General features: G+C 38.9%; 2 protein-coding genes and 1 long non-coding RNA gene across 5 annotated transcripts; 1 reads left to right on the top strand and 2 right to left on the bottom strand.

Moving 5' to 3' along the window:
• Positions 1-35,847: 35,847 nt before the first annotated feature.
• LOC106137559 (facilitated trehalose transporter Tret1) lies at positions 35,848-47,112 on the bottom strand. The gene is made up of 13 exons (XM_060951379.1): positions 46,296-47,112; positions 45,575-45,700; positions 44,725-44,831; positions 44,326-44,428; positions 43,837-43,960; positions 43,202-43,464; positions 42,297-42,470; positions 41,820-42,088; positions 40,831-40,835; positions 39,970-40,164; positions 38,920-39,048; positions 38,591-38,719; positions 35,848-36,697 (listed from the first exon to the last, which is right to left on the bottom strand). Exons 1-13 carry the CDS (start codon positions 46,479-46,481, stop codon positions 36,564-36,566), a joined length of 1,944 nt encoding a protein of 647 aa, XP_060807362.1. The 5' UTR covers positions 46,482-47,112; the 3' UTR covers positions 35,848-36,563.
• Positions 47,113-48,135: 1,023 nt separating this feature from the next.
• On the bottom strand, positions 48,136-65,462 carry LOC106137561 (influenza virus NS1A-binding protein homolog B). 3 transcript variants are annotated; one of them, XR_009657375.1, is made up of 12 exons: positions 65,267-65,462; positions 65,071-65,148; positions 54,371-54,695; positions 54,010-54,205; positions 53,766-53,915; positions 53,306-53,549; positions 52,929-53,235; positions 52,332-52,606; positions 51,660-52,000; positions 51,454-51,585; positions 49,233-51,213; positions 48,136-48,607 (listed from the first exon to the last, which is right to left on the bottom strand). XR_009657375.1 is itself a non-coding variant. In XM_060951302.1 (11 exons), the coding sequence occupies exons 2-11, from the start codon at positions 65,102-65,104 to the stop codon at positions 51,181-51,183; spliced, it is 2,037 nt and encodes a 678-aa protein (XP_060807285.1). In that variant the 5' UTR covers positions 65,105-65,148; positions 65,267-65,462; the 3' UTR covers positions 48,136-51,180. The 3 variants fall into 3 exon arrangements, 2 of the variants coding, with proteins under 2 accessions (XP_060807285.1, XP_060807286.1); XM_060951302.1 differs by having other exon boundaries at positions 48,136-51,213; XM_060951303.1 differs by lacking the exons at positions 65,071-65,148; positions 65,267-65,462 and adding an exon at positions 55,261-55,665 and having other exon boundaries at positions 48,136-51,213.
• On the top strand, positions 65,423-67,010 carry LOC132903304 (uncharacterized). The gene is made up of 2 exons (XR_009657376.1): positions 65,423-66,131; positions 66,512-67,010. It is a non-coding gene; the product is annotated as an uncharacterized LOC132903304 (long non-coding RNA).
• Positions 67,011-72,089: the final 5,079 nt, after the last annotated feature.

Genomic DNA, 72,089 nt, shown 5'->3' with positions numbered 1-72,089 from the left:
ATGTTATTTCGTTGGACGCGTCGCGTTATGAGTAACAAGGATCGCCCGGGATTTCGGGAACAGAGCCTCTAAGCCGACGGCCGGTTTTTATCGCCAAAATAAACTACAAATAAAATGTTACCCTTTAAATAAGCTAGCTCTGACGCTGATTGAGGAAACTACGCTGTTACTGACCACTATTTATTAAATCTATCAATATATTATGGTACATACATGCATACAATCACGTCTTTATCCCTTATGAGGTAGACAGAGCCAACAGTCATGAAAAGACTAAAAGGGCACGTTCAACATGGATCAATGATGGAATTGAGATTCAAATAGTGTCGTTGCTAGCCCATCGCCTAAAAGAAGAATTCCAAGTTAATTATCCTTTTCCTTGATTGACTTCTACAATCTTCACAGAAAAAAAAGCAGCTGTTACAACTTTTACTCTTTGCTACCATACCAACATGAAAGTTTTCACTAGATGAATGCTGCCTATTCCCTTAATCACCTTTTACGACATCCATGGGAAAGAGATGTCCTAGGTTCTATTTAATAACAGTTATTATAAACTGCATAATATTCTGAATATTCAACTTCATACAGACATAGTTACGTCTATATTACTGCGTACGAGTATAATAGCTATTGCTCGCGGCTTTGACAACGTTATCAGATAATTATGATCAGCACTGTCCATATTGTAGTTAACATAATAGGTACAACAGTTAATTTAAGTTATTCGTTATCTCGATTTAAATCTTAATAAATGGAATAATATTATATTACAGAAATAATGTTGAAGCGGGAGCGATACTTCCCCTCGACCGCCACCAAAAGGGAAGATCTTCCGCCAGGCTTTGTGTTATGCCTGGGGAACCGCGGCTCCGACGATGTTGAGTCGGAGGTTGTATTTATGCTCCAATCCGTGAAATCTTTGTAATCGCGATTTCTTCGCTGTGACTGACAGGTTGTTGTGTGATATTAGTGATGTCGCCACAATGTTCTTCTTTTATCCTTTCGTGTATAAAACCAGTATAAATAAGCTTTGTCCGTAACTCCGCCCGCGTTTGATAACCTTAATTCCGTTCTGTAGCACGGGTATATGTTTAAGCTTGAATATAAAACAGATAATTATAAAATCGAAATCGGTAAATGTGGATGAAACAAAAGTATGCAGGAATCGGTGCAAGTGAAAAGATGGTGTCTCTACCTACCCTTCGGGAAAATGATTTTTATTTAATACTAGCGACCCGCCTCGGCTTCGCACACAGCCGATACTAAATATATCTCTATTAGAACTAACTAAAGGACCGCCCGCAAAGCGGCTAACTAAGTCTTGCTCCCGGCAAAAGTGTCACTTCTGCCTGCAGTCTATCTACATAAACTGAACTTATTGATGAAATTATAATTTATTTTAATTAGGATTAATAGCATGAGTAAAAAAAAAACGCGTTTAAATGTAGACCAAAAAAAATTCAAGATTTTTAAATAAAAATATGTTTGTTGTGCCTCACTCGACATAGATAGGTATAGTGTGTCGCGGACTTTTTAGTAGATATTTATAAGATCTACAATTAATTAAAACATTTTATGGTTTTATCTTTTGTAGTTTAGGCAGCGTACGCAAAATAAGTAACTTTTTGGTTGATTTTTTTCAGTTTCGGTCCGAAAAATCCAAATATATTACGAAACCCTATTTTTTTACAAAATAAAATATAATCTATGTTACTCGTGGATAATGTAGCTTTCGAATGGTGAAAGAATTTTTAAAACCGGTCCAGTAGTTTTTGAGCCTATTCATTACAACCAAACAAACAAACAAACAAAATTTTCATACATACATACATACATACATATGATCACGTCTTTATCCCTTACGGGGTAGACAGAGCCAACAGTCTTGAAAAGATTGATAGGCCACGTTCAGCTGTTAACGATAGAATTGAGATTCGTCAAGTGACAGGTTGCTAGCCCATCGCCTAAAAGAAAAATAGGCGGTACGTGTGGTCGCTGTGAGCGTCCTCGGGTGCGAGCATTCCACAAACATGTACGATTGTAACGATACTTCAGGGCAACAAAATTTTCCTCTTTATAATATTAGTGTAGATGAAATCGGTCTAGCGGTAACATAGCAATAGCCATACAGACTATTACTTAAAACAAAACAAACTTAAAACAATACCAAAAACACCTTAAAATTACTTTTGTAAAAAGATAACCGTCTCCAATCGATATCTTCCTTTTTTGAAATCTGTTAAATTTCTTAAACCTTCTTCTAATTAGAAAAAACACTTTAGTGAAAACCGTATGAAAATCGGTTTAGCGAAACGCGAAATAATCGCGGACAAATATACATACATGCATACAAACATACATACAGGTCAAATTGAGAACCACCTTTCTTTTAAGGCGGTAAAATTGTAGCTACCAAAAAAAACAAGTAGCTGCGATAAACCTCAGTCAATACTGAGGGCTGGGAAATTGTCGATTGGCACTCGAGAACAAGTACCAGCCGCAGCAGCCGTAACGAGGCGACGTCACGTGCCGACAGGGCCCTGCGGAGGCGGCGGTCATGCTCGGGAAATTCTGATTACGGAATACTAGCTGTGCCCGCGACTTCGTCCGCGTGGAATAGTTATTTTGGGCATCATTGAAGCCCTCAAAGATGAATAATTTTCCCCGTTTTTTTTTTTCACATTTTCCATTATTTCTTTGCTGATTATAGTTGCAGCGTGATGTTTTATAGCCTAAAGCCTTCTTCGATAAAAGGTCTATTCGACGCAAAAATAATTTTTCAATTTGTACCAGTTGTTCCTGAGATTAGTGTGTTCAAACAAACAAATAAATTCTTTAGCTTTATAATATTAGTATAGATTTACAAAATAATTATTCCGGTTTTTGGTTTTCGATTGTTTGATGTTAAAGTTTTATTTGATTATAGTCGCGAGCCGAGTAAAATATATACACAATATCTGAAAAACTTTATCTGAATAATATATTTTTTAAAGATATTAATAAAAATAATAATGTATTAATAAAATAGATTCACATAACCATTAAGGGCCGTAAGATCAGATAAGTACCTTCGTCAAATGGGCGACGTCCTAGCGAAAGATCAGGTCTAAAGTATCCTAAACCGAAAAAAGTCAACGGGAGAAGAACAAGAAGAAAGTAGGATAAGAACTTATTCTTCTTCTGCCTGGCCTTAGTACCAGTTACATCGTCACCACTCTTAGAGAGGAACCCGGGATGCGCCCTTGACCGTGAATCCTGATTTCAGTGAATCGAGATTTTTTCATAAAGCGACTCCCATCCGGCCTCCGCAACCATGACCTAATGGGTTTGACCAAACCCATTAGGTCATGGTTACACATCCAGTTGCCTGAATGTGTCAGTTACTAGATGTTTTCCCTCATCGTAAGAGCATCGGTTAGTTTTCAAACTACTTTGAAAATAGTCATTGAAATAGTCATCGTTACATGGCCAAGGTGGGATTTGAACTGTCTATGCGCATCACATTTGAACCGGACACTTGACCTATTCGACCACCGACGTTTCATGTGGATGACATCTCCTTTTTTGAAGTCGGTTGAAAATTTACTCGATTTACGCGTGTCTCCCTACAGCCTGGTTTAACTCGTGACACGTGTCAACTATATTAACGCCGCCTGGTTTCATCATTTTTGGCACTTTATTCATTGGCTTTCGGTGTCATTTAATTACACTTTATTAGTTATCAATTTCACATAAAATCTCATCCATCTTTATCCTTTACGGGGAAGATAAGACAAAGATTGCAATACATGTCCTTTTTTACCAGATTTTGGGACTTCCATAGGGAAGAGATGGAGTCGTCCTATCCTTTTTTCCATTGGTGCCGGGAATTACACGGCACACTTATATATACGCAAAACTTTCAAGTCGATTGGTTCAGTAGATAACGCGTGAAGAGACAATAAACTTAGTTTAGCATTTTAAATATTAGTTGGGTTGGGATGTTAGCAATCAATAGCTGGATATTTACCAGACTGCTAGAAAAACTTGTGTGTGAAGTCGGCTCGCACTTGGCCAGTTTTTATGATATAATGTCGTTTGATGAAAATCGTTTTAACGGTACAAGAGGGAGGAACTGCGAAACTCAAAAGTGTACTTATGACGAGGTGTAATCAAAGAAAAACTGAAGATGAAAATAAAATCAATAGTTCAATGAAAATTAGTTCAGTCGTGCGAAAATTACAAAGTAAAAGTAAGGGGATATTCTTTTGAAATTTCCTAAAAATTAAACGCATTTATGTATCTTTACTGATTGACAGGTTGACTGACACATCAAATCAACGAATAGCCCAAACTGGACTGACTTTACTGGTTCCTGGTAGGAGGGGGCAGGTCGAAGAAATCCTGGCTTAACGACGCACAAGATGTTATGCGTACCAAAGGTCATAGAATTGAAGACTGGACACAGTGGAAAGCAAATAGTCCGAAAGCTGTCGCTCGTATTGTAGCGGATATTAATGGTAACACTCAAAAATGAGAGAGAGAGAGAGCTAGTATTCAATATCATGCAGTGAACATCAATCTACGGCCGACTCGCTGTGTCATCACACTGTGGGATAACTACATCGTGAGCCTGTAAAGTGGATCTTATAACCTTGTGGAGAACCTATTTGGAATTCCCTTTCGCATCTATCTTTCCCGATACATATAACTTGACGATTTTCGAGGCAAGAATGATAGGCATTATTTGAGCTTGCGTGCACCGCCTTAGGCCTCTTCTTGCTTACTACCAGGCAGATTGAGGTCAAACGCACTCAAATCTATTATAAAAAAATCCTAAAATAAGGTGAAGCTATTCGTAGGTACATAAACTTGTAGCGGGAGTGATAATACGTGCTTGTCCACCACTAAAGGAAAGATCTATTAATTTTCATAACATTAACTACAAATATCTAAAGGCTAGACCTTTATTAACAGGAAAGGCTTACGAAAGCGATTAAAATATCTACTATTAAATAAATTACTACAAGATAAAAGAACTCTATTTGATTGTAACTTCTTGTAGAGAATGCAATTTATGTAACCGTTCACGGCTGTGTACCGTTTGCTGGAAATCACAATCATCTATATTTTCCATGTAATATCATACATACATATCACGTCTATAACCATAAGGGGTAGACAGAGTCAGCAAAAAAGAAGGTTACTTTCAGACGGTATACGTCTTTTTAACATAATCCTGGACTAGGTAAGACAGGTTTTTACAAAAGCGACTGCCGTCTGACCTCCGTAACTTTTGCAGAGGAAGATGACCCGTAATGGATCATGTAAAACCTGCGCTATGAGTATTCCATTTGTCGCTTATTTTGACATCCATGGAAAAGAGCGGAAGTGATCCTATTCTTATGTGCCGGGAACCACACGGTACAAATTCGATCAAATTTGTTTCACAATAAAATTTACGTGCATACATACAATCGTCTGAATCCCTTGAGGGGTAGACAAAGCCAGCAGTCTTGAAAAGACTGAAAGGCTATTTCGATTGATGATAGAATTGAGATTCAAATAGTGACAGGTTACTGGCACATCACCTAAAAGTAGAATACCAAGTTTATAAGCCTATCCCTTAGTAACTTTTACGACATCCATAGGAAAAAGATGTAGTAGTCCTATACTTTTTTCTTTTGGTACCACACGGCACATAAATTTTATTAAATAAATACTAAAAAAACCAAGCGACGAATAAACATTATTCAGATACATAAAAAGTAAATATTTTGCAGTACGTAGTTCCTGATGGGCGGGACCTAGGAAACTTTAACGACAGCCCGGGGCCGGGGCGAGGGGGCGAGGGGCAGTAAATCCTGGCCCAGGTTTCATCGCTCCCCGGAGACGCAGGCACAGGGATCATCTGATGATCATCACCCCGGGTAACGGATAACTTCAACGGACACACACACAAGTTCTTTTTTAATATATCGTTTTTTTTAATTTTAATATATTGGTATACTTTTTTCTATTGTGTCGTGTGGTTCCCGGCACCAATAGAAAAAAGAATAGGAACATTCCCATCTCTTCCACATGGACATCGTAAAATGCGACTAAGGGATAGGCTTCTAAATTTAAGATTCTTCTTTTCGGCGACGGGCTAGCAACCTATCACTTTATATGAATCTCAATTCTATCAGTAAGCCAAACGGCTAAACTTGGTCTATCAGTATTTTCAGTCTGTTGACTCTGTCTACCCCACAAGTGATATAGACGTAATTATATGTATGTATGTATAAATATATAGGAGACAAATTACACAGATTGAGTTAGCCTCGAAGTAAGTTCGAGACTTGTGTTTCGAGATATTAACCCAACGATACTATATCTTATAATTAATACTTATATAGACAAACATCCAATACCTAGTCTAATCAGAGAAAGTTCGTTTATCATCATTTCCTGGTCGGGATTCGAACCAGGGAACCTTCGGTGTCACAGTCAAGCGCACTACCGCTGCGCCACAGAGGCCGTCAAATTATTTAAATAACAAATTTATCTATACTTATAGCACATTATTTTACAACCTTAAAAAAATCTTTGAGACTTTCCTATTCGCTCGAATAAACACTTTCAATAATACCGCGTATTTCCTCGAACAAATAATGTAAAAATACACACGCCATTTCCTCTTCTGTGTCCGACATGTAATTACACGAGTAAGCCAAGTCGATAAACTCTTATTAACTGCCCAAAAAAGGAGACTGCTTCTCCCCATTGAAATGAGGATAATTGTCCAAGCAAGGTATACCAATCAATTTGGGGTAAAAATATTTTTTGAGTATGTATGTATGTTTGTAACGCGATAACTTTCGAACTGCTGGTCTGATTTTGATTAAACTTAAAATTTATGTAGAGTATGTTAGTTCGAAAGACATCAAAATCCGTTCAGTAGTTTAGAAATAATCATAATTTTGTAAAAAATAAAAGCGAAGTTTAATTTCGCGAGTAAAACTATTCATTGCAATTTTAATATAAACAGATTGTGAGCCCATCGCATTAGTACACATTACGGTACCTTGCTAAGTAAATTCGAAACTATGAGTATTTACTTGATCTATTTTAATAAAATTCGTGTCAGAAATTAGATCTTCAGAAGTAACGTGGGTTATATTTTCCTTAGAATTTCCACATGCGCCAAACCGCAAACAAATTTCCGGTCCCAAGTAAATACAAAATGTAAAGTACTGAACGATCTCAATTCCATCATTAAGCCATAGCTACATACAGCTGAACGTAACCTTTCAGTCTTTTCAAGACTGTTGGCACTGTCTACTCCGCAAGGGATAAAGCCGTGACTACTAAAACAAATGAAATGTCAGCCATCCGCAGCCCGCAGCCGTTCCCCAGCTATTTCCTGACTGAACGGATCCGCGCAATTAGCCTCCCGCCATCCTGGAAATTGTCGTCAGTTCCCGGAAACAATTGGATGGGAGTTAGCATTTTCTGATTGCAATACTATCCTATCTTAACTATTGCCGTGTGGTTACCGGTACTCTAGAAGTACCACTCCATTTTCTTTACATGAATGTCGTAAAAGACGACTAAGGGGTAGGCTTATAAACTTGTGATTCTTCTTTTAGGCGATGGGCTTGTGATCTGTCACTATTTGAATCTCAACTCTATCACTAAGCCGCACGTGGCCTTTCAGTCTTTTCAAGATTGTTGGCTCGGTCTACCCCGCAAGGGATAAAGCCGTGATATGATCACGTCGATTAATTCGGTATATAACCCGTTAAAAGGTAACAAACAAACAAACAAATAAACGCACTACACTATAATATTATTCGGGGTGTGGACATGGAACACATAGCCCTGTAGCATTCCATCGTAGACCTTCCCCAGTCTACATTCAAATTACGTTTGAAGCCAAACTTCTGTAACTAAGAGACGTTTTAAACAATCATGAACACGATCCAAACCACTCGCAACTGATACGGGAATTAACTTCCACTTCAGAAATAGGGCAATAACTAACTAACTGACTAACAGGCTAACTGACTTAATTAGTAGACGGCGAGGAAGTACCGCTAAGCGACGTTAGCTATGGTAAATAAATATATACTTACCAGACATACTCACAGTATACCGAGATGATGTCGATAGACAGTTGAGTACCTATAGTATCGATATAGTTGATACTAATGATAGCACAGATACCGTACATACTTATAATCACGTCTATATCCCTTGCGTGGTAGACAGAGCCAATAGTCTAACAAAGACTGATAGGCCAGATACCGCAAATACATATAATTGACATTCAACAAAATGTAAATATATACGGGACAGATTACACAGATCGAGTTAGCCTTGAAGTTCGAGATTTGTGTTAAGGGATACTATCACAACGATACTATATTTTATAATAAATACTTATAAAGATAAACATCCAAGACCCAGGAAACCAAGGCAAATAAGAAAAGTTCGTTTCTCATCACGCCAAGGCCGGGATACGAACCCGGGACCTCCGGTGTCACAGACAAGCGCACTACCTTTTACACTTTATCTGGGTCTTGGAACCCAGGTCAATCATTACCTACGACAAATAATGTTTTATAATTAAGATAAGATCAATTAAGTAATGGGTGTGATGTGATGTGATATGATGGGTGTGAAATTGAGTGACCGGATAAGGAACAGCGTGATAAGGGAATGTTGTGATGTGAAAGAAGATGTAATTACAGGAATAGAAAAGGGTATGTTGAGATGGTTCGGTCATGTGGAGAGGATGAATGAAAGCAGGTTGACTTAGCAGATATACAAGGAGAGTGTGGAGGGAAAGGTCGGAGTGGGAAGACCTAGACGAACGTATCTTGATCAAATGAAGGACGTCCTGGTAAAGGGTCAGGTCAAAAGTACCCGAAACCGCCGAGCTTGCATCAACCTCTTCCCACTTGCAACATCGTGGCAAGTGGGAAGAAGTAGTCTCTGCCTACCCCTCCGGGAAAGAGGCGTGATTTTATATATGTATGTATGTATGTATCAATTAAGTAACTTGGGCTCGCGATTTCAGCGTCTATACGACCGTTTCATGAAGAGGATGTTGAATTAATCGATGATGACGACAGATGTTGCAAGAGCCGAAAAAAGTGCTATGTACATCGTGAAGCATTATAAGTTTTTATTAATGCAGTAATATGGTTACTGGAAAGTTGGGTTCTCCCTACCCCTCGGAGGAAAAATGCTTAGTTATATAAGTATGTTTGAATATAAAACAAACACACAGACACGCAAAGTCACTTAAGCTTTCCTATTGGTAAGCAAACTTAGCAAATGAAAACAAAATTCAATTTAGCGACAATGTGACTGCCGATTTTAGTGCGCAATTAAACTTAGTATCCGAAGTAAACAGCTACAGCTACAGACAATGTGCGTTCAAACAAACAACAATGCGACTATCACAATACACTGGCACTGAGAATGGTTTTGGCGGGTGCCAGCGGATTGTCTGTTGCGAAAAGGAGAGGTGTTGTATGTATTTCAGTTAGCTGTTGTAGATGTAGGTAGTGGATGGGAGAAACTGGTACAAATGTCCAGAAATTATATAACATCTTATCATTTCCTGTGATATTCTGTAAGTTGTAATATATACACGCTCGTTTCAAAAAGAACTAAATAACTATCTGAATATTGAAAGATGAATTCCCACCCCAGCCCGTTAGTTAGTGCCGGCGCGCCTTTCGCAGCACAACACCGCACGCAGCCCGCAGCGGGCTCGGGCAATCATACACTCCTTTATGTGGGACTCTGAAAGACTTGTGTATGAACGCGTTCATAGTGCACACTTCGAACGCGTTTCAAGAACAAGTTTTTGTTACATTAAATATAATAAATTTTTAATATTTTAAATAGTAACTATTATTATAATTTCCATGCGAGCAAACAGTTAAGGAATGTAAAGAGAAATATAGATAGATATGAAGTATGATTCGTTCAATTTCATTTAATTTTAAGTAAATTGGTTAGTGAGTTCAACAGCATTACTGTGTTATACCGTTTGATTGAACAATAAGTAAATATTTAATGATATAAGCAAGCGTACTTAAAAACCTAAATAGCAATCAAGTGTGATTATAATACTGGTACAATTTTCGTCAAAGTTCGTTTGTCATCATGCCCTGGCCGGGATTAGAATCCGAGACTTTGGTTGTCAAAAAAATTGCTCACATTTATATCTTGTATGTCGTCTGCAGGAAATTGAAGAAGTGGACTATCCTATCATGTCTGGTCTTCCCTAGTCTTTACTAGTTCTCTCCCAAGAAATGTTCTTATGGTTGCCCGGAAGAGATTGCATAAAGTGGTAGCCGACTTATATACATTACCTTAACATAAGCTTAGGATAAATGTATTGTAATAATTTAATGTGCAATAAAGGGTATTCTATATATATATATTTATCTCTGTACTAGGCCTTCACTCGCCTCGGATCGCCGCGGGCGCTCCCGACAATCGTTGTATTATTACGGGGGACGGGCGTACCTTTTCGAATCATTACACCGAGGACGTCAGCTGTAACGAGGATAGCTACTGGCATTTGGTATCGGTTTACAAGAAATTACCCGTCCTGTGAGGATACATCATTAATTTTAAGCCTCATTTCTTGTAATTTACTTTTTGTGGAGTTGTGCAGGTTTCCTATAAAAACTTGTAAAAATTTACGGAGAGTGGTGTCTCCACCACAAGAAGATTTTGCTTATAAAGAGGCACCACAACTAGCTACAATTGGGAATATCTACTAACTCAATAAACATTTGTTTTTCGGACATGGCGACTTACATTTTCTATTTTATTTACCTACTATAATAATTCTTCTTTCATTTCATGCAAGCAAGATCTTCAGTTGAGTGTACCTTTCGCCAGGGCGTCCCCGATTTGATCATCACAACCTCTGACTCAGGTTATAAATATGACACCACACTATATTAATTCTGATGAGAGCCATCAAGCGACGGGACATTCCGAGATCGTAAACCTTCATAGACTGATATTACATCGTTAATATGTACCAGTCATATTCAGCATACTACGTGTTTATTCTGTTTATATTGCCTCTAAGGACTAAGTTTCGGGTGGTCATAAATGTAAGAATTAGATTTAAAGCACGGTGAAAGGTAAAGTTTCTCGGAGGGGTTGACAGAGACTACATCTTACCAGTTATCACGATCACTGCTTACTTCTGCCTACCGATTTGTCGCAAACGTTGTCGACGCAAATGTGTTAAAGTTTGATAAATCTGTGTTTGACTGTGGCTTGGTATAAGTCCAACGAATAATATTTTTTCATGTTTTATCGGAAACTTTATTTTGTCAAATTGGTTATTGGTATTTGTTGGAAATCGCTCTAAGGTAATCTTTTTCTTTCATCCGATAAGCAAATTCAAAGTCAAATAAAAATTGTTACAACTCAAAGTTTGTATCTATTTATGAATAATACAGGTATTAAATCTGTATTATTGTCCTTGTACCTGTATTATTATCTTTACCTTATTTTATTTAGTACCTTTTTATCTTGGACGTTTCGAAAAGTGATATAGACGTGACTATATGTATATACTGCGGGCACATTCTAAGTATGAATATTGATAAAGAAAAAAATTCCGACAGTCAATAGCAGTTTATGTCCGAAGTTTGTATAAACCTACTAAATGTGATGAGTGCAAAAACTAAGTATAGCACAGTTGCACACGTCCTTCTTTTTTTACGCGTATAATAAAAGCGTAAATAGTAATTGTATTTTCAAGACACGTTTCCAAGCTCCTCACTTCAGCAAATTAAATTCTAGCTCCTTCTATAGCTCAGTCGTTATAAAACAATCAGGTGCAAATATCAAGCACATATTTTTATTCAAGTACTCTAATAAATATTCTTCTTCTTAAATTTAAGAGTTAACTATTGTCGGTGGAGTCAAGTTGAGCTTACTTCATCTCTTTTCTCTGTTATTTATTTTATTTGTTATAACGCTTTCTTTTTACTTTATTTGATCAATATATTTTATTCCTGATCAACGTCTTCCTCTCTCTTCATATTTTTTTTCTGCTACTGTAGTTTACAAAAAAAAAGTAAAATCAGTTACTTCATTGAAAGACAAAGAATATATAATAATATTTTTTTTAATTCGAAAGTATACAGCCTTTTCTTTGTACCATCGTTAGTTTGTGCGCTTGACGCATTTCATTTCATTAGCGCGGAGAATTGAGCCTTCTTTAATATTAATTGGGGATGGACAGCATACCTGCGCGGCTCGTGAAAGGACCAGTCAGGCCGTACCTCTGTGGGCAGTGTACCTACTGTAGGTGGAAAATAAATAATTTAAGAAATGCCGGAAAGTACTTTTAATCCTTTCACCTTCACCTTTATCGCAATGTGCTCAACTCGCGTTTTGCCTAAAAGTCTTTCCAAAAAAGCTTTTGAACCAAATCTCGTAATGCCCATTACGCGATACCACAATGTCGCTATAAGTCTAATTTAAATATTCAATCCACGTTTTATGTAGAACAAAATAATGTTTCTTTTAGTCGTATCACCATGTTTCTATGCTGACCAAAAGCGTCTTTTCATCATATAAGTTTATGACAGACATTTTAAACAAAACCATCAGATTTTCGATTTGATTATAACGAATCTTCACTACTTAACTTTTTTAAAACTTATAAAAGACACGCAAACAAAGCCAAAAAAAATTCTAAAAGGAGGACTTAAAAGGTAATACAAAGTTTTATACCGAATGCCTGTTCATTAAATATAACAATAGTTTAAACAATTAATTTGTTAGTTAATAGTTTTAACAAGACGGGGAACCTAAAGTTAATCTTAGACAACTAATCATGGCGCCACACGTTCATTAAAACAATGTTTTTGCAAAACAACTTTAACACTAGACCTAGAACACGCTGGTTAAGAATGAATTGAGCTTTTGCTAGTGTGACTACGGTTCAATAAAAGTAACCACAGTCACTCTGGTGTGGCAAACTGGTGTGACCACAGATCAGTCGTGCGTTCTCTCTCCTGGCGTAAATCCCGGTCACATTCTCACCTCTCTGGAGAGGAGCCTGGATTCGTCTTTTTAATACTAACTAGATTTTAAAAGTAGGCAATTATCTAAAAGTTAAACACTTCATAAGCAGAAAATTCTTTGATCACATAATACGAGGCTGTCAGAGCACCGGCGATAACTTGCGAGAAACTCATAAAGCAACGCACAAACACGAAAACATGTTTATACCGCGTCGGGGCCGAAACTAGTAGATGTTACGTCGCAACTTTTTATTGGGCTGCGTCCTCTGGGTGTGCTGATTGCGACCAACATTTCTGAGTGAGTTTTTGAAATTATTCACGTACAAACTGGCCTGTATATTTTCCAAGCTGATTTTCTACAACGCCCTCATGGAAATTTCAAATTAAGACATAACTAGTGGCTCGCAACAGTTTCGCCCGTGGTAGACACATAGCCCATCACACCAGTAGAATGCACCAATGTATATAATGCCCTTTTGAACGGTGATAGAATTTTCATGATCGGTTCAGTTTTTCCGATGATTAGTTACAACTTGTTATCAGGTCGCAACCTGTCAAACGTCCTTCTAAGCATAACCTTTGAGTCTTGTCAATATTTGCACTCTTACTTCGAAATGAATAAATAGATTTATTATATGACAGAGTTGAGAGGAATGAATTGTGGTCAGCACTTTCTATGCATGGGGTGAGCAGTCTCTTAATACGAGCACTGAAATCCTTATATGAGGATTCGAGTGCTTGTGTCAGGATAAACGGAGCGCACACTGAGTGGTTTAAGATTGAGAAAGGCGTTAGGCAAGGATGTGTTGCGTCACCGTGGCTGTTCAACCTATTTATGGATAGCTGTTTGACAGATTTGAAAGAGTCTAAAAGTGGATTAAGGATGAATGAGTTACTCGTCAAATGTCTGCTCTATGCCGACGATCAGGTTATACTGGCGTCATCAGCGGAGGAGTTACAGGAGATGGTAAACTGTATGCATGAAGCTTTAAAAGAGAAAGGAATGAAAGTGAACGTAAGTAAAACTAAAACACTGGTTTTTGAAATGGAGAAAGAAATGACAGCATGTAATATTTTGATTGGAGGAGAAAAAGTGGAGCAAGTGAAAGAGTTTGTATATCTAGGATCAAAGTTTACATCAGATGGCAAGTATGATAGTGATATTGAAAGGAGAGTGAACGCGGGGAACATGGTGAATGGAGCTTTGCATGCCTTTATGAGCAGTCAGAAACTATCCAAAAAGGCTCGACTGGCTGTGCACAGGGGCGTGTTGGTCCCGACATTAATGTATGGGAGTGAAAGTTGGGTATGGCAAAAGAAGCATGAAAGCAGAATAAATGCAGTGGAAATGAGAGCGTTAAGGAGTATGATGGGTGTGAAATTGAGTGACAGGATAAGGAACAGCGTGATAAGGGAATGTTGTGATGTGAAAGAAGATGTAGTTACAGGAATAGAAAAGGGTATGTTAAGATGGTTCGGTCATGTGGAGAGGATGAATGAAAGCAGGTTGACTAAGCAGATATACAAGGAGAGTGTGGAGGGAAAGGTCGGAGTGGGAAGACCTAGACGAACGTATCTTGATCAAATTAAGGACGTCCTGGTAAAGGGTCAGGTCAAAAGTACCCGAAACCGCCGAGCTTGTATGAAGAGAGTTATGAATGTGGACGAAGCGAAAGAAGTATGCAGAGATCGTGGCAAGTGGAAAGAGGTAGTCTCTGCCTACCCCTCCGGGAAAGAGGCGTGATTTTATGTATGTATGTATGTATGTAGATTTATTAATTAAACAGACCCCAAGCTCCAAAGCTTAGTAGTAGTAGTAGCTGTAGTGTGCTTAAAATATTATTACTTACTAACTTAGGATAAGTGTATTGTTACTAACAAAAATGAGTCAATGGTCACTTGAATAAATAAATTTATTATTATTATTAGTGGCAGAGGGTGCAACTGGGAACATGCCAGGATGAGAGAGAGAAAAAATATTACAATAACTACGAGACACCTTCGTTTCTTATATCTCAACATCAGTAGCAGTGTTTAATGCGAGATTTGTGAGCGTATGTCCCAAAGCAGCCATGTTGAAATCCCACTGGCAATTTATAACACTTTCTATCACGTGTAAGATCAATAGACGACAACCTGTTGTGACTTGTAATGGAAACAAACCGCCTCAGACAAACACGCAGTTTATTGGCGAACGCAGGATTTATTTGTTTGTTTTGTCAGTCTCCAGTCTAGCAAGTTCGGAGTCCCTGAAGACTGTTAGTGAGCGAAGAAGGTCTTAGAGATAATAATGTTTTGAATTTCCTTTATACATATAATCACGTCTATAAAGCTTGCGGGGCAGATAGAGCCAACAGTCAGATAAGACTGATAGGCGTTCAGCAGTATGGCTTAACGATGAAATTGAAACTATTGTTTGCAAAGATTATACTATGGTAAAGGTATGGTTACTAATTGAAAACCTTAATCACTTTTCACTTATCTCAAATAGTAACTACTCACGAGTTTATATCTTACGAGGTAGACAAAGCCAAAAGGTACAAAACAGAAAGGGCATGTTTATCTGAAATCTTTCAAAAAAAGTTAGTTTTTACTTTATACTAAAATTACTTAAGTATATACTTTTATCCTATTTTAATACCGCTTTCAAATATACTTAAAATGATCGTTTATCGTAAACAAATCGTTTCAAACGCCCTCACCTCTGGCGGTATCCATGCGGCCACCTGTTGAGGGCTGCCCCTGCTGCTCCCCACAATCACTACATCGCTCAATCTTATCATTCTTAGACTATCTCTTAATCACGTTCTTATCCTTTGCTAGGAAGACAGAGCTAGTTTTAAAACTCACAGGCCGACGCCTTGTCTATATACATACATATAGTCACGTCAATATCACCCGCGGGGTAGACAAAGCCAACAGTCTTAAAAAGACTGAAAGGCCTCGGCTAGTTGCAATAGGTAAGCTAGTCCAACTCTTTCTGTTCTTGGCGTGTTATAGTTGCATCCTTTGCCAGGACGCTTCGGGACCTGGGGTCAGCTTGTTGTAGTCCGCCTGTAGGTAGAAATATAAACAATGTGCTCAAATATGAAATGTATTGTTCCAGCGCTCAATAGCCTTCGTCCACGGGTCGCTGGCCGCCATCGCTGTCCGCGCGTGGCTCTGTAGCACTATACTGGGTGTGTTTTTGGCAGGGTTAAGCTCTTTGTTGAAGTAATCAAATCCTTTTTTATATCTTTTGAAAATTATTGCATCATGTTTTGCCTTTTTAATTATTTTCAAAATATTGTTCAAAAATTCAAAGTAATATTGCAATAATTTTCACAACTTTGTTGTGTGATTTCCAGCATTTTGGAATAAGATACCCCATCTCTTTCCCATGGATGTTGTAAAAGGCGCCTAAGTCAATAGGAGCACATTCGCCTAATGCAAGTTTCCAATGCTGGTCTGGTAGTAAAAAAAGAGAACCAGCTGCTTCTCATCCCGCACAGATTGTTAAAGGCAATCAACGGAAAGGATAACAAACTAACTTGTGATCCTTCTTTTAGGTGGTAAACTAGCAACCTGTCACTGTCTGAAACTCTACTGCTTGTTGTGGATTAAAACAAATAAAGTCAAATCCTAAATCTCCCTCTTTCTCAACTTTGTGGGTTTCACTTTCACTGTTTCTATTATGGTTTTCTGCGAGACCAATTAATTTATTTAGCAAAATCGCTCGTGACAGGGATTTCGGGACTAATAAATTTTTAATCTTAAACATCTTATTTGTTATCAAGTGAACACTAAGCTTATGATCTGGTTTGGACTGTGTTGATATGTCAGTCATCAGTCAGTATCCTTTCCGACATATTGAGATTAGCATCTGGTATTATTACCTACGTGGTAGTAACTAACAAACAATATGTTTTCTTTGTGGCTTTAAAGAGAAACAGTAGGTCTCTGTAACGGTATGCTAAACAGGTTATTCATTCAGAGGGGACGCCGCAATTACATAAACATGCCACGGCAGGAAATACTTCGCTCATAACTTTCAGTAAAGAGGAAGAAAGACGCCGCGACATAAAAAAAAATATGAAATGTAATATTTAAACTAGTGTCTACTAAGAGCAAAAAAAAAATAAAGGCTTCCTTTTATTTATTAAACAAACATATTTTTAACGATACAGAATTTTTTTTAATCTTTAAAATTTGTTCTTTTCAGCGAAATGCTAACAAATAAGTGAGTCTTTTTTCCATTTAATTTAGCAGTTGAGTTACCTCAGCTTCAAATATAATTGGCAAGTGGAATAAAGGAAGAGGGATAGGGGTCAACTTAATGCAGGCAAACGTGGATACCGGGACAACCCGAGATCGACTGTCTGGCGCCGAATCACGAGGGCGGCAGACCCCAAATGGAGAACAGGCACGATAGATTAATAAAATTAATTTTGAAAGGGATACTCTTAGTTTTATTTTTTTATTTTCGTAACTATTGTTAAAGAAAATATTACTACATTCAAAAGGAAGATAATTCTATATAGCCTTTTCATTGTTTACCTCTTGTACATATATAGATTTTTTGATACAATATATTTCAGATAAAAGCAACCTGTGACGCGGCGTCTGAACTTGTCCCCGGCCGAGGCTCGCCGTCTGCTTCCCGATACCATCGCCGCGGGCGCGGGCCGCGGGGCGCGGGGCGGCTTTAACTCAGAACGATTACTTACTACACGAACAGGCTTTATTCAGACCACATGGAAAGACATTTTGTATACTTTGTCACGTAATGAATGAAGAAATGATGAAATTTGAGTATTTAATACATGACTTGGAAGACTTTCGTTAAGAATATGTGATCAGTTCTGGTTTGGACGAAATTTCACAAAGAGTGATGAGTATTTTGGCATTAATTCAATTGAAAATGAAATGTTTTGCATGCTTGTGGACTGAATACATATACATTGATGTCAGTTTTCGATCTAAATGTCCTCACAAACTCTAACCTGGGTTGAATTACAGCTTCCGTTAAATAACAAGACTAAGCAAAGCCGAAAGAATATAATTTGATAAACAAACATTCTTATAGCACGAACATGGTAAATTATCAACCTATATTTCTTGAATTTGCTCCAAACCAAATCCAATGCTTTCCCGCTCAAAGACTCCGCCAATGAAAGCCCCACTCCGTTCCGCAATCCACAGCTTTGTTTCAGAACAAACGCGTAATTACAGCAGAAACTTCTGTTCTAATTATTTTCTAAGAACTCGAAATTTATGCAAAGGATTATATTATTTCTTTATACATATGTATATTATGTAGGTAGAGCCAACAGCCTTGAAAAATCTGAAAGGCGACGTTAATTGTATGGCATTGCGATTCAAATAGTGACAGATTTCTATTAGATTCAGTTTGATGTTAAATAGATTTACAGGCCACATGATTTTTAAATGAATTTGTCGTTACATTAAAAACCATGGTAGCTTTGACAATAAATATGTGCGTAAAAATCTCTTAGCGTTGCCTAAATTTTCCGTCCACACTTCTAAATATATGAAAGAGTCTAAATATATAACGGACATATCGACACACAACTTAAATAGTATATGTAATGTATGTCTATTTTATTTGGAGTATATATATCTATATTATGTATGTCAACTATGTATGTAAGTATATTATAATACCCGTCTTTTATCAGCGAGTCAAACTTTAAGCCCTTCCAAGTTATAAGCACCAAACAAAACCGGCGTATCCGGGAACTTACTCAATATCTCCACAAGTTTCGCTTTGATCTGAACGTTTAGCAACCAATGTTTTATGAGGTAGTGTTTCAAACTTAATCCATATTTTATTATTACTGCCAGTGTAGGCAATATCAATTAGTGCCTCTTCTTCTTTGTTCAACCCTTATCCCATTGTTTGAGGTGGGGTCTCCACACTAATTTGCGCCAGGTTAATCTGTCCTGGGCCACATCGGGAAGTTAGGCTTTCTTGATTATAAATCAGAACCTATACATACTAACTTTCAATTTCATATTCATGGCTCAATTCCGTTATTAAACCATGAAGCTAAACGAAAGGTGAAACAGAAAGTTTCACACACGCTAGCTAAGTGCAATTTTATTGAGTAGTTTTAGCACCCTGTTGCCTACTATCTCAATGTCAATTCTATCATTAAATCATCGAGCTTTTCAACATTGTAAGAGATAAAGACGTTGTGATGTTAGTATGTAGTTAAAATAGTAAGGTAAGAGATGGAGCGATGATCTGGTGAAGTCCGCGGGGAACTGTTGGATGCAGGCCGCGTCTAACAGCGCGAGTGGAAGACATTGGGGGAGGCCTATGTCAGCAGTGGACGTCCTAAGGCTGAAATGATGAATAGAATAGAATATATTTATTGTCAAAATTGGATACAAGGTATCACTTATTGACGTCACATCACTTAAATCTAATTATAACTACTACCGCTTCCAAAGCGCATGTGTAGAAGAAACGGCGGAACAAACTACAATGCAGCTGCAGATGAGTTAAGATAACACTCCCATTGTAAGGAGAGAAACTTAAAAAGAGATCATCATATAGGTTCAAACCTCAATAATCGGAATATACACTAGAGATTTAGTCCAAGAAGGTTCAATTTCACATATTAATTTTCCTGTCAATTTAAATTTTCTTAAATGAGTGATGTCAGTACGAAGCCTGAAAGTTGAATAGCAATCCTACACGCCTGCCATTCAAACGTTGTTATAAACGAGCTGGTTTGAGTTTGAACACGCAACTCACGAGCTACCATGAGGTTTGGAAATTCAGTCGGAATTTCTAATATTCTGCATTGAACTCTTGTAACTTGTACAACTGCATTCGTCATCGTCTTCATTTTGAGATACACTCCTAATACTGCTGGGTGGAAGCGGCAGACCGTAAAAAGTTTGCTTCATATTTTTTATATCCTGAGTTGCCGTGTGGTTTTCCGCTCTTTAGAGTAGTACTTTTTCCTATCTACAGGTATCGTAAAAGGCGACTAAGGGATAGGCTTATAAAATTTGGATTCTTCTTAGTCGCCTTTTACGACATCCATGGGAAAGAGATGAAGTGGTTCTATTCTTTTTTGTATTGGTGCCGGGAACCACACGGCACAATAAAATAAAATGTGTGATTTTTACTTCAATAGTTACTGTTTAATGAAAGTGTATTTCACTACCGTACGGCTGTAAACCGTCCGGGTCCGGGCCGGAAGCCGGCGCCGTGCTGCTCTAATGAGTAGTTACGGCTGGCGGCCGTAAACGCTGCGGTACACTCGCGAATAGAGGTTATTAAGAAAATTTTATAAGTAAAATGTCTAAATCATGTAAGATTTTCCTGACATTACAAATTATTTTTATATTCAGCCATAATTGTCCCGTCTTTTCCATTTCGTAGGAATATGTCCAGATTTCATCTCGGTTCTCATAATAATTTTAATAGTTTTAATTGAATTTACTTAGCTATACAGCATTGCCACACTGAAATAGCTAAGAAAATTCTTCGGATGAAATGTGAACGGCGATCTCCGACACTAAACTGAGTTCCTTTACAAAATCCTTTTGCTTCTGAAATTGAAATCGACAGTCTAAACAGATCTTAAATTGTAAACCAATATTTTTTATGTTAGATCTGAGAAAGAATATTTTTTATTTGCATTTTCAATTACTAAAAATTTATATTTATATAATCTCATTCAGGTCTAGTGTTGCTAGAAGCTATCTTAAACAAAAAGTAGGTCATTTCTGCTTTAAAAACATAACGTTCTACAAACAATAATACATAATACTTTGACATAATAATGATTTTCTATGCGACTGTATAAACCAGTCGTAGCAATGTGCGCCGTAGCAGCGTAGCGTCGTAGCTCGTGAGCTCGTAGCGGTGCTACGGCGCGCTACAGACACGCCAACGACCACTAAAATTATATACATGCGCCTAAATCGTTGAGGCTTGCGTTTGTTCAAATGTGCGGTTAAAAGTCTTCATATAAATTAAGTCTACTATGATTTTTCTGGGAATCAATGATGTTGGGCATTTCAACTGTGATATCATTTATACGAAATTTATTTTAGCAAAGGTTAAACGCCCAATCCGGGATCATGGTCAAATAAAGGCGCCCCCCGGGCTCCTCTGCAGAGAGGTGAGGATGTAGCTGGGACTACATACATACATATAGAGACGTCTTTATCCCTTGCAGGGTAGACGGAGCCAACAGTCTAGAAAAAACTAAATGCCACTTTCAGCTGTATGGCTTCATGATGGAACTAACCGGGACTAATGCTAGAAAAAGAAGTATTTTATTCGCCCTGAATTTTCTGGTGAAATAAAAATTGCAAATACTAATCAGTGAATAATTTATAAATTCATACGAAGCAGCGGGCAACAGCTTTCTTGAATATAAGCGAGTAGGTAAAGAATTTATCACATACATACATTAAATCACGCTTCCTTCTCAAAAGGATAGGCAGAGACTACATCTTTCCACTTGACCCCTGCATACTTATTTCGCTTCGTCCACATTCATAACTGTCTTCAGACAAGCTCGTCGGTTTTGGTGATGGCCTGACCTTACACCAGGACCATTCATTTAAATAAATTAACATAATCTTTAATAAGTCTCGCCCTCTCGATGATTTCGTTCACTTCACTTCACCTTCCAATAAATCGTTCATTTAAAATATTTGATTTCGATGATGAGTATTTATTAAAAAATATACATGTAAGTATTATCAAAGATAGGTGTGATTCCAAATGTCCTAGCCTAACCCTAGCTAGCCCCTATTATACTTTTTTTTTTCCTTTGTATTTAGAATGAAGATTGTCAAGATTACATTTTGCTGTATAAGAATTCTTTGTCAAATACTTTAATGGGGTAAATTGCAACCGTTGTATTATTGGCGTAAATAAATAAATAAATATTTATATAAAACTAAAAGTATTTAGATGTTATAATTTTTTAATAATAGTACATAATCCATTTTTCAGAATTATCATTTGGTATGTATGTTTAATATCACAAAAACACTACCTTAGTTACTTAAATAAATTCAATGGCTTTTACACATAAACTTATTTATAACTTAAAAATAGTCACAGTTTGATAACGATAGTTCTTGTCTCCTCATAAAACAGATTTAGGAAAGACCTCAATCGAGTTGATGCGTTTTCTAAATTATCTAAGTTTGTAAGATGCCACCGAAACAGCTTAAAGTTGAACTTTTATTTTTCTCGCCCGCTTGTTATTTCTCTTTCGTTATTTCGGAATCGAGATTCAAATAGTGACAGGTTACTAGCCCATTGCCTACAAGAATAATCCAAAGTTCATAAGCTTTTCCTTAAGTCGCCTTTTACGACATTCTAAAGTAGCGGGAACCACACAGCGCCTAAATCGGGAATAATAAGATTATAAGCTTTTTCATTAAAAAAGCGGCTAACACACATTGTGTTTTTCTTCTACGGCTTGCATATATAAAATATCCACCCATCAAGGTGGCTATTTTATAATAAATTCTTATGGATATTTATTTATATTTTTGGGCCTTTAAAAATAATTACAAAAGATAACTACACAATTTTAGTCATGGTATTCAGAACATGATATGTGGTCTGTATTGAACAAAAAGATACTCGAAGCACTCCACTCTGTAGACTCCATTTGCTGACGGCTCTTTTGGGCGCCTTTCACACGTGGGCTTCCATTTCGTAAGCTTTGGTAAAAGCCATCGTTTTCATCTTCTTTTAAAGTAGTCATGTGGGAGGAATGCCCAATGAGTAACGCTATATTATTCTTCTTGCTATAAGACTGCCACACCTCTCTGCCTCCGACCGCACATAAACCAATTCTGTGCTACAACTTTGACTGATGCACCATTTTGTTCGTAGTATAATATAATCACGTCTATATCCCTTGCGGGGTAGACGTGATTTTATTAGACTATTAGTGCCGAGAACCACACGGCAGTTAGTAGTACAAAAAGCTGAAATGTGTATATTCAGATTTCTGTGAGTGTCTGTAGGACAACGGGAGTGAATCTGGCAGTTTCTAACTTGTGTTGTGCATATTGTAGTCGCATTCACATGTTAAATATGGTAAGTGGCAGCTCCGCCCGCCGCCCACGTTGTCGTGATAATATGTTGCACATTTCGCAATATAGTTCGCTACCTATGCAACTAGTTACTATTTGAAGTACAAGCTTCAGTTCTTCTTCAGCTTCAGTTTCCAAATTATATAATATACATCATATTGCACATCTTTAACTCTTCGGGGTAAAGAGCCAACAGTCTCTAAGTGACTGAAAGGTCACGACGTATAAATTCCATCAATAATTATTCAGCTGAATGAACATAGCCAATCAGTCTTTTCGAAGCTTTTTATTCTCACGGGTAATAACTTCTCAATGTACAGAATGTGTTTAGAAAATATGCAACCTTTTTATGTTTGTTTTTTTGTTGGCCATAAAAAAGAGATATAAAAAAAAAACGAAAATAATAAAGTGACGATCGTCAAACGAATTTAAGAGCAAAAATTACCATCTTATTGTATTTTGATATTAAAAAAGTACAAGTTATATGTTATGTATGTTCGCGGAAATTGAATAGAGCGCGATATAAGTAGGTACAGGAAAAGTGAAGTTTTAGTTGTTTTGTTGATAAAGTTCTTCTTTAAATACCATGTATCAAAGACAGTAAGTGAACAGAATGTAGTGCTTTACATCCACCTGTTCATTTTCCGAAGACCACGAATTCATTTCCTTTGCTTTCGTCAGTATCCTACGGATTGAAGCGCGGGTGGGGTAAAGGGATAACCTTAATCCCCGCCCGAGGCGCGATAACCTGAGAAACCGTAACGGTTAATAACTTTAGCAACGGTATTTATAACGCGGTTTGGTTTAATTTGCTTTTCATAATCATGTTTTTAATTACGTAGATCGGTGATCGGTTGAGGGATGTCGCCACCGTAAAGGTATTAAAGAGTAGGACTACCCGAATTTCCTATGGGTTAGCCAAGTTTCACAGATGAGAGATTGCGAAATAGATAGGCGGCCGGTAATTGTAAAAAAATGCGAGTGGCGTGCGATGCGATTTATTGACTGGCGGCACGCGCGCGTTACGGCAGGCGTGCGCGCAGAGTGTCGCGCACGCGCGGTTGTTCACTTTGCTGTTCGTAATTCAGCGCCATCTTCTTTTCCAAGATTGCGCCACTCAACAAACCCTACAGCGCGAACATAGATTTTATTTCTTAATGGGATTCAAATTCTAAATGGCCATTTTGTTTGGGCTGCCTCTCAAGGAACCTGGGTCCTCCGACGACAACGGCCAGACAATAAGTTGGTTGAAATGATTTATTTCACACTTATAATACGTTCATATAATTACGCCTTTATCTTTTGCTGAGCTAACCAAGGTTTAAAACAAAATTAATAAATATGCTTTTTCTTTTTCGTAACTATTACCTTTAAAACCTCCTCTGTAAAACATAAAATACCTCAAAAAAATGTAATCCATATCTCAAACAGCTTTGGAGCGCGGTCGGGTGCAGCAGCCAGTCACATCCCATGAATATTGTATGTTTGCGAGACAACATCGTCAATATTGATGAAAGTCGATCAAAGGAGACGGGAATATTTCGCTGGTTTTTTGCGGTCCCGACAAGAAGGGTTCAAGTGTTATGAATAGTGTGATGGATTGTTTGTACTGACAGAAATATTGAAAAATGAGGGATGTTCCATAAAAATACTTCAAACTACTAACAAGAGCTAACTCATCAATGTAAAAGGATTACATTGAAAGCATGAAAAGTTGTGACTTAAATATTTCTTTAGAAATAACTTAATGCTAGTAATATTATAAAGAAAGTTTGTCAGTATGTAAGTATGGTTGTTTTCTACTCTTTCACGCAAATACTACTGAACCGATTACAATGAATGGTATGTAGGTAGCTAAAAGTCCTGAATACAGATAGGCTTCTTATCCCGGAGATCCCGCGGGATCGATTGTTACGTTATGAAAGGGTTTCCACGCGGACGTAGTCGCGGGTGGTCTCTTAGTATTTTATAATTTAAAAAAAGGTATTTATATGACATTTTATACAGTAGAAAACTTTACCCCCACAAAAGATTTGGAAATATTCAATTTAAAAAAAATATTCATTATTATGGGACATTTCAACATCACTTAATAATTGTCATATCTTTTGGTCTCACAACATTGGTTGACGTCAACTAAATTACTCAAAACTAAGTTTACTGCCGCTTCCAAAGCGTCAGTGCAGAAGAAGCGGTAACAAACTGCACTGCAGCATTTTCTTCACTAACGTCATCTTGAAATACTTTTGTAATGAGAGCAAAAGCTATAGCGTTATTTGAAAAGTTTCCCTAAAAGCAACCTTAAGGTAAAAATAAAGTCGTTACTATACTAACCGACCAAACCTATTATATGAACTTTGACATCAATCCATTTAATTTTCCCTCATAACATAACGTTCACATAAAGTCCACCTGTTGTACATTTTACGTGCATAAAGTTTGATTAAATAAATAAATAACTACAGTCATTCTTTGATTCAATAGATCTTTCCGTTCACAAGCGCAGCGCTGAAAGTGGGAACCCGAGCTTGCGCCGTCTGTCAAGCTCCGGCTATCTGCGGCGTAATGACATCAATTAGAGGCCCCGAGCTTTCGACAATGCTTCATCAAGATCCTGAAGTTTGGCACCGCAGATTAAGGAACTCATGAGATGTGGATATTCAATAGAGAATTTTTTTATGGACAAATATAATGTTCTTCAGTTTTCGCTTTTAAAATGGGTTTCGTATTTATAAATGCTTTCTCTACAGAAAGAGTATTTTATTGTCAACTTCTATTCTTCAATCATCACAAATGAATCAATTTATATTCCAATGTATCATAAGATTTTTTTAAAGCAGAGTGAGTTTATAAGCTTGCAATTTCTGTTTCAACAAGAAGCTAGATTTCATTCTTTCTGTGATCCCTGACTATCCTGCTGCCTCGCTCCTTGTAATTTCATTTGACATTTGATGAACTGATAGGCAGACAGCCATTTCAAACTTCATTTGTCGATTAGTTTTAAACATTTGATCTCACTGACTTTTATATTTGGAATACACTAAGCTTTCTAGTTTTTTTTTCGGTCAGGAAAGACCTCGTGAGGACAGCACATTCAGACAATGTGACCACGGTCCAGAGATTTCATTATTTCAATATTAAGCGATTAAAATCAACATCCTTAAAAGGATGTATTCCACAAACAGCTGACCTAATTTTATAATTGACATAAAAAATCATTGATGACTCTAATAAAAGAATAAGAAAACTAAAGTTTTCACGAAATATAATTGTTTAAACTATTTATGACTGAAACTGGCTACTTAGAAAAAAAGAAAAACCAAAATAGAATGTTAAGTCAGATGTTGTTTAAAAAAGCATATTATTGTGAAATATCAGTCCATTGTAGTTCATATTAGTTAAGTGCATCAATAGATCTTAATTGTATTGTCAAACTACCTTAATCAGTTATTACAGTTCAGTGTTATATTTAAGCAAGTGCAGTTTTACTCTTATCATCATAAAGTCCCACCGTCAATTTCCCAAAATCAAACCAAGATCAACTTTAACAATAATTGCAATAAAAATCCATACAAAAGCGGACTACCTTTGACCGAATTTAACAAACCAAAACTATTCACAATTCGTTTTCTAAAGATCTTGAGATAACGTCTAAACTCGGCCCTTACTACGACGGTCGTAAGGTAAGCGCATAGAGCCAGGATTATAATAAATCCAGGGACTCCTTTTCGCATTTAATATTACCCTCCTTTACGACGTCGGGTAAGGTCACAACATTTTACTTTAATCCATGCGGATTCAAGATAAGTAAGATTTTATATCAAAGATAGTTTGCATTGTTGGTAGTGAACACGGGTAAAATATTAACTGGCATTACATATAGAGTACGAAGTTCCCATGGGAGCGACGCCCCGGGGTAACGATAGTATGTATATAATTTCCTGATTGATGAAACCTTTAAAAGATGAAAATTTCCTCTCGAAATGAATATGGAACGAATTCTGTGAAAAACAAAATGGACGCTAGCCAAGCTCACTGTCTATTTCGTATTTCCTTGTTTCTGGTTCTTAAATGGGAATATCCTTGTACTAGCAACTTAACCAAGAAATTTAACGGTACAATAAAGTTTTCCTTCGAGCTAAATATGCTTCGTCCTACGTAAGAGTTCCGTATCCAAATGAAAAACGTCATGTACGTCTGTAGGTCACTATGTGGGTAAGGTACTATGTCCTCGCATAAGTGAAATAATATAGTTGAATATTCAATAAACTGTTTCAAAATATTGTACAATGATTTTAATAAATTTGTATAGGTTATCAAACTGAACTTAAGGGAATTTTTGGATGGCCCTTCTTAAAATAAAAGTTATTTTGAGTTAATTTACCAGACTATTTCAAGCACTCAATTAAAATGAGCTGTAAAATAAAGACACAATGAAACTTTGAGCAATGAATAATTACGTACAAAGTTATACGCAAATATTGAAGTTTGAGAAGATAATGTACGTTAAGTAAGCGGGAGTCTGATTGAGTGTCTGATTAAAACATCGCCGTAACTTTATGCTAATGTCCTCCCCTCCCATTCTCTTCATCCCCTCTCCTGGAATCGCCTACGACTTGAGTTTAAATAGAGTTACCTTCGGGGACACTTGTGGATGAATAATAATGATTAAGAAAAAACTTTCTACTTCCTCGGTACTGTAGGATAACCGGTCAAGTACGGGTCGGTATTGCGCGCGAAGGGTTCCACTACATTTTCATCGTAATTTTTCTATTTCCCATAAACCACATGATCGAATTTATTGCAAACTATTTTACTTAAGTTTTAAAAGTTTTATTAACATAAATACATAAAAATCGCAAGAGGAAACCAACTTTCATTACTTTGGAAGCAAATATTTCACGAAATATTGGCAGAATTGAAAACCTGTTCTGGCAAGCGGCCATTTAAAACCATCACCACGCTCCTAGCGGTCGTCTCGGGTCTTTACCTCTTTGAGGAGCCCATGGTGCGCAGAAAACCACCAACCTGGTAAGGAGCTCCCATCTGACGTTTTCGGACAAATTTATAATGGATCATGCATAAGGTTGCCTGAATGTACAGGTTTCCTCTCGATCTTTTTCGTCACCGTAATAACATGTAAGTAAACTAATGTACACAAATCAGAAAAGAGTTTTTGATACATGGCTGCGGCAGTGATAGCATCAATGTCTTTAATGGTAGCAAATAAATAAAAACGAAAAATAAAAAGCTGCTTAGTTTATTGGCAGCTAGATATATCGCCAGCAGTAACTTGTTGCGCCGCGGCCGGCTGGCGGGGAGTCTCACGGACGCCGTACTTGCGAAACCTTAATTAAGTTCAAACTTGTTGTTCTAATTCCTACGATTTACAAGCTCGTCCGGGACTTACTTCTACGATTAGGGATAGCTGACTTGAACTTTGTTTACAGAGCCAAGCACTTGAAATTTAAATTCATGTTATCTGCAAAGCAAACTTAGCAAGTCACGGCAACACCATCACTTGACTCAACTAGAACTCTTGTTAGCGAGATGTTGGGCAATTAGGACACAAGAAGAGGTAGATTGTCTGTTTTGTACAGCACTGCAGTTGTTATAGATATCATACAGACATATAATAAGGTCCCTTGCGGGGCCCAACAGTCTCGAAAAGTCGTTCAACTGTTTGACCCAATTATAGAATTGATATTCAAATACAGACAGGTTGATAGCCCGTCGCCTAAACGAAGAATCCCAAGTTTATATCCCATAGTCGCCATAGTTTAATATTTCTTAGTCAAGGAAAGTAAGACTATTAGAATCCAAACCCGAAATCCTAACCCTGTAGTGGGTTTACTCGTATTAGGTTATAAAATAGGAAAAAAGGGTAATTTTTGTTTCGAACATAATTCTCTTAATGTCAAACCTTTAAATCTATTTTCGGTAAGAAATTAGCCCAGCGTACCAAACTCATATAAATTTTTAGTATCATTACCCACTGGAACGGAAAGCCATCACAACATTGTTCAGCCAGTCAGCAAATAAACGATATTTGTCCGAAAATGTTGTATCAGCCGTCGTTATTATCAATTTATGGGACAAACAATAAAATGCGTATTTAGATAGCGTTTACACTAGTCGAGCTGAGAGGGGCGAATGGCGAGTGGTTTGTCTTCGGTAGGTACGTATAAGTCGGCAGCGGCAGCGACGGGGCCGCATCGTTCCGACTAGAGCGTCGGTGGTGGAAATCTGTGAGGTGCCCGGTTAAAATGCGTGATGCGCATGATAAGCGTCTTGTAACATCATCGCGGATAATTTCTGAGCAGTAATATTTAATTCGTCCGCTGAATACATCCTCGGTCATCGCGATTAACAATTCCAGACAAGCCAAATCAAAATGCCAGCTGAAAGAAACCATAGGTACTTTTTTTGGTGCTGACGCGTCGGAGTTTTTCTGCAAAACAGCACAAGAAAAGCGTAAAGTAAATCATCCTGCTGTTCAACATTGCAGCGAGCTGAATAAATGAATGATTTTATAAGATGATGCGCAAGGCACAGGTACATACCTATTCCATCTCAGCCATATACTCGTACGTTTATCAATAAAACTATTTTCAAAGTTATGTACATTAGGTTGATTGCTTTTACAGTAAGGGAAGTTATCGTGAGGAAATCGCATTTACAATACACATTCAGTTGCTTGAATGTGTGATTTACACAAACATGATCCAATACTGTACGGCCTATTAGATGGGGGTGTTGGCAACACTGCACCCTGTGAACGTTGGGCTCGATATACATTTAAACCAAAAAAAAATAAACATCTATATTATAATAATCACTCATATACCAAAAGATGTCGCTAAGTTGAAAAAAGTAACAAGTACTAGTACGCTCCACATGCAAAGATATCTAGCACTCTGAGTACAGGTATTTCTTTCAACGTTTTCGAATAATGACATCAGCACATAAACAAGCATTCAAAAATTATAAGTGCTTGGAAAAAATAATCTCAGAACCAAGTCCCGTCGTTATTAGCCCATCGCCTTAAAGAAGAATCCCAAGTTAAGTAGCCTATTTACCGTACATATACATGTGTATATACTATAAATGAGCTGTGATTAATTTTACAATCAAAGAGACTCAAAATTAGAAGACAAACAGTAATGGTAATCTCCAAATCCCAACTATCCAGCATTTAAGCGGACTTCCGACAAAGTGCTATCCGTATTCGAACCCAGGAATTCTCTCCGCCACGTAATTTGATTCAATCCTCCGATTCCGACACGTCCGTGGCTCCACCGCACTGAATCTCATTACTTCTCATTACGTTTTATCACGTACCACTTTACACAACATATCGCTGGAGTTTGTACCTTAATACCTACAAAATAGGTTTTATAACCGATGCAAATAATATAAAAGTATGCAAATAACAAAGAAGCTTGTGTCGATTTATGAACGGAATTGCTGAGGGTATGATATGGTATCTCTGTCTACCCCTCCGGGAAGCATGATTGCAGGTACTTGCTTTTGCGCGGGGATTTACTCCCGTGAGAATTTATAGAAATAAGCAGCCTATGTTACTCCAGCAGTTTTTGTGTAAAACATTGTATACATTTATTAGTATTTATATTGAATTTTTTAGGTTAACATAGTGTTTTGTTCAATATGGATATACATATATATTCTAATACTAGGATATAAATATATAAATAATAAATATAAATATAATAATATCGTTTACCCGTAATAATGTATATATAAACACACGTATGCATTATAGTTATAGTCTTTATAATATATATATGTATTTTATGATAGTATAATGTAAAGTCTTAACTCGTAGCCGATACGGGGTCTATCTGCTACGAAACAACTACGAGATGCTACGAGTGCTACGACAATGAGGCGCCACTTCGCCACTCCCGTACGTGACTCGAGTAAGTACAAAACTTTTGTATTATTAGATATTTTATTTTATATTATTTATTTATTTAAACCATAATATTATAGTTGGCCAGTACGAGACCTTATTGGGAACTTAATGAAAATAAAATACTTTATTCCAGATAGCAGGCCACGACTGTACTTTTAAGAGCCTTCAAATAAAATACATACATATATATTAGATATACAAATTTTCAAAGCATCATCAACAAGGGAGCGAGTACACTTAAAAGATGCTGATAAAATAATTGCTGACAAAAGCTCCAAATTTAGTCGTGGACTGCAATCGGTGTGATATAAAACTAGGTGCGTCGTGCCGGTGGAAAAGCACCTTAATACGGCGACGCAAAACTTACCTCGTAAGTCGAGTCATTGATGCCCATCTTACATCGGAGATTTCCGATCGCGTCAGCACTAAGGAGTCCCAGTCCTGGTGTGGGCAATAACTTGCCGTATTTTTCACAGAAATTGGGAAATACAAGAAAAATATAAATACCATGTTGAAAAATAAAATAAATATAAAAATCACATGAAACGAAAGGAGATGTGTCACTATCTTGAGTCACGCGTAGTTTTTAACTCAGTCGAAAATCTGTCATACTAAATATTGTTTTAGGGCCGAATCCCAAGCCTTAAATGGACCTGTTATGTTTATTCATACATATATCATGACGAATTACTAGTGCAAATATATTTTTCTGCTAAATTACCTTCTGAAATCGTGCATGTGTCGACATAGGCGAACGACAGAAACCCATTAGGCTTGTGATAACACGCCGACTTCTTACGGAAAACCAGCAATTTAACCTGGGTCGCTACTCCGAACCTACGACGTCTTTCGTTTGTGCTGGCAAAATAAATGTTTTCATCTTTGCATGATCCAGTTGCTGTTTTATCTTCATCTTGGTGTGTGTTCCAGGTGTGTGTTTCTTACGCCTTAATCTGCCTACTCGTATTCTATTATATTCTAATCACTACATAGTATAAAACAAAGTCGCTATTTTAGTCTGTTTGTCTGTATGCTTAAATCTTTAAAATTACGCAACGGATTTTGATGCGGTTTTTTGTAACAGGTAGAGTGATTCAAAAGGAAGGATTTTATGTATAATAACATTTATAATTTTGCACCCGTGCGAAGCCGGGGCGGGTCGCTAGTGATAAATAAAAATTGTAAAATTGAATATTTTACCTAAGTATGGGCCTAACCTAAGCTTTACCCGTGTAACTCATGTTTATTTATTTAATGAGCTCGCAGGAAATCTTTCAGACTTAGCCCTTAGCCCTGAAGGTGCGCGACAAACTGACTCAACTAGTAAAGTTTTTTTCAATTAATGTAAAACCAGCCAGCCACGTGACCAGACGACTGCCTTGAGCGCAGCGGTGGCGTGCGGTCCAACATTACTGTATGATGTATTGGTTGACATCACCTTGCTTTATTGTCCACCTCTTTCTAATTTCCATTTGAAAATAATTAAAGTAGTATTTTTCGGATTATTAAAAAAATCCGTACTTTGCTCTAGAAAGTATTCAAAGAAATGTGTATGTTGCTTTTTAACTATTTCCGTGAGATTTTTTTTACAAAATGTACTTATTTTTTTTAGGTTTTTGTTGTAGGTAGTGATTATGGGTAAAAGGGGTAAGATTTCTTGTTAAATGTCTATGTTTTTTTTTTATCTTCTTTCTCTTGGCTTTAGTCCCGGTTGCATCCTTGCCTCTGGAGATGAGCCCGGCGTATGCCTTTGAACGTGGATCCTAGATTGGGTATGTCAGGTTTTTACACAAAGAGACTCCCATCCTGATGACCCAGACCTTAGCAAACTCTGCAGGTAAATCTTACCCGATGTTGAAGCTCCTATTCATCCTCTTTTGAGCCGCGTTGACGCAATGCACGCGTCCGATTGTGTTTTGTTTTTTCTTTTCCATTTACGAATATAGTCAAATTTTATTCAAAAACAGCTCCGTATTTTTATTTTACAAATCCCAAAAATAATAAGCGACACTTCAAGACACCCGAATTGGATCCATGGTAACTATACAGTTGTCTTAATGTGCAGGTTTCCTCACGATGTTTTCCCTCACCATAAGAGCATCGGTTAGTATTCAAACTAATGTACATACATAACTTTGAAAAGAGTCATTAGTACACGGCCGAGATGGGATTAGATCCTGTGCCCTTTTTGCACTAACACGCTTTTTAACCGGGCACCTTACCGATTCGACCACGTATAAAACGATGATTTGACTTTTAAGTCTTCATAATTTAACCCAAAATAAAAAAGACTATAAAGGTCGCTTAACAATGGCATGTATTGTGTTCGCAATTCATAATTATTAAGTGTGTTCACACTTACCTTTTCATAGATGCAACGACTTTATATCTGTTAATAAACAAAGCCCCGGGAAATCCTAATGAACAGGTACATATGACGAGACTTACAGATCAACATCTCACCTATCAGTTCGTCACTATAATCCTGTTTAATTCTTCACCAAACACACCATCACCACTACCAACATGTACTTCAAGTCAATCATATAAACATATTATGTAATTTACTTCTACTAACTTAGTTCACCATTTTCATACCATCACATAAACGTCACAAAAGTACCAAATAGTTCATAGCACGGCGTAGCTCTCCGCGCAAGTTTCGTAGCCGGCTCGTAGCGTGCCGTAGCACTCGTAGCACTCGTAGCGCACCCCGCGTGACGCCGCGCCGGCCACGCCGTGACGACTGCCGCGCGGCTCGCGGTCACCCGGTCTCTAAGGAGGCTGACTCCTTAGGATGGCGTCATTTTTATGGAAACTTTATGGTGAAAAATATTTCCAATTAATTGTAAATTCTTTATTTATCAAATTAGCGGAAATTAGGATGCCCAGGAATTTCCATTCCAATGGGAATTCCTGGGAATCTTCCATTAGTGCACCCCTAAACCAGATAAGTAACCTACATGCTAAATTTCAAATAACTGCTCAGAATATGCGTTAATCAGGAAGCATTGTCTTATATTTATAGATTTTATATTAAGTTACAAGGACCAATAGTTATAATCACAATTGTTGTTGACGTCAAACAATAGTTACAATAAAAAAAAATTACCTTAACAAATAAAGCTATGGAGGATGATCTACTTATCTCGAAAAGCAAGAGCTAGCTCTTACATAAAAAACGACGAAATTTCGGGAGCAAATTAATGGATTTTTGATACGTAAAAACTTTGTCTTTGTTACCCCACGAGTAATTTGTCGCATCGGAATTGGAGCTTTATTGATTGTTTATATATGATTTATCTAATTTTATTTTTCTGTTCTCCAAACCCCATGCAAAATTTTTATTAAGTTGTTTACCTTACTGTAAAGAGGTACGAATATAATATAATAAAAGTGAGAAAGTAAGTTTGTTTATTAAGATAACAAACTTTCACATTCTACAATATTAGTAGATAAGTATCCACCAGATACATAAAGCATTCCAACTAATATTATAAATACGAAAGATTGTTTGTTTGTTTTGATTTTCTTCACGCGTTAAATACTGAACCAAACTTCAAGAGTCCGAATAAAGATACAGGGTACCCACTTTTCAACCCGGTAAAAACTAAAGTTCCTGTGAATTTGCGAAAAACCTGTAAATACTCGCGGGGAAACTGCGGGTAAAACCTAGTTAAATATGTATGTAGAGAATATTGTGTATTTGAGAGAAGATTTTTTCTTTAATTTTTATCACAGTGTTGTCTACAGCGTCTAAAGCAGAGACCACAATATCTCCACTTGCCGCGTTTCCTACAAACTTCGCTTCAACATTCGCCAGCCGATAAAGATGTGCTAATCTTTCAACTCCATTGTAAACGCAAAAGCCAGGCAGCGCTGCTAGTGAAGCGTTTTTCCAAAAGCCGTCAATCATGAGCCTCGTCATCAACCAGACACAAAGGATCACTCCGGCGCCCTCTCGCGGCGAACAATGGCAATATGGCCCCAGGTCATCACTCAGTCTGCATGGACACTGGATTTATTTGATAGCATTAATCTCGATGTCTTTTCAACCTACTTTCGTTAGCGATTTTGACGAGTATTTCTGTAAAAAGTAGTCCCATTATTATCAGAACGAAATCTGATGATAGGAACTTGGAGAAACTTTGGGAACTCTTAAAGTGTTACAGGCAAAGTAAGTTTCTGAGAGAAAAGCTATTGAAATTTACATCTAGCTTCGATTATTTTCAGTTGAGAATTAAAGTCGCTTACTTATAAAATTATCTATTAGATATATATCTTAGGGTCAGGTCCAAAACCGATGAGCTTGCATGAAGAGAGTTATGAATGTGGATGAAGCCAAAGAAGTGTGCAGGGATCGTGGCAAGTGGAAAGATGTTGTCTCTGCCTACCCCTCCGGGAACGAGGCGTGATTTATGTATGTATGTATATATGAAATGTCCTTTTGTCCACGACTTCGCTAGCATGTTGTACCACAAATCGTATGAGAAAATGTTTTTAAATAATTGTTACCTTATGTCCCTCTCAGTCACCACTAAAAATTCTTAATAAACCATTTCAAAAATATAAGAAAAAGGTTTTGGTCGATGTGAATGAGAAACATATGAATTGAATTGGAAAAGTATGTTTGCTAAATCCAATCTGTACCAATTCAATCAATGTCGAATGTGCATAAATTTCCTTTGGTTGGGGCGAGACCATCAATCACACGAATGAAGGATGTATTATAATTTATAAAATAAAAACGAAAATTTATTAAGTAAACGTCAGTTACATAGTCTATAGTATTTTATAGTGATTTAAATTTCTGAAATAATCACAAAAGTTTTATAACATTGCAATATTTAAATATTTTAAAATAATATAATTTTAATTTTACATTATAACAATGTTCATTTAAACACACAAATCCCATAATAACTAGTATCTCTCTCCTCATTGTATAAGTTTGACTACTTCAAAAATATTATGAGATTTTAATTCTAATTTTTAACTTCGCCAGACATAATGCCCAAATGTCCACATCACAATTATTCACTAATGTAACAAAACTTTAACGAAACGAGAAAATATCATAAGATTTTATCCTTCTAAAAGCATGAATTATTTTCACATTATTTTTATCTTCCCTCTCGACTCCAATGATACAGTCGATCCTTCCTGCGCTAGTCCCGGTCACATCCTCACTCACTGGAGAGGAGCCTGGCGGTTCACCATGGATGCATCCTGGATTGGATGAGCCAGATATTTACACGAAGTGACTCCCTTCCAGCAACTTTTACAGTAGAACTTAACCCATATTGGGACATACAGGTTTCCTCACGATGTTTTCCCTCATCAGAAGTGTATCAATATCTCTATAAACTGACACCATCAGATGTTCTATGTTTGTGGTGTATGTAGGTACATGTCGCGGATCCGTCCGACGACCGGCCGCTCGTCCGGCGCCAGGCACGGTCGCTGTGTACTATGACACAGTGAGGAGTTCTCTATTTGTGGTGTAGGTGCATGTCTCGGATCTGTCCGGCGAGCCAGGCGACGCCGTCCTCTAGTCCGGCGCCGGACACGGCATTCGACGCGCAGATGTGCCACGGCTTGTCCGAGATGCGCTCCAAGCAAAGAGCTGTAACAAAACCATTTATTTGATGACTATATTTACTGTTCCCACTGAAAAAGAAATACACGTTAAGCTATTAAGAATACATTAAGCTGCATGGATTTATAATTGATTTGAGATTCAAATAGTGACAGGTTGCTAGCCCATCACCTATAAGAAGAATTCCACGTTTATAAGCCTATCCCTTATTCGCCGTTTACGACTTATCCATGTTTACTACGTTTTATCCATGGGAGCGAGTTGGAGTGGTCTTATTTTTAGTGCCGAGAAACACACGGCACATTAATAGGTATGCATAATGTATGCAACTAAACGCCAGACAAAAGCTCTTCAATACAAGAACAAGAATGAGCAAACTGTCTACCAACAGAGGAAGGAGACGGCTGTCGGCCTCCGTGAGCTGACAACACATTCGACACACTCACAAAAACAGGAGTGGCATTTGTCGGTTAAAATCGGCCTGTTGAATATGTTACACGATTCAAAATAGAAAGGTTGAATGGCAACTTAAAAATAGCTGCTTAAAACCAGTTCTACATTAGGCATTCCTAAAAACAAACATTCATATTTTAGATCGCTCCTCGCCCGGTGGGCTAGGCAGAGACGACATCTTTCCACTTGCCACGATCCCTGCATATTTCCTTCGCTTTGTTCTCATTCATAATCATGAAAGGTGTGCAGTTTAGAATACTCTCACCTTACCGTTCGCCAGGAAGTTCCTGATTTGATCAAGGTACGTTCATAAATTCCTTCCCACTCTGCAGCCGAACCATCTAATCATTTCATTATTTATTCCTGTCGCTTCCTTCCTTCTTCCCAAACCATGTATACATATAATCACGTTTATATTCCCTGCGGGGAAGACAGAACCAGCAGTCTTGTGAAGACTGGTAGGCCACTTTCAGCTGTTTGGCTTAATTATAGAATTGAGATTCAAATAGTGACAGGTTGTTACCCCTCGCCTAAAAGAATCCCTAGTTCATAAACCTTCCCCAAACATAATCTTATAATAAAAATGGTTAAAAATATAACGAGTTGAAACCTAATTTTGAAGAGAAAAATTACAAAGAAATACAAATATATTTGGTTAACATTAACAAGCACTAAAGCCCTCAAATGTGGTCGTCTCGTCTGCGAAGTGGTTAGTTAAAAATTGTCAAAGCCAAACGAGCAATTAGCCGTTCATTCCGAACTAGGAACTTTCGTGGAAAGTACGTAGGTAGAACAGTTTTGTTTTAGCAAAATATGAAATGTATTGATAGCAAGAGAGTGAGGGAAAACATCGTGAGAAAACCTGCACATTCAGGCAACTGGATGTGTTACCATGATCAATCCAATACGGGTTAAGTTCCCCTGCAAAGGTTGCGGGGGTCAGATGGAAGTCGCTTCGTGTAAAAACCTGACTCACCCGATCTAGGATCCATGGTCAAAGGCATACCTCGTTTCCAGAGTGGTAGGGATGCAACTAAGACTTAAGCCAAGAGGAAGTAGAAGAAGATAGTCAACCACTAGTACCTACATAGTCGAAAGTTCTGACTTTATAGGTTGTTGAGCATGGTAATATGACTGACTCGGAAGCGATGATACTTAGGTAACATGTGGGGCGTTATAAGTTTTGCGTCTCTGTCTCACTGGGGTATTGTAGCTCCCAAATGAATGAACCGATTTTGTCAGGAGTGAATTAGTCATGATTGTTTTTAAGTATATTTTGATGGAAATCGGTCCGAAGACGGCCGCCGCTACGAATATTATTATGGCATTTTGTGACCTCACGACTCCCTAAATATGGGTATCAAATTAAAAGGAAACGAAATAGCGTCAAATTTTTTTTTTTATTCGATGTTTTTATACTGACAGTTATTTAATGTGTCAATGTAAATTCAGTAGACAGATACTCACCAGACGCGATCTGCATGGGAGAGAGCGCGAGCGGCGCGTCGCACTTGTTGGCGAACACGAGCAGCGGCAGGCGGCGCCCGCTCACGTCGGGGTGCGCCAGCATCAGCTCCAGCTCCTCGCGCGCCACCACTGCCAGGAAACGAGCTACATTTCATAAGGCCTCATCTCGTGATGCGCAAATTAGGGGAATAGTTTTCTAATACAAATATTTTTTTAATTGAAATTTTTAAAATTTTGAGTATGATAAAATATTTTCAGTCAATTAAAAAAACTCTGTTACTCTCTTAAACTCTTGTCAGTGGGTCAATCTGTTTGATACGAGGCAGTACCGAGCCTGAGATGGTCCGCGGAGTCGACGACGAAGACGACGGCGTGCGCGCGGCGGTAGTGGCGCTCCCACAGCGCGCGGTGCCGCGGCGCGCCCGACACGTCCCACGCGCTGAACGTCACGCCGCCGCCTGCCACACACTTTATTATAACTCCTCTGTCTCTGATTACATTTTTAGTATTCCAAAAGTTTAATAAAGCGGTGCGTGAACTATTAATGGTAAAACGTTACTATTGCTTATAATATGTCAAGGAGTTCTAAGAGATCAAAACTTAGTCTTAGAATATTTATTTAGTTTTACGCCTACTTTGACTAAATTAATAAATAAGATTGACTGAATAATCTAAATAAACTATTTGATCCGAATGTGATTTCCTACACCTCAGCTGGCAAAATATGTTTGGCACTTATATTTACTGACCATCCTTGTGTACACATACTTTAAAGGAATAAATTAAATTGAACATTAAATTATTAAGTCTGCCTATTATGCATATTGTGTACCTAAACTAGTATTTTGTGTTCGGTAATAAAGTTTAATATATGTAAGTTTATACAAGTACATAGGTAGGCGTTTACAACCACAATCCAAGAATTAAGATAAAGCGATTCCGTTTTTTTTTACCTGGGATTACCTGGTCTTACTACTCCTGGTTCTTCCTGGTTCTTGCGAATGACTTTTCGTTTTATTATACATTACGAGTATTATGGGACATTTTAACATCACTTAATAATTGTTTGACGTCAAATACATTACTTAAAACTAAGTTACTGCCGCTTCCAAAGCGTCAGAAAAAGCAAAGTATGCAGAAGAAGCGGTAACAAACTGCAGTGCAGCATTTTATTCAATAACATCAATTTCACAATTATCCAAACCTACAATAGAAATATGGACGAGAGATTGCATTGTAATGATTAGTTGATTTATACCTACGGAATTTTAAGTCTCAGGAGATACCTCGGCTTCCTGCAATAGCTATATCTATTGCAAGAAGCCGAGGTATCTCCTGAGACATGTGTACACTTACTAACTACTGCAGAGCGCACTAACTTTGGAAGGTCTCCTGGTGGAGCGCCACGGTGGGCAGCGCGGGCGGGGGCGGCGCGGGCGCGGGCGCGCGCAGCGAGCGCAGCAGCGTGCTCTTGCCGCTGTTGTCCAGCCCCAGCACCAGCACCGTCACCTCCGCGCGCCCGCGCCCCAGCCACAGCGACAGCTTGTCCAGCAGGCCCATGGCTCCGGCGGACGCTCAAATCGAAGGTGCATTTTTAAGATTATGTAATTTATGGGCTAGTTATAACCTACGTGTAAAAAGAAAATAATAGAACTGCTCTATCTCTTTCTGAGGTAATTGTTACGGACGATTCCACTTAAAAATTAAAAAGTAAAAGCAAGAAAAAGGCAACCAGCGAATCGATTTTTTTTTTCGAATCCGAATTTCCATGTGTTGCCTTCATTCGGTAGTCGTCTTTTACCACCAAACATTTGGCTTTCACGATAGTTTTCCTTTTTAATTTATTGTACCAAACCAAGTAGGTACGATTGTTTTTTTTTTCTAAAGAAACTAAATTGAATTTTTAAAGAAATTTAATCATACTTTTTATTAATTGGATGAAAGTAACTACTGCTATTATTTTTGTAAAAATAACAAAATAAAATACTAACCCACTCATGTAATAATATTAAACTCCATAAAGTCCTCGCTTCTAATTCTCACGTGCTCGCCGACGTACGATTTACTTATCGCGTGTTTAATTATCCTCCGTTGAGAATTTTCATTTATTACTGAAGTCGTTAAGCCAAGTCAGACGTCTTCAAAGAAATAGGTACGCGAAATATGACGTGGATATTAAGAGAACCTTGCAATTTCAATTATGATCCCAAAGATTCGTACGACACATTAAGTTTTCAAACCTTGACTAAAAACTACGCAAAAGAACAAGCGATTTCTTTTATAAGAATCCAGACATTTTTGGTTACCACAACACAGCACAAAATGCAGTACAGATTCTAATGAACGATATACATTGAGGCAGTTTGTTACCTAGTGATTTTTTTAAGGAACTAGTATTAAATTTCACGTGAGAACTGGCGACGTAACTACAGAGTCGCAGACAACCGGCGCGTTGCCATGACGACGACGGCACAACATTGCGACGCCTTACTGTTGGTTCCTCTAACTCCAGGCTTCGCTTCCATGGGAATAACAATAATCCCACATAACTTGTCTATTTCATATGAAAATTGTCGGAACGGCTGCCACATGATATTTCGTGTTTAGGAAGCTTTCATATGCACGGCGTTTATTGACATACCTTTGATTTATGGGTCGTTATATTTTTATAGTTACGATAACGTACCAGTACAAAAATATTGGTACATTGAAACGTTTAGACACTGTTATGAAAATCTAGAATGAATTTGATTCATGTTATAGATTTTCATAAGTGTTAATGACAGCCGCAAAGTGGTTCAGATGTCAACTCGTAGGCGAGTGGTATGGCCGTGTGAGCTTGAAATCTTAACCCGATACCACTTATTCCCTTTAATATTTCCTGAGTAATTGTTAAGTAACATTACATAACATGTAATCACGTCTTTATCCCTTGCGGAATAGACAGAGCCAACAGTCATCAAAAGACTGAAAGGCTTCTTTTAGCTGTTAGGATTAAGGTTGCTAGTCCATCTCGTAAAAGAGGAATCCCAAGCCTATCTCATAGTTGCCTTTTACGACATCCATAGGTAAGAGATACAGTGTACCTATTATTTTTTCTATTGGTGCCTTAGAACCACACGGAGATGTTATGCAATAAATGTAAAATATTAATAAGAGTTCGACCAAATGTTAAAAAAAATCTTAATTTCCTAGAAACACAATTACATCACAGAAAATTTACAATCACAATTTGGTGTCCAACGTCTCTGCGTTACGATAATTTTTAAAACACGCTAGAGGCGAGCGCTCCATGTCCTTGTAAATCTCGTCCGGCGTGCGGCCGCGCGTCTCGGGCGCCGCCAGCGTGGCGAAGGCGGCGTACAGCGCCGTGAGCGCGCCCGCGCACGCCAGCGCCGCGCGCAGCCCGCCGCGCGCCGCCGCCGCCAGCAGCGCCACCTCCGCCGCGTTGCCCGCGCACGTGCCGCTCGTCGCCGCCAGCAGGGCCGCGCTGCGGAACTGTCGATTGAGATTCAAATAGAGACAGATTGCTAGCCTGTCGTCCAAAAGACGGAACTCAAGTTAATAAATTTCTTAGTCTCCTATTTCGACATCCAGGCGAAAGAGATGGTATGGTCTATTATATTAATGGTGGGAACCACACGGCACTAATGTATTTCTTCTATATGTGTCCTAAATCTGGTGAGAGAGTTCCGTGTTCACCGACCTGGTAGTGGAACAAGTCGGCGAGCAGCGCGTAGGGCGCGGGCTGCAGGCCGGCGCTGTCGGCCGCCACGGCCGCCAGCAGCGCGCCCGCCGCCGCGCGCGGGCAGGCGCGCGCGCACGCCGCCGCCGCCAGCAGGCTCGCGGCGGCCAGCCACGCCGTGTACACGATCAGCGGCTGCAGGACAAACGTTATACACATCTGGTGATAGAAACTGCTCAGCTTGAACGCTGGCCTCCCACAGCTTTAAGACAGATTAAAATTTCAATATCCTAAGCTTCTAGCCAGTCATTTACATAGAGTAAAACTGACAGAGTTCTTAAACTGACTAAGTTCAAATAACATAACTATTATTGTATTTTCCCACTTTGAACTTTTCCATACTGTTCAGAATGTTTGTAAAATATAATACAAAACCTCCTTACATGTCACTGGCCAGTTAGAGAAATTAAATATGTTTTGTTTCATAATGGAACCCAATGAAAATAATTCAAAATTGTATTACGACGCAATAGTTCACGAGTGCATGTTTATATTTAATATAATAAATAAGTACCTACAAATATTGTTAAATCCAGTGCAATAATACAGATTTCTTAGTTTCAAGTAGCAAAAGTTTATTTATTCCGATTATTTCCCTTTTTTTTCAAGTGACAAACTTATTCATTAGTTCATCAGTAAACACATACCTTTTTTGCGGTCAAGGCAGTTTTTTGTAAGACATTCGATTAGTTCAATTATCATCTACCTGGAATTGAACTCACCAGGGTATTTTTTTTATTCACACAGCTGATATTACTCAGACAACAATCGAAGAGTAGAGAGGTAATGTTAATAAGATACATGATACAGATTAAGACTAGCCTCATAAAATAAGTTACGAAATAAACAACATTTGAAACACTTACTCTTCTCCCGACCCTCTCGACCAAATACAACGACAGCACTGAAGCCAGTAACTGCACGACGCCCAACCACAGCGCGCACCGCGCGGGCGAGGCCAGCGAGCCGGCTTGCGCGGCGAGCGCGCCAACATGCTCGGAGTGCTCGTCCCGCGCGAGCATGAACGTGCGCTCGGCGAACTGGACCATCGTGAAGATGCCGCAAGTTTCCTGCCCCACCACGGTGATGGTGCCGATGAGCAGCGCCCTTCGACGACTTCTGTCGCTTACTGCCGGAGAAGTTTATTCATTTATTTGTTTATTGAGGCAACAAACGGTCGTGTACAAGTTTCCTTAAGTAACTAAAACATTAATCATATATTGTTCACCTACAGTGCCATAAAATACTACAAATTAGTATAATAATAAATATAAGTTTTGATAATTTACTAAAAACTTATTTCCGTACATATAAAATAGAATAATGTGCTTTGACTGGCGACTAGAAATGTATATATCCAGTAAGCTAATTACAATGTGGATGTTTTAGATTTCACCAAAACGTTTCACGTGGTGTATGATACATTCAAATGAAGGCCGTACAATAAGACAATATTCGAACCTCAAAGACAAACTTGGAAACCAGTACTGATGAGACTCACATAGTTCTTTCAGTGTTTGTAAAGCGGAGCTGTGATCGGGCGGAGGCAGCGCAGCTAACTCCTCAGTCAGCATCGGGTCACTGACCTGAGCGCCGCGCAGCCACGCCAGCGACGAGCGAGCTTCCTGAGTTAGAAAGCATATTATAAGAGTTTAATTATATTTATAAGATTGTCAGATAATCGTGTCTGAACCGAGCAGAACTTGTAACGCGGAACGCCAGCCTAGACCTTTCTGATGGAACTGAGACTCAAATAGTGGCAGGTTGCTAGCCCATTTGCCTAAGAAGAAGCCCAAGCTTATAAGCCTATTCCTCAGTCGCCTTTTGGTAAATAGTTAACCTCGAACCTCGACCTAGTATTTTTACTAGAAACCTGATACTGTAATAAGGTGTGGATTCCACCCTTGGCCCCCACACAGACAATAAAAAAGGATCTTTCAAAAAATTGTTTATGGGTTGATAACGCCAAAAATAATTAACGTTAACCAACCTCATGTTTTCCACTGGCCGCCAAATAGGCTGGCGACTCGGGCACGAACAGGAACACCGCGCAATGGGCCAGCGACAGCGCCAGGCAGCTCCACAACACTGTACTGCAACACACCGCGGTGGTAATGAACCGGTGGAGACTCATTGGAGTGTCTCTTAGAATTTTGTCTTTCTACACCACCTCCTCTTTGAGAAAGGTAAATAATAAGTTTATTAATTGAAAAAGAAAAAATCAAAGCAAAACGAAAAGTCGCGAAAAAAAAAGTATATTGCCAGTTGATATTTTAGTTAGTTATGTCTCACTACAACTCCGAAATTCCGTTGTGCTCCGGAACAGGTAGGTGCTTCAAAAATATTTGTCAGGCCCTATCAGGCCCTATAACAAGCAGTAGAGAGAGACCTGTGTGGGATCCGCTGGTCTGCCGCCACGTACATGAGCAGGATGCCGAGGTTGTGCGCCGTCACCAGCGACGACGCCGCTGCACCTGCCACCGCGCGCTCGCACATCTATTTATAATATTCGTATTAATTTCATTGTCCTCCTGGCTTTTGAAATGGTTACGTGTTCCTGCTTGATCAGGACTTGTTCAGGACATAAACCCATCAAAATGACACGTTCCCAACGCCACCCATATTTCTACCGGGAATGTGTACCGGTCACACTTGGAAATGTCGTCACAATGGTAACCACCCCGGGCAGACCAATTACTGCACGTTTATATCTCCTCTTCAATGAGTAGCAACTGTCAGCGGTTACTCTTCAATATACCAGATGTGAAGAAAGGGGCCTGAGAGGCCTGACGACGGTCCATTAGAAGACTGAACCCCGCTCACGCCGCCCATCAGGTCAATTTTGGACTCTAGTAATTTCGGATCGTTATTAGCGTTTGTGGTTACATCAAACGTCGTACGCCATCAATCAAACACAGCGAAGAATACAATGCGGTCAGTCAGTAGCAGCGAAGAGTCTTAATGACTCAAATAAAGATTTCACTGGATTTGAGCATAAATACAACCTGCCGAATCATCCGAAGCCGCTGTTCCCCAGGCATTAACTAGGTTGGCGAAAGTTACAACCTATAACTCCCACTACATATAGGTATTTTGCATCGCTAATAATCATACTTAGACATTAATAATGTTACTATCAGGACCATATATACATATAATCACGTCTACATGGGGATATAGACGGGGTAGGAAGAGTCAACAGTCTTGAAACCAAACTCAAAAAAAATGAATTAACATACTTCTGTGGCCAATAGCGGCGGTATGACGTACGCGCCGGCGCCGCCCAGCCCGGCCGCCGCGCGCGCCGCCGCCACCCACCAGCCGCCGGCGTGCTGCAGACTCGCCAGTTTCAGCGACCAGCACACCTGCATTCAACTTCAATATCATTCCCCAGTACTCTATGAGACTTATATGGAATAACTGAAGAGTCCATAAATGGAACCAAAGAGAAAGTACCTAACTGCGGCAGCATCGCTCCCTCACAGTGACTGGCTCGGCTCGTACCACCGAGAGGGTGGTCGCCGAGGGCGGTGGTAAGGTATTCCCCTCCATTTAATCATATCAACTACCTTTCGACTTTTAAAAGCATTATCTCAATCAGATTACAAAATTATTTAGTAAACTTGTAGAAGTTATAAACTTTACTGCAGAATTAGGTACAACATATATTTGAACACAACAAACAAGAATATTTATTTCGCCTACACAATGTCTGTCTCAATAAGTCTCCGTAAGCCGCTTGCCAGACTTATTTTCGGGCTAGTCTGTCCTGCCTCTGAATCTTTATCTAAAAACTACCTTTTATTTACCAGCAGCTACGTAGGTACAGTATGACACTCCTCACTCGGGGCCGCTTTCCTACTTCTCTCTTTCCACTTCTCCCGGCATACCGCGTCTTCTGTTATAAGATTATTCGTCAAGGCAGAAAAAGTATTACAAATATTTATACAACCAACTCACCACAAAAGCCAGCGAAGTAGCGATAGTAGCAAACTTCCTCCCCCTGGCCAGCGCGCGCGCACTGAGCGGCACGCCCAGCAGCGCCGCCGCGAACGTGAGCGCCGCCGCGAGCACCAGCCGCGCCTCCCCGCCCGCCGCCGCCACCGCCGCCCCGCTCTCGCCGCTCGCCAGCGACACCCAGCCCATCGCCAGGCCCAGCGATACCGCGGGCACATTTACTGAAATATTTATCTGTGTAAGTTTTTATAAAGGAGTAAAAAACATTTATACAACTAAACCTCGCTCGGGATTTCCGAGTTTATTCGTCGGAAACAATAACATATTATCATATTTTAATCCCTTATGGAGAAGGAAGAGCCAGTCTCGAAGTATGAAAACCACGTTCGGCTTCAGGACGATATTGAGATATAGATAGTGACAGGCTGCTATCCCATCAATACAAGAGTCCAAGGTTGTAAGCCTTTCCTTTGATTGACACGGGAAGAGAAACAGCTACCGGACCAGTAGCTTGCACTAGATATTACCAAAACGAATATTTCTATAGTTACATACATACATATAATCACGTCTATATCCCTTGCGGGGTAGACAGAGCCTACAGTCTCGCAAAGACTGATAGACCACGTTCAGCTATTTGGCTTTAAGATAGGATTGAGATTCATATAGTGACAGGTTGCTAGCTAGCATCACCTAAAAGAAGAATCCCAAGTTTATAAGCCTACCCCTTTGTCGGCTTTTACGACATCCATGGGAAAGAGATGGAGTGGTCCTATTCTTTTTTGTATTGGTGCCGGGAACCACACGGCATTTCTGTAGTTTATTGGTAGTATTGAAATATGGAGGTAACTGATATGTAAGTGTAAGGTATCATAGGCATTTAACGCCCGCTTAATTTCAATTCAATATATTATTGAATAAAATGATTGGATTAAAAAACTGTTTAGAAAAATAGTTTAATTGTCAAAAAAAGAATACAAAAAACTAACACATATATGTTATCAGTCATATAAGATTATGAAAACAAAGACTTTCTGAATAGCCTGTCATTGGCGTTACTGAACATACAGTTTTTAGTAACGCCCATATATTTATTTACGTAATATCTTAATAAACACATATATTTCGACTTAGAGCCGTACAAAACTTAAAAGTATATTATATTATCTTTTTTTAGATAGCATCATAATTATCATTATATGAACTACAAATACTAAAACATTATAATTTTATAACACTTTGAAACATCTCGTAATTTCTACTTAATCATCTATAACAAAAATATTTCACTTTTAACATGTTCTATAACAATAGAAGATCAATTTTTAAAGGATTTTAATAAAAAATCAGATTATTATTAAAATGCCTATTGGGCGCTATTCACCGTAGGTGGCTAATGACGCCCCAAAACAGTACGTCAATTAACGCCCTGAAATGAAGTAAATTAATATTATAGCTTAAACATAAATGAGATCAGTAATCAACTTATATATCCTACGGACTATTCAGAGTATCAGTAATCAGTCCCGGATCTGTTAAAAGCAAATCATTATGAAATAAAACACATCGATTTTCGCCTTGTATAAATACGCCCACTTAGGATAATAGCGCCCATACAGGCTATTGACGCCCAAACCTCACGTCACGGGGCGTTATTACCCGAATAGCACCTTGTACCTAGTTCTCATATTTTCACACATAATTACAAACAAATCAATCAAATTGTCAATGAAATATGAATAAAGATATCTAAATAGAACGCTTATCACAAAATTAGACATGTAAATTACAGAAAATGAATTAAAACTTACGGATTTGTCGGAGTATTTTTTATAAGAACAGCGTGCACTGCCGGCGTCCTTCAAGTTCGGTTCACAACTGAGCGACCGATGGCCTGAGCGGCGCCGCGTCGCGTCCGCGCGTTCCTATTGGTTTATTCTATGTGTGCATGAAGTATAACGTAACTCGTGCGGCATTATCTCCGATTTTTAGCATTCGGGCGTTTTTACACATTGGGCGTTAAATGCCATACCTACCTTACATTAAGTATTTTCCATTTTATCATTTAAGCCAAACAGCTTTATCAGACTTATCAAAACTGTTAGCTCTGCCTACCCCGCAAGGGATATAGACATAATTCTATGTATGTAAGTGTAAAGACTATATAGTTAATACTCACTTAGAATGACCATCAACAGCTGCCGACTTAGACCCAGCGCTCGAGATGCCGTCGTCTTGGAAGCGGGAGTCGCGGCCGGGACCACGCTCATTGCGGTGGACGGGGGCTAGCGAAGCGGACCTCAGGCCCTTATACTCTGATATGACGATAATGAAAGTTCAACTTGTGACACGCGATAAGAGAGTGGGTTTCTTTCACAATCCACCGCAGATACCTCACTTTTTGTTACCTACTACTGTTTGTAAAGACTCGAATGCGAACGGTTACACAGATTCTCACTCTTACTCAAAGATTACCTCTCAATAAAGTCAGTGCTTAACCAGTTGGTTCAAATTAAAGCTTGTAGATATTCACGTTATAAATCTGCATTAGAAGGTTTTCTAGTGCGGCCATATGCAGACTAACATTGATTTCAGAATATCACGGCCGGTAACAAACGATAAAGATTTCTGATCGAAAAATTTAATTGTTTGTTTTTAAGTGGTTGAAGTATGTATATGTAACTTTTGTTATTGCTTTATATTTTTTTATCAGAGATACAAGGGCAAAAGGTGTTCAATTATGTTTTGATTATTTTCAATTACTTAATAAATTTGCAAGAAGTAAATGTTTTTACTACGCTTTTTTTTTATATTGTCGATTGTTAGAAATGTATTCTGCAAATCACAGGCGAGCGCTCTACAAGACTGCGCGGGCGCAATTTTTGCCGCCGTACTGTTCAGTAAAACAGAAATCCAACCCATAGGTACATAGGTACCTACCGATATGCAATCTCGCTGCGACACGGTCGGATTTCATTGGCTTCGGCGATTGTATTGCTGTAATGAGCACACCAACAAATGAAGTGGGCCTGGGCGTCCGCTAGTATTAATCTTATTAAATCCTTAGCAGTCTACTGGATGCACGAAGTTTCTGCACTGATATGCATTAACGCGTAATATGATACAACTAGCAATGACGCTTGCCGCCACGACAATAGTCACCGCGAGAGGGAGCTAGTGAGGCGCAAAGCAAACAACATTGTTTATCTAAACGTTTATTCTCGTGAGAAACAATAAGGAAGGCTGGACGACTCTTAACTTAGTGTCTTTTACAGGGATCACAATCACGTAGTTGCGCTACTAGAGGGCGGGCGAAACATTTATTGCTTTCAATTCATTTAATGCATCACAAATGCCATCTCAACTTGCGTGAATACACATAGATAGACAAATTATAACATGACACACAACTTTAAGATTTCTTAAGTATATAAAGGTAAATAGGCCTATTAAAATAAATAGGGATATATCGTAAATGCACATCGAGACGACCCCGCCGTACAGTAAAGTATTGCGATCAATTACAATATCTAATATACTCTCATATAATCACGTGACTAACATTAATTCTCTAAAATACACATACAAAAGGCCGATATATACAGACTTCAATAATGCAATACAAATGCTAGTAAAGGCATCGAGTCGCGCGAGCAACAATTTTGAGGTAGTGGCGGCGAGCAGACCCTGGCGCGCCGGCGGGGGGCGGGCGGCGGGGGCGGGGGAGAGGGGTATTTTTATTATTCCGTGTCACTTCCGTAGCTCAGTAATGTTCAATGATAAAAAAAACAACAGAACTTTGTCAATGATTCTGTGTGTCTGTTTGTGTTTTCAAAAATATAAAATCGTCGGGTAAATATGTCAGTATACAAGTTTTGAACTAACTTTGAGGCTAGTTCAATCTGTGTGATACGTCCGTGCATATTTTTTATTATTTCTGCTAGAAACGTTTAAGCCAAACAGACATTTGCGGGCAAAACTATTACTTTATAAATAATTTGATAAGATTGACCCCGCCCTCGCCGCCCGCTGGTCCGCCCCTAGCGCGAAGCGCGCCGTGAAGAGACTCAATGTGCCAACTCATGACATCAACCTGCACAACGTGCAGGGAAGTGATCGGCAACAAAACCAATGTTCGTTTTGATACATTTGATGACGTCACAGGGTTCACTTCATTTCTGAGACCAGCTCATTTTGGAAAGTAAAATATATAATGCAAATTCATTTTGCAATTCCCGGGGAATGATATGGCATATCAAATCGCTCTGAACACAAGATATATACAAATCACAATAAATTTTTTATTAAGTATTACATTTTTTAAATTTCATTGTTAATTTAATTTAGATATTTTTATTTTGCTAAATTAATATTAAATTTTGAGCTCACAAATAAGTCTAAAGAATTTGGAACAAGATTATAAAAATAGTAAATACAAATATATGGGTAAAATAAAACTACACCCTTCACCTACAACTGCGATTCCTCTGTGTAACTTGTTTTAATTACACGAAGATGTCTCAATTAAGCAGTTCACATTTGCAGTTACGTCTGCATTATTAGCAATCAATCAAAATGCCAATATTAAATAACATCATCCATAAAGACGGGAAAATATTTAAAAAACAACGCACAAGACGGTAGGCTATAAAAATATACTCTCTGTGCTGCGCCGGCGCCGCAAAGGTAGGAGGTGTGGGGGATCGCATTATAACTCGGTTTCCCGCTAAATATTTGATAAATTCAACATTTCATGTGATTATCACTATAATCTATGTCTTTAAAACGTGGTTTTATAAATTGTGTACGGATAAAACAATATCGTGTAAGTCAGTCTGTGGAACCTTGTGTCGGAATGTGTCCCCCGCGGAGCGCGCCGGCAGCGCCGTCACTGCGCCGCGACGCCGTTCTCTTCGCTCTCCTGTCAATTAATACAAAATGTTTTACGTATATTCATTTCAAAATGTTTTTCAAGGTGTTCCATGTTTTACAAGCTTCAGCTCAAAATTTTAATAACTGTTTAGCCATCATATTGCGAGGTGTGTTATTTATTTTGATAAAGTTTTATAATCTTAGTAAGAGCAGACATGTGGCACCATTTCTCTCTCACCATTTCGTTATCAACCTTCGTGAATATTTCGATAGTATAGCCAGTATGTACCTGGTGTTCCCCCGCGGCCGGGGGCGTGGCGGGGGTGCGGGCGGCGGGGGCGCGCGGCACGGGCGGGGGGGAGCACAGCGTGCTCCACTCGCCGTCCGGCTCGTACAGGCACTCCACGCACGACAGGAATTCCTGCCGAGATGCAATGTACGTTATTAGTTTGAAGTAATTTATTTGACGTCAACCAATGTAACTAAGGGACATACCTTCCCGTCGAAGCCGCCGGCCGCGTACAGCACGCCGCCCAGCACGCCGACGCCCAGCGCCGCGCGCGCGCGCCGCAGCGCCGGGCCCGCCGCCCACGCGCCGCCCGCCTCCAGCCAGTCCGTGTGGCGCAGCGACGCGGCGCCGTCCGAGCCGCCCACCGACACCAGCCGGCCGCGCCACACGGCGCCGCCCACGGAGCGCCGCGGCGTGGGCAGCGGCGCGCCCGCCCGCCACGCGCCCGCCGCCAGCCACTCGCACGACGCCACGCAGTGCCACGCGTCGCAGCCGCCCAGCGCCCACAGCGCCGCGCGCCACCACACGGCGGCGCACTGCGACCGCCCTGCGACACCACACAATGCATTCCTTTTTTATTGCGACCGAAATTCATATCTCTTAGGTTGTTTCGTGAAAATTTTCTTAAATAACTCGTCGAGTGTGCGACAAAATGGCGAAGTATGAAATGGTCAAATTTCAAAATTAACTATAATTACTAAACTATTTGGATTTTTCCTACCTATGTGATTACGAACATAATATTAAATTGGTAACATTTTGGGAAGTCGATTAAAAATAAATGGTAAGTTCGGTGACTCTCGCCGCGAACCAGTCTTGAAATAACTCAATCAATGGGAGGTAATCTGCGGTGCCGCGAAGCCGCAGCGGACACGCACCCGTGTTGAGCGGCGCCACCTCCGTCCAGGCGTCGGCGCCGGGCGAGTACTTGTGCACGGCGCGCAGGCTGCGGCCGCCCGCCCAGCCGCCCACCACGAACAGCTCGCCGCGCGCCTCGTCCGCGGCGGCGGCGGCGTGCGAGCGCGCCAGCGGCAGCCGCGCGGCGCCGCGCCAGCCGCCGTGTGCCGACCACACGTCCACCGAGTCCAGCTCCGCGTGCCCGTCGCTGCCGCCGATCACGTACACCTCGTCGCCGAGCCGGGCCGCGGGGAACCTCGAATGCAATACAGATGTCGGTCAAGGGTAAAGCGGAACAGATAGCACATAACAAGTAATAAAGCCACCGATGACAACACTTAGCCACAAGGCAATCTTGTATTTCTTTTGATTAAACATTTGATATTTTTTAGCCCTTATAAGCCCTTTTGTTGTTAGGTATTAAATAATACCTAACAACAATGTTCTCTTTGACAGTCAAGTTTAGATAGCGTCATCTGGTGGCACGACTTATAATCGAACAACCTCTGTCATGAAACATTTTTTATCCCAGAGTTTAAACATTAATAGACTAGCTCGAAAGAAAATATCAGTAATACCTGGCCCTCGCGCTTCGCATATTAGGCAACTCAGTCCACGTGTTCGTAGTGGGGTCATACGCCACCGCGTCTTGCAACACTCGCGCCCTGTCGTACCCGCCGCACGCGATGAGCCGGCCGCGCAGCGTTGCCAAGCCGTGCGCGCAGCGGCGGTGCGGCAACCGCGCGCGCCGCTCGCCCTCCGCCTCGGCGCGCGCGCCGCCCAGCACGCCGCCGCGCGCCGTCTCCGCCACGTCCGTCCACGAGATGCGCGCCACGAACAGCTGGCCGCGCACGGACACCAGCGCGCGCGTGTTGCGGGCGTCGCCTGGGACGGAAACATGCGTCAGCCACTGGTCAACATGAGGATACCAAAGCCAAGGAGCCGAGATAGAGACCTGTGGCGAGCTGCTTGGCCGCCACGACGGCGCAGTCGGCGACGCGCGCGGCGCGGGCGCCCAGCTGCAGCGCGGGCAGCGGCGCGGCGGGCGCGGCGGGGCGCGCGCGGCGCACGGCGGCCGCCCGCCGGTAGCGCGCCAGCTCGGGCGCGTCGCCCAGCAGCTCGGGCAGCTCGCCGCAGTCGCGCAGCGCGCCGCCGCTGTCCACGAACAGCAGGTGCGGCCGCGAGCACAGCTCCTCCAGCTGCGGGAGGATGAGCTTCACGTTATATAACTATCGTTTATCATCGTCCTGACGTTGGTCTCGATGACCTCCCTGGAGAGAAGCAGGGCCGATCCCGGATGGCGTAAGTCTTAATACGAAGCGGACCTTGTCTAACTACAATTTTATACAAAATATTTTGTGGAAAGTCAAGAACACTGTAGACACTGTTAGAAAAAGCAAATGCATGCTACTCACATCGCCCTGGAAGCCCTGCAGCCAGGCGAGCGCGGCGTTGGCGAGCGCGACCGGCGTCTCCTCGCCGCCCTCCGCGCTGCTCGTGCGCAGCATCTCCAGCCGCACCTCGGGCAGCGAGCCCAGGGCGCCCATCGAGCACAGCTCTTCGAACTGAAACAGACAAAATACATAAAGGTCATAGTCCTTAGGGCCCTAACTCAACAACTGTTTCGAGCGAGTGACAAGCAGGAGTAACGAGACTCACGTTCTGCGCGATGTAGGCGTCGAGGTCGGCGCGGTGGTGGGGCTCGAGGTCGGGCAGCGCGCGCAGCGGCAGGCAGTCGGCGGGCGCGCGCCGCCGCAGCAGCCGCGCCGCCAGCGCCGCGCGCACGCCCTCCACGCGCAGCCGCCACGCCGCCACGTACAGCCGCCGCGCGTCGCTCGACGACCGGACGCGCAGTCTGCAATTTCCAAATTGCGATACTTTAAGTTTTTACGATATCGCTTACCAAAATTGCATTATAGATTGTCTTGGCTCTGTCTATAAATGGGACATTTTGTATTTCGATTTTGTCAGGCAATAAAAATTTATCAAATAAGAACACGAAAATTCCAAAACAACAAACCTGCCAGTGTAAGCATATTCGACGAGCTCCTTGAGAGCGTCAGGCTCGACGTCATCGACGCGGTAGGCGGGCGCGGCGCCGCTGGCGGCCGGCGGCGGCGCCGACAGCGCCTCCAGCAGGTAGGGCGAGGCGGCCGCCAGCACGGCGCGGTGCGCCGGCACCTCCGCGCCGCCCGCCAGCAGCAGCACGTCGTAGTGCTGCCGCGACTTGCGCAGCGCGTTCAGCGCGGCCAGCGCGCGCGCCGGCGCCGCCTCGTCGCACACGGACAACTCCTCCTCGAGCGCAGACGCGGCCTCTTCGCCCTCGCTGTCGTCGCCCGCGCCCACTGATCAACAGATAAACCCATCACTCTGATATCACAATAAGTTATTGTGTTTCAATTTATTCCTGAAAATAAACTGACAGCAAATGCTGTTAGCATTACATTTAAGTGTTGCTTTGACTCGTCAAAATTTTAATAAATGAAGCGCGGTCTTGTTACAGTTAACCGAGCGACGCCCGAGTCGTGGTCAAAGGCGTAATAGTTATTACACTCCATTCTTAAAAAAAAAACATTACTCCTGACAATCTGACAACTCGCACTTATAGCTAAACATTATAACAAATAAAAAAAGAAGCCAGTAAAATATTTTTGTATTTGTAACGGTAGGTATCAGAGACAAAACATGGTGTAAATCTTTAAGGTATAAAAAGAATTCCCCACCTTTGCTTGTGCCATTATTACACGCTCTGTGAACCACTTATTAAAATTAGGACAATAGCCATTAGGCGTTCTATTTGTAGGAATTTGTACGCGCCACGATGTGATTTGACGGAATATTGGCGTGTTGCGTCAGTGGATTACCCTAGACTAGTCTCGAAGCCAAATAAATCTTGTAAATAGTACATACTGTTTTATTACTTTCTAAACATAAGTTCTATTAGTGTAGTGAGGAGTGACGAGAGTGAGTGAGTCCAACAATACGAGAGCTGTTGTATCCACTGAACTAAGAACAAAGACGGACTTATCATAAACATCGACACATGGAAAGTAAACTGTTACTATCTGCAAATAGGTACGTAATAATCGAGACGTATTAACATAATCGGCAGATAAAAATGATAAAATTGTCATCGCGGACGAAATAAACCATGAGATAGCGATTAAATTAAATTAATTACCGCGAGCGTCCGCGGACATCGCGCTTGACTCCACCGTGCGACTGTTCCCACGAGGACAGTCTCGGAGTCTCGATAGTTAGCATCACAAGTTATTGTGATAGCCTATAATAAAAACAGGAGGAAATGCAAAGTCACCGCAACAGCCTTGCGGAGAGCCGGTGACGTCGCGGCGGGCGCGGCGGGGAGGGGGCAGGGAGGGGGGAGCACGCCATGACTATTGCTTCACAAGGACGCCCGGTAAAAAGCTGATGAGACGAAAACACCGGGCCTCCGCCAATTCGCACTAAACATTATCAATTATCTTAATCGAACTATTTAAATCGAAAGAAAGCTAAACAGTTTTATTTTTCCTCACTTTAAGTGTGCCTATTGTAAATTTGCGATAAAAAAAAGGTCGTTATAAGTAGTTTATACGATTAAAATGTTAAACTAAAATTACTTTTGGTAATTATACACGCTATTATGTTATTATCATGCACCTTTTTCTCCAATATATTATGACCTTAGTTTGGACTGTATTGATGTCGCGAACGAATGAGGTGACCACCTCCGATTCCGGTTCCGGTCCGGATTTCGACATCCGGTCGCGCGACAAGTTCTTATAATTTTCTCCAAGTTGATCTTGAATTTAAAGTAACTTTTTTCTAGAGCTGTCCGCAAGGTCGGCACAAGAAGCCGCACAATCGATACCTAGCTAGAAATTGTTCCCTCAAAGTATTTGCCTCACCGTACTAAATATTACATCAGCATTCCTAAACAATTTAATAATAATAATAATAAATAATAATTTATTTATTTCATAAAAACATACATATTTGGACTTACGTCTAATTAGGTACAGTAATAATGTATTTAGGTAATCGTAATCACATAATTATTGGTTGAGTCCATCACACTAGTGTTTAACTAGGCCGAGCCTGTATTATAAACACTAGGTCCCTTCACAAAATAACATTTTAGGAATATTTATTTACATTTAGAAAGAACATTTATTATTTTCTCAAGTTAAGTACAAAATTATAATATACTAGCTTTTACCCGCGGCTTCGCCCGCGTAGCATCCTATGGAAACAGTTTTTTCTCCATATTAGAATGGGATTGGGATAACTTGTTATGAGAGTATAAAAGTGGTTGTTCCGTGTGGTTCCCGGCACCAATACAAAAAGAATAGGACCACTCCATCTCTTTCCTATGGATGTCGTAAAAGGCGACTAAAGGATTGGCTTATAAACTTGGGACTCTTTTTTAGGCGATGGGCTAGCAACCTGTCACTATTTGAATCTCAATTCTATCATTAAGCTAAATAGCAAAACTGTTGGCTCTGTCTACCCCGCAAGGGATATAGACGTGACCATATGTATGTATGTAAATCGAGAATTATTTCAGTACGCTGCTATACACAACATTGTTTGTTCTTCCATTTGGTGCCAAAATAAACAAATTTTTTGGGCTGGATACACGCGAACAGGCTACATATAGCTGCCCATGGGAAAAACATGGCTTTTCCAGATGCACTCCCGCAACTTGCAATGTTTGCCCTTGAGCTTTGTTTATGGTTATGGCGAAACTTAGCTTTATGGGAAACTGTACCCTTTTAAAATAGTGGCGCCAATTATATTTTGCCCTAATTGAATTACCCTAAGCCTAGTTCCATTGCATGATAGGTACACCTACCTTTAAATTTATCTTATGCGATGGAACACCTGAAAGTTCAAGCGAGTTCAAAAACTCAGCTGGATACGACGTGCTCTGTTCTGGGTCGATGATTGTGTCAATGGACAAATATACTTTTGATTCACTTTGAATCTCATTTAAGATATTGACATTGACTATGTTCACAGTGTCGTTTGTTGGCGCAAGAATAGCTCTTGCACATAGCCAGGCATCGTCAAGTAAATTTTGTTGCAGATCCGGATAAACTTTGGCAATGAGCTCCTCCACATTTTCTACCAACCTGCAGAAATCCTGAGTGAGCGAAATGTAACCTTCACTATCTGTATAAATGAGTCCATCGCCAAATTTTATTAGATTATCTGCATAATGTCTCGCATCTGCGTCATTATAGAGGTGTACTCTCATATTCGTTGTAAGACTGAATTTTTTAACTGCTGGCCATAATCTGAACGATTTTAGACAGACTTTGATTTCGTCTGCCGGTGTACCCCTTTGGATCACTGGCAAAGTCTGCCTAAAGTCACCTGCAAGCAAAACTACCATTCCTCCCATAATATCTGTACTGTCTCTCAAATCCTGAAGAGTCCTGTTTATGGCCTCTACAGCTTTTTGTTAGCCGTCGCGCTTTCATCCCACACTAATAGCTTGCATTGTTTCAGCATTATACCGCGTGAGCTGTTTTTGCTGAAATTGCAGATAGGGGATTCTTCTTGTGCAAGATTTAAAGGCAAACCTAATACAGAATGTGCAGTGCGGCCGCCATTAAGTAATGTGGCGGCGATGCCAGAAGAAGCAACAGCAACAGCAATTTTTTGGTCTTTTCTAATGGACGCTAATAAAAGATTTAATAAAAAGGTTTTTCCAGTGCCTCCTGGAGCATCGAGAAAAAAGAGTGCACCATTTCCTGATTCGATTTGATTTAACACTCGTTGATAAATTTGACTCTGTTCTAGAAGTAGTTGAGGGACTAACTCGTTGACTTGCTGTTGTAATACTGTAATATCCTAGTTTAATTCCCGAACTGTATCGTCGTCTAAGTCTTTTTCATATACTCTTTGTGGGCTTACCATTCCAAAATCTTGTAGTTTCTTTCCCGACATTGCTATAACCTTGTTTTCAATTTTAATCAGTGCTTCATTATGAATGTGGTCATTAAAACGAATATCTGTATGTGTCTGCTGTAGTCGTCTTAAAGCAGGTGCCATCTAGTGATTATGTTGCAAAGTTATAAATTCTTAGCACACGTCTCCAAGTCATAATCTTACATTCTGCCAAATTGTATCTCCATTGATTCAAAATTCACTCCGCGCATTTAGCGCCATCTAGTGATTATGTTGCAAAGTTTTAAATTCTAAGCAGACGTCTCCAAGTCATTATCTGACATTCTTCCAAATTGTATCTCCATTGATTCAAAATTCACTCCGCGCATTTAGCGCCACCTATGTAAGAGAGCACAGGTTTTTCGCTAATCCCACGGGAATGATAGTTTTTTTTCAGAATGAAAGGTACCCTATGTCCTTCTCCATACTCTGAACTATATATATGCGAAATTTCAAGAAGATTGGTTGTGTAGATATCGCGTGAAAAGAAAACAAACAAACAAACAAACAAACTTACTTTCGCATTTATAATATTAGTATGATTACGAACATAAAGGTGTCTAACTAATTAAACAATTCAAACTACCCACATAATTACCACGGAGGTACAAAATATCCCAAGATTGGTGTAAACAAGCATGACTCATGCGCCGTGCGACTGTGAGCATTCAATTCATTTTAGTTAGACTACGAAGAATATGGAGTGTGGCAAATAAGTTAACGCTTTTATTTATATAAATTCAGGTTGTTAGTATTTTAGTTTAGTACAAAGTTTATTAACATATTAAGTTTGATTTTGAAAGGTATTTTATTAGTTTTATATTATGTGGTAAAGTATAATATATGTATATATAGTAAGTTATGTAATTAGGATATATATGATATTTAAAAATGTATTTTTAATATTTAAGTATTATCATTATGATTTATATATTAATATAGATTACAACTTTATTATGACAAGATTGATAGAAGATTTTCCGTGTCATCGTAATTTAAGGTTTTAAGCCATCTTTGTAGTTTTTTCTTCATTAGATATTTATTAAGGTTGTGTATTTCAGTTATTCCGTTTACTTTATTGTAAAGTTTAGGTCCTGTAAAACATTGAAATTTTGTAATAAAATAGGTTTTACGACTAAATGTTGGGTAGACTTTATCTTTTCTACGCATCAAATTATATTGATCAAGTTTAAGGGGTGTTGTTTTATGCTGAAACTTAACGATGTTTGCTACATAAAGCTGTCGCACACTCAAAACATCGCTTTCTGTGTATAGTGCTTGGGTCGGATACTTGAATGGCCTGAAATGGAGTACCTTCAATAGACTACGCTGTGCTCTTTCCAGAATCAAAAGAGTTGTCTTTCTGGTACCACCCCATGCTCTTATACAGTATGTTAAAATGGATTGTCCTAGCGCAAAGTAGACGGATCTTAGAAGCTTAATATCAGCGACGTGCCTCAGTTTCCTAAAGATTGGTATTAGACGCCTAATCCTCGCGGTAAGTGCATTTATTTGGGGTTGCCATGAAAGCGTTTCGTCAAGAAGTACTCCTAGGTATTTAATGTTACTAGATCTTTCCAAAGAGCTACAGGCACATCCTGAATGAGCATTGAGGTTACAGGTGTGGGCTTTAATTTGGAATTTTGAGGAGGATGGCAATTGGTTACGGTTTATACCAAATGTAATAAAGTTAGTTTTCTTAACATTTAGTGTAAGGGTATTAGCACATAACCAACTCATTACCTGTCCCAGCCCTACCTCAGCGTTTTTACGAGTTTCTTCCCAAGTGTCACCATGAAATATTAGTGCGGTATCGTCGGCAAATGCGAATATTTCTCCCTTGAATAAGTTCATGTTGCACAGGTTATTAATATATATTAAGAAGAGGCTTGGCCCAAGCACGCTGCCTTGTGGTACTCCAAATGTTACTGCAGCATCGGAGCTAGCATAGTCATCAATGACAACTCTTTGCGTTCTATTAGAAAGATAGTCCCTAAACAGTTTTAGAGCCAGACCACGAATACCCAGCCGTTCCATTTGTTTTAAGAGCTTAGGAATAGAGACCGTGTCGAACGCTTTAGCCAAATCTAAGAAGATGCCTAAGGATTTCTTTTTATTATCTATTAATTTTGCGACATGTTCTGTAAGCTCGACCACTCCATCTTCAGTTGACATTCCAGCTTGGAATCCAAATTGTTTTTTGGAAATGATGTTATTTTTATTAAGGTATTCTACTAATCTTTTATTCATGATTTTTTCCAATATTTTTGAGAGAGCTGAGAGTACTGAGATGGGTCTATAATTGCTTATTACGTTCTTATCTCCGGATTTATGTATGGGGTGGATAAGTGCCTTTTTGAATACCCGCGGGAAAACACCTGCAGATAGGCAAAGATTGAATATGTGCGTGATAACTGGAACTAATTTAGGGTGAGTCATTTTCAAAATTTTAGAGGATATGCCATCCCAACCCACAGCACAATCGGTTTTCAATTTGCACAGTATCGAGCCAACTTCGTATTCAGTAGTACAATCCAAAAATAATGAGTTACATACCAAGTTTCCACCATTTGAAGCACCGGGGCAGTTATCGTTATTGGGTATTTTTTCTGCCAAGTTTCTTCCAACGTTTGCAAAATAGTTGTTTATTTGGTCTAAGGACGATTCAGGAGTAGCCGAAATATTGAGTAAATTCCTTGGCGGTGTTTTTTGAGATTTCAAATTTGTGATTGAATTTATTGTCTTCCATGTCATTTTAGGATCGTTTTTGTGTCTTTCAAGTTCATTTTTTTCATATAGTTTCTTTAGTCTTTTAAGTAAATCGTTGCAATGATTTTTATACAAATTGTATTCTTCTTTTAGAGTATGGTTATTTGGTTCTGACCTGCATTGCATGTGCATTTTATCTCTTTTTAAAATACATCGCATTAGCCCTGGCGTAATCCACGGTTTTATATTTCTTTTTTGTCTCGGAATCTTTTTAAGGGATGTGTTTTTGGTGATACACGTAGATAAGATATTAACGAGTTCTTCGGCGGACCATTCCGGATCACTCGACGATAGAATACTACTAAAATCAGTGTTGCTTATGTCCGTAACAGTGGTTTCAAAATTGATGTGCTTGATGTGAGTTTGAGCTTTGTTTCTCTTTACTCTAAGGTCAAGTCCAACAATGACTGCATTATGGTCGGTTATCGGGGGGTTTAAAACTATGTTTGTGGTCGAATTTATAGACTTAACCATCGAGTGATCCAGACATCTATCTTCACGAGTACACAAAGTATGCCCCGCTGTCAAACCGTGTGAAGCTAAAAAATTAAGGTAGTCGGATGAGTCAGTGTTGGTACTTTCAGGTTTGATGTTAATATTAATATCACCAGTTATCAGAATATTTGAGAAAGACTTAAAACGTGTTAGAATGTCATTTAATGATTCAAGAAAATTAGAAATGTTTTTAAATGATGGTGATCTATATATAGCAATAATAAGAGTATCATAGTTTACTTTAATAGTCATGCACGTGGCATCAATCATTGGTATTTCCTCGATTGAACAAGGTAAGTCAGCTTTTGTGTATACAACAAGACCGTCATTTTGATTTTTGTATTTTGTCGTGAAGTGTATTGTATAATTTTCAAGAGTAGGAAAAACAACAACTGTAGAATTCCAGGTTTCTGTGAGTACAACAATATCAAATTCTACTTTTATTCGCGCTAAAAGTAATTGAAATTGGTCGAAATTGTGCGATACACTTCTTATATTCTGCGTTATTACTTTCAGTTTGTTTTTGAAAGGCAACGAAGGGCATTGCTCAGGGCTACACATGCTAGAATTATTATTAGAGACATCGTCAATACTGTTAAGAAGTTGGTTTACACAATCGAATTTTGAAGTTTGGGGTTAATCGACTCTGAGTTTAAAATCGTTTTAGTTAATTCACTGTTTGAAAAGAAAAGTCCTATTATTTTAGATAAGTTACTCACAAAGCGCACAACCTTACAATAGTCCACACAAGAAAGTTGAAAACAAAAACAGACAAATTCAAAAAAACTACACAATTGCAAATATTGTATGAAGGTAAAATAGTAGTACGAATACACAGCATACCCAAGGACCATGCCTGGGGAAATGCCCACTGTCAAGGGCCAGATTAGCTGGTGGACTCTGACTAGTCATTTGGTTTTTTCTCTTAGTGCTTGCAGCTGTGACTCACTTCTAATTTCGATGGCAGGGAGGCCAACGTCCTTGCGCAGGAATATTCGCCCTCTCACGGTCCAGCAAAATTTGTACCCGCTATCATTTGCCACGCCCCGTGCCAGGAATAGCATTCTCTTGGTCTTAGGTGTTAGGCTTTCGGAGATGTATATGGGAAAACTGGGGCTATTGTAGCCAATCTTGGAGGAGTTAAATTTTTCAGTCGCAGATCTCCTATTGTAGGTCCTGGCTGCATCAACTATTTTGTCCTTGGTGAGGACTGAGTGGAATTCGGTCACAATGGTGCTATTTCCCTTCTTGTCGTTAAACTGGTAAATGTCTCTGATATCTGAGGATTTGATTGGCACCTCTAGGGCCTCGCAACATTTTTCAGTAAACGCACAAAGTTCTTCTTTGCTTTTCAACTTAGCTGTCTGCACATTGCGAATTTCAATTTGAGAAGATTTTTGTTGTCGTTGTAAATCCTCGACCCTAGCTTCCAGTGATACGATGTGTTCTTTTTGAAGGTTACGTTCTTTATTAATTAATTTATTAATTAATTTATCTAAAGTAGTTTATGCTTTGAAGATAATCTTGGAACACTGTTTTGTTTAGTATTTTCACCAAGGATTTAGGTGCATGTCCTTTTCATAAATAGAAAGGTTTTATAAACATTGTGCTTAAAAATAAGATAAACGCCTGACACAAATTTAAGTCCCCTTTAAAAAGTAAGTAAGAAATAATAAAAGAAACTCAATCTTAAGGTCCCTTAGTATTATTAAGTAATACATAATTTGTTTGTTTGTAAACTTAACTTTATTGCACATAAAATAAGAATATGTACAATGACGAAGTTATTCCAATCGGGATTTCTTCCAGTCAATCAAAATATAAAGGAAAATCAAGAATGAAACAGGCAATGCACATTAAAAGCATTGGGTATGCGTTACAATAACCTACATAATAATTTTTAAGAAATATGTTGCTTTGCGGGACGGCTCTGCATATTTTTTTTACTACTATTTTAACGAGCGGTTTGGTCTGTGCATTGTCTGACAGGCACTTAGTAATGGAAGACTTTTATATATATAAGTAGATATATAGATGGGTAAAGTTTGTACAAACTTGTGATTCTACAAAGATAGACATATTGAAATCAATCACAACATATGCTGCACACACACGCACACATACCAGCAGTCAACAGCTGAATGACCCACTGTCCCAGAGCTTATGTTTCCTTCAGTAGAAACAAAATGTGCTTCGAGTGATCATTATCAGATGAACATAACCTTGGTTATATGAGAATAGTGATTTATAATTAAGTATGCAGATGTTATATCCTCAGCATTGCACTTATATGGATATTTGATCACAAAAAGTTTAATAGCTTTGTAAAATCGATACTGCATATCAATAACATTAAATTGCTAATACTTTAAAAATTATAATGTCTTCACCAAATTGACTTTATGACTTTTTTTTAATGACTACTTAATTCAACATATTTAAGTACCTACCCCATTCACAACCACAGGTCATCAGTTTCCCATACTTTTATTATAAGGTATAATAGAATAGGTATACAACTTGAATCATCTCATATCATGACCAAAAGAATTGAGGCTGTCAAAGTACCCCCAGCTTAAGTAAAACTATCACATTATATTTGTTTTTTATAAGTTTTATCATTGGGTGTAGGCAATAGTTTTTGATGAATCTGTAACATGTCTACACCTGTTTATTGTTAAAGGACTACAGCTCAGATTGGACACACATCATACACTGCGAAAACAAATGCCTATCTTCTTCTTCCTCCGGGCACAGTCCCAACTACATCCTCACCTCTCTGCAGAGGGGTGTAATTTTTGACCAAGTAGCACCTTTTTTGGGTGAGATAAGACAACTAATGCTTATATCAAGAACTAATGTCATGAACTGGTTTTAAAGAATCATCTAAATGCAGTTAAAAACAGGATGTCTGGTGTTTTAAGTAGGCTATAAATAGTTTACAAATTGTATGATTATCATTGTGCACCTGATAACACCATCCCATGTGTCCTGACAACCACATTACACTTGTTATCACAATTCATCAATTTATTTGATAACAGAAACAAAAACAATTTAAAAATAACAAGTGCACATTGAGTAGAATTAATGACTTTTTCATTAACAAATGTGATGCCGTAATCTTTATATCTTCATATGTTGTGACCAGCCCGAGCAGTATGAACCGCTTCTTCACAATCAAGTGTTCAATTACCTCAATTGCCTGTCGTCACATCCTAACAAGCAACACAAACACACATTATGAATGATGTGATTGTAGTTGCTGTGTGTGACATGTATGCTGTGTAGATATCTTGTTCACTGATCACACTCAATTGCCGGTATAAGAAACAATCACTTCTTGATAGGCATCTATTTCTGAGCAGAACTGACAATTGAATCAGTCAATGCAAGTACTTGTCTTTAAGTACCTATAAACTATGACTTGACAAAGACAATAACTACAAAGAATGCCAGATACTCCGCACCAGGCCTTCATGAAAGAAGGAAAGCGCTCACCGTCTCCGTTCCGATAATCCTCCTGAGGCTTCATGTCGCAACGAAGTCCGCACTCGCTGTCAGTCGCTGCGGCAGCACCTGAACACAAGCACACGGTGAGGACCGCTAACCGGATTACCAGAACACGTGGAGCAGCCCGAAGGCCGCGGCGCAGTACTCGCGGTCACATGGCCGACGTAAACAAACGCGAACCCACCTGATGCGCCACTGCTGCCCTGCCCGTGCTCGACACTACGCCCGCTTCCTTAATCAAATCAAACTCATTACGCGAATTGCTCGCCAGGTAAATGTGGACGCAACTAGAAGACTCCGATGCCAGTCTACAACTACAACATACAAACACAGACCTTGTTTTGGAAATGAAGTTGGAATTGATTGAACTTCGTGGTTCTGACATTGACAACTTAAACAAAGCGAAATGACATTTAGCTAAGCACGACGATAGATGGGTAAGGCCGTAAATTTTGCCACTATTTGAAAAAAAAATATGTCCCACATTTTGACTGCATATATAAAAGACTAATGCTAGTAATTTGTTACTAAGGTACTCATAATATATTTTGTAGCTCTTATCTCTACATAATTTAATTTCAAAAGTTCAAACACTTCAATACTTTAACTTCTAGAGTGTGTTCAACTTGGCCAGTCCTCCAAATTTTGCAAAAATCGCGTTGTCTTTTTTATCATCCAAATACTAGAGAACTACAAAACTCGTAGTATATTTATTGAATGTCAAGTTTACAAGAACTTAACCTACAGAACGCAAAACTAAGCAGCCAATTAATAATATGAGATTATTTAAAATAAGTAGATTTAATTTTTTTATCGCAATTTAAATGTTTGTCCCCGTATTTTTGCTTATATGTTACAATTTTGTATGTTACCACAATTTCACCTCTAATTAAGGTAAAACATTTTGGTAATATTTTGTATCGATACTGGCAACACTTAAGTGTCCATGGACAAAAAGAAAAAAAAAAACCATTTTGTTTACTGTGGTGGGTTTGACAAAAAGTGAGTGCAGGTGTGTGTCGTCATTCGGGATTTATTCGATTTCAAAGGTAAAGAATTGGTTTATTACTCCTATTTTCATGTGAAAGTATTATTTAGTGAATAAGTTATGCAGGAGCCGTGTTTTGTTTTAAATTTAGCTCGAATGATCGAGTTATGGTAAATTATAACCAAAAAAATCTTGCTTCTGCGTTACTTCTAGGTTACTGCTATGTTATCGGTAACATTGATTGTATGTTACGTAACGTTTAAGTGTTGTAAGGATTCGTACATAGACTCGTGCAATAGGCTACGACTCATTTAATTTCATATATTAAATAAGTATTTCCTGTAGTTAATGGCTTAGGAAAACAAAATATTATTATTATTTTAATCATTAAAAGTGCAAGATGAATTTTGAAATCCAATTTATAAAATGTGTTTTTTATAGAAGGAAGCGAGCAGAACGATGAAGAACTTGGCAGCACGGTTAGAGAGAATAATGAAAATGAAGGGAATTATTTAAGTTTCAACATAAAAGATTCGTTATGGTTAGATAATTTGAAAGAAAAACGTGGAAGTATTATATTGGATTTGTTGAGATCATAGAATTTAAAAATGACGAAACATATTACAAAATAATTTTTTTTAAATGTTAAGATTTCAAATAATTCTGTAAAATTCTTAGTGCAAAGAAAGTTAGATCTTGATTCTGTGACCACAATTTCTATAGTAAAAAAGATAAATTTGATTCAGTTAGAGACAGATTCAAAAGAATATTATCTGCAAAATGATGAAGATACTGTATTTTTTATTTAAATATTTTAAATCATTTGTTAGTTGACATAAGTAAAAGTGGTTACCTAGTTCCTTTTTTGTGATTTTATTGATTAATTAGTACACATTGTGTTTTAAGTACCTATTTAATGAATAGACATTTTAGAAGATTTCATTGTTTTTTATTTGCTTCTTCTTTTTCTTAGTCGTATTCCTCATGGCTGAGAAGTCGTGATCATTATATGGATTTCAATGAAACACACACAACGACTTTCTTGGCAATATTAATAGAGTGGTTTGCCATTGCCTTCTCCATTTCACACACTAACTGATAAATAATCGACTAATGTGACTTCCTCACGATGTTTTCCTTCACCGGAAGCAAGTGGTGGTCATGAAAAGTACTAAACGTAAGTCAGATTAGCATACAAACTCATGTGGCTCGAGTAGGATTCGAACCCGGGACATTTTGATCACCAGGCGGACGTCTTAACCACTAGACCACCACCGCTTCATTTCATTTATATGCTTAGTTCTTACATAAGGTTAATAGATACCCTGGCCCGTACGCCCGTACATACATTTTGTTTTGGAACATTGCATTAACTTCGTTTGTGTTTCTCAGAATACATTTGCTTCTCCAATTCCTATGGAATTGTGCTTGCCATTACAATCGTACGTTAGTATAATTTTCAGTACTTTACGAAAATATTATGAAATTTGAAAAAAAAAATTAATAAAAAAAAGAGGCAGTACTTCTGAACTCGACCTTACACTCTTTACTCGTTACTTTCGTGTTACTTATACGTTACCATAACATAGAAGTATCTATGTTACTCTATGTTACTAAGTGGCAAAATCTACGGCCTTACCCAGATGCGTTCCGAAATCGAAATTTATACAGTATGATCCATTGCGAAAAAAACGCGGTATCTCTTGAATGCAACAGGCGCAAATTTTTTGAAAGGAAGGAAAATTGCAAAATAAAACCTGAACATTTGGTTATTCGTTCAAACAAAGACGACGGTTAATTCAGACAAAAATATGCTGGCTTTATCACACGCCATACGCAAGCTTTGCGTCACTGGCATTGTAACGTGGTAATTAATATCGCTCATTTACAAAGTCTATAAAGTATGCTGAAACGTTACATAAAAAATACCAAATAAATATATGCTATATCTTGATTTATCATCTCAAATGTGCTCAAGGGAAATTATAAAAATATTTCTAAATTACGAGTAATATAATTTTTTCTAGACTTCTATCCTCATATAAAAATTGTATTAAACGATTTATAATAATGGAACATATAGAAACAAGCTAAGAATAATTAACACTACAAAAGTATCAGAACGCTTTTTTTTATTATTTTTTGGGAAAACACTTAAAATCAATTAATTTCTGCACGCAAATTTCGCAACGGTCGCTGCGCTGGCGACGGGCGGCAGACGGTTCGCGGCTTTCGTACGGGTAACGTATTTTGCTCGTCCTTGCGAAATCACTCATTTATTTATGTTATTTATGTAATAATTAATTCCGCACTAAGTATGTGTTTTTTTATTGAAATACTAGCTTTCCCCCGCGACTCCGTCCGCGCGGATGTCGGTCTTCGCGTAGATGGTTTATTTCACCATTTTATTTTCAGTCCGGTCAATTTAGACCAAAAAGTAGGAATGAAGCTACATTAATTCCCATCAAGCTGAAAATGAGTATAATTGTTTAAAACACAATCAAAAGCAATATTTCAAAATTCCCCATGATTCCGGTTTAAGGAAAAAAATTACCCAAGGTCAAAGGTAAGAAAATGGGATTTTCACGATTTTCTTCAAAACGGTAAGTTTTATAGGAAAATTACCTTCGACATAGATTGTAGATTATAAACATATCTATAAAAAGGAATCAATATTTTTTCTCAATAAAGCTACCGTTTCTGAGATATTACGATGCAAAAAGTTGCAAGCGTCATAATATGCATAAGCACGTCTCGTATATACTCTATGTAGCAGTAATATAAGTAAAAATATTGTTCTGTCGGTAATTTTAACTTGAATTCAAAATATTAAATATACATAACTATAATGAAACCCAGTCCCTTCATTTATACTGTAGTGAAACCTTGAGACAACATCTGTCTCTCTGTTTAATTGTGTACGTGGCTAGGGTCGTATAGCTGCTTCATCTCAGAATGCTCAACACATGAAATACCGTTAGTCTTTAATAATAGTTGTCCTTGCGGGGATACCGTTGTCGGCTATGGACACCACGGCCTCTCATGTCCTAGGAGTGCCGGCCGTTTAGGGCGCCATGCCGCCCTAAATGATATAATCCTCCGTGCTCTTGCCACCATCCATGTTCCAGCCGTTCTAGAACCAAACTGTCTGGCTTGGGATGATGCCAAGAGACCGGATGGTATGACTTTGGTGCCCTGGAGATTGGGGCGGCCTTTGGTGTGGGATGCTACTTGTGTCGACACACTTGCGCCGTCTCATCTTCAGGTTACTAAATCTAAGGCCGTTCTGCTTCAAATGAGGCAAAAAACCTCAAAAGGCGCAAATATGTAGTATCGGGATCAAAGTTTACATCAGATGGCAAGTGTGATAGTGATATTGAAAGGAGAGTGAACGCGGGGAACATGGTGATTGGAGCTTTGCATGCCTTTATGAGCAGTCAGAAACTATCCAAAAAGGCTCGACTGGCTGTGCACAGGGGCGTGTTGGTCCCGACATTAATGTATGGGAGTGAAAGTTGGGTATGGCAAAAGAAGCACGAAAGCAGAATAAATGCAGTGGAAATGAGAGCGTTAAGGAGTATGTAGGGTGTGAAATTGAGTGACCGGATAAGGAACAGTGTGATAAGGGAATGTTGTGATGTGAAAGAAGATGTAGTTACAGGAATAGAAAAGGGTATGTTGAGATGGTTCGGTCATGTGGAGAGGATGAATGAAAGCAGGTTGACTAAGCAGATATACATGGAGAGTGTGGAGGGAAAGGTCGGGGTGGGAAGGCCTAGACGAACATATCTTGATCAAATTAAGGACGTCCTGGTAAAGGGTCAGGTCAAAAGTACCCGAAACCGCCGAGCTTGCATGAAGAGAGTTATGAATGTAGATGAAGCAAAGGAAGTATGCAGGGATCGTGGCAAGTGGAAAGAGGTAGTCTCTGCCTACCCCTCCGGGAAAGAGGCGTGATTTTATGTATGTATTTAGTTATCGGTAATATCTATACTTTTGAACCTTTTGGGGTAGAAACTCTGGGACCGGGGGGCCTATCTGCCCATCAGCTTTTCCGACAATTGTCGAAAAAGCTGATTGAGGTATCTCTTGACCGGAGGGCTGGAAATTATCTGGCTCAGAGAATCAGCTTTGCCATTCGAATTGGCAATGCTGCCAGCCTTCTGGGCACATTCCCGCATGTTGATGCTATGCAAGGACTGTACAATTTATAAATTAAATTTTAGTTTGTAGTCATCTTTTTTCTTTCTTTTTATAAGTAGTTTTAGTTTTAATTTGATTATTGCATTGAATTTGATAATTGTAATCTCTATTATTGTCCTAAGATGATTTTCTTCACTTAGGGTTATTCTATTTTTTTTTAAATAATAAATGCGAAAGTTAGTCTTGAGTACCACTGCGTAGTGAAAACACGTGTTTATTCTAACCTATTTCAGACTTTTTCAAGTTTAATAATAAAAAGGTTAAAAAAAACGCGCTAATAGTACACTACCTCAGAGGTGGCAAGGAAACGGATGCATATTATGACGCTTGCAACTTTTTGCATCGTTATATCACAGAAACGGTAGCTTTGTTGAAAAAAAATATTGATACCTTTTTTATAGATAACTTTATGATCTACAATTTATGTCTGAGGTAATTTTCCGATTTGAACAACTTACCGTTTTAAAGAAAATTGCGATACACCCATTTTTTACCTTTGACCGTGAGTAAATTTTTTTCCTTAAACCGGAATCATGGGGAATTTTGAAATAACGTTTTGATTGTGTTTTAAATAATTATACTCATTTTCAGCTTGATGGGAATTAATGTAGCTATGTAGTATTTTTTCATAGTAATTAGTAGCGGCCCGCTTGTGCAGCAAACGGTTCAAGCCAAAGCCGACTTTAGGCGCTACAGGTTACGGCGCTAAATCCACTGCGGGTAACGCAACGTGTGTTCGCGGTTCTACAGAACAACGTCTATGGATAAACTGAAAAATTAAGATTTTTTTTTCTTCGTATTTTTTCGGGATAAAAAGTATCCTATTTTACGCCCAGGATAATAAGGTATAATTATACCAAGTTTCATCAAAATCGAACCGTTAGTTTTCACGTGATGCCTGAACATACAGACAGACAGACAAAAATTTTTTTAATCACATTTTTGTGTTTGGTATCGATCCAGTAACACCCCCTGCTATTTATTTTTTCAATATTTTCAATGTACAGAATTGACCTTTCTACAGATTTATTATATGTATAGAAGATATATAAGTAGTGATTTTTATTGATTGTAAAAGTAATTGGCAGGACGCATTTTTAGTTTAATTATTACTTAGTGTAGATAAATAAAGTGACCGAAAAATTCGTTTAGATGTGAATCGTATAACTAAAGTGGATATAAAAAATGGCTAAATTTCCGAAATCAAAACGTGTTCGACAGGAATTGCTGAAAATTTTTAGAGAAATGCGGTGAGTACTTACATATCTACCTACCTATCGCCAGACAGATAATTGTTATGTTTATTTACAAACCTAAAGCATAAATGTATTATAATCTACCAATGATTATAAAAAATATTTAATTGTGACTTGTATCTTGAATAATAATAGTTTAAAAAAAACTAAAAAACTACGCTTTTATTGCTAATCAAACTAAATAATCAAACTAAAAAATAGAAAATAAAAATTAATGACAAAGGAATTCAGTAGTAGCAAGTCGAACAATCAGTTATAGTCAGTTGTAGTAGTAATTACCTCGGATTAAAATTATAACAAAATTAAATTTATAAACAAAACAATTTAAATCAGAGTAAAAAGCGTGGGGTGCCTGATGTAGTAAATATTAAAATCATTCTATTAGCATATATTTATGACAAGAGAGTTATGAAAATGAAGTAAAATGCACCCCACGCTTTTTACTCTGATTTAAATTGTTTTGTTTATAAATTTAATTTTGTTATAATTTTAATCTGAGGTAATTACTACTACAACTGACTATAACTGATTGTTCGACTTGCTACTACTGAATTCCTTTG

Source organism: Amyelois transitella, chromosome 24 (assembly GCF_032362555.1).
Source record: "Amyelois transitella isolate CPQ chromosome 24, ilAmyTran1.1, whole genome shotgun sequence".
NCBI classification, from domain to species: domain Eukaryota; kingdom Metazoa; phylum Arthropoda; class Insecta; order Lepidoptera; family Pyralidae; genus Amyelois; species Amyelois transitella.
Note: the sequence above shows the minus strand (reverse complement) of the source record. Positions and strands in the feature narration are given on the sequence as shown.

Bases quoted from the DNA above. Each gene is read 5' to 3' on its own strand.
- LOC106137559 (XM_060951379.1), bottom strand. From the start codon at position 46,481: ATGGGCTGGGTGTCGCTGGCGAGCGGCGAGAGCGGGGCGGCGGTGGCG. The intron at 42,089-42,296 runs GTCGGTGAACAC...CTCAATCGACAG, and splicing joins CCGACTTGTTCCACTACCAG to TTCCGCAGCGCGGCCCTGCT. The intron at 36,698-38,590 runs GTGAGTATCTGT...GTTTTGTTACAG, and splicing joins TCCCATGCAGATCGCGTCTG to CTCTTTGCTTGGAGCGCATC.
- LOC106137561 (XM_060951302.1), bottom strand. From the start codon at position 65,104: ATGAAGCCTCAGGAGGATTATCGGAACGGAGACG. The intron at 54,206-54,370 runs GTTTGTTGTTTT...TGGAAATTGCAG, and splicing joins GAATATGCTTACACTGGCAG to ACTGCGCGTCCGGTCGTCGA. The intron at 53,236-53,305 runs GTCTCTATCTCG...TTTCCGTCCCAG, and splicing joins GGCCAAGCAGCTCGCCACAG to GCGACGCCCGCAACACGCGC.